The 60948-nt window shown below is 37.4% G+C and overlaps 3 protein-coding genes across 8 annotated transcripts; all 3 read right to left on the reverse strand.

Moving 5' to 3' along the window:
• Positions 1-7695: 7695 nt before the first annotated feature.
• Positions 7696-28759, reverse strand: LRIT3 (leucine rich repeat, Ig-like and transmembrane domains 3). Its single transcript, XM_059171054.1, has 4 exons — positions 27437-28759; positions 23917-24386; positions 14690-14995; positions 7696-12772 (listed from the first exon to the last, which is right to left on the reverse strand). Exons 1-4 carry the CDS (start codon positions 27553-27555, stop codon positions 11622-11624), a joined length of 2046 nt encoding a protein of 681 aa, XP_059027037.1. The 5' UTR covers positions 27556-28759; the 3' UTR covers positions 7696-11621.
• Positions 28760-28889: 130 nt separating this feature from the next.
• RRH (retinal pigment epithelium-derived rhodopsin homolog) lies at positions 28890-47883 on the reverse strand. The gene is made up of 8 exons (XM_059171068.1): positions 47622-47883; positions 43526-47409; positions 38444-38634; positions 36399-36498; positions 35410-35563; positions 34367-34535; positions 31179-31357; positions 28890-29991 (listed from the first exon to the last, which is right to left on the reverse strand). The coding sequence occupies exons 2-8, from the start codon at positions 43629-43631 to the stop codon at positions 29877-29879; spliced, it is 1014 nt and encodes a 337-aa protein (XP_059027051.1). The 5' UTR covers positions 43632-47409; positions 47622-47883; the 3' UTR covers positions 28890-29876.
• A 145-nt stretch (positions 47884-48028) lies between these two features.
• On the reverse strand, positions 48029-56652 carry GAR1 (GAR1 ribonucleoprotein). 6 transcript variants are annotated; one of them, XM_059171035.1, is made up of 7 exons: positions 56467-56652; positions 55803-56009; positions 54197-54351; positions 53668-53727; positions 50217-50355; positions 49027-49092; positions 48029-48326 (listed from the first exon to the last, which is right to left on the reverse strand). In XM_059171035.1, exons 2-7 carry the CDS (start codon positions 55996-55998, stop codon positions 48313-48315), a joined length of 630 nt encoding a protein of 209 aa, XP_059027018.1. In that variant the 5' UTR covers positions 55999-56009; positions 56467-56652; the 3' UTR covers positions 48029-48312. The 6 variants fall into 6 exon arrangements, with proteins under 6 accessions (XP_059027018.1, XP_059026998.1, XP_059026978.1 ...); XM_059171015.1 differs by having other exon boundaries at positions 56457-56652; XM_059170995.1 differs by having other exon boundaries at positions 56372-56651.
• Between the last annotated feature and the right edge of the window lie 4296 nt (positions 56653-60948).

Genomic DNA, 60948 nt, shown 5'->3' on the forward strand with positions numbered 1-60948 from the left:
CCTGTTGTTCTTCTGAAATGTATATTGAAGTATAGGTTGCATACATCGTGATATGTCATGCCTCTTAACTCCTCAGCATTGCATGTGCATCTCTTAACAACATGAGTTTTGACTTTATTCCCTTCCATAACTTCAGTACCGTTACTAAATTCAAAATATCTAACATTGATATAACACTTTCACTTAATCAAGCATTGTTATCCCAGTTTCACCAGGTATGCCCTTTACACTTTTTCTCTTTTCAAAGAGTCCAGGATCCAGTCCAGGATAACATCCTGACTTTAGTTGTTATTTAGTCTTTAATTTCCATTAAGCTGGAGCAGTTTGTCAGTCTTTATCTTAAATGACATAAATATTTTTAAAGAATACAGGTCAGTTATTTTCAAGAGTGTTCCTCAATTTGGACTAGTCTACTGTTCTCTCATGAGATTCTGTTTATCAGGGGCATGTGGATGGCTCAGCCCATTAAGCCTCTGCCTTCAGCTCTGCCCTGGGGTCCTGGGATCAAGCCCTGCATCAGGCTCCTTGATGAGTGAGGAACTTGCTTCTCTCTCTCTCTCTTTCTCTCTCTCTCTTTAAAATAAATAAATAAAATCTTAAAAAGAAAAAAAGATTTTGTTTATTTTATCCCCAGCCATAATACTACGTAGGTGATACTGTGCCCTTCTCAGGAAATCATACATTAAGGCAGAGTGTCTCTGTTGCCCTCTTACTGGTGATACTGATTTTCTTTTCCCAATGGTTAGTTCTGCTTATCCACTCTATAGTTATTATTTTTCCCATTACAGTAATGATGCGGAGACACATTTGGAAAACTGTGCAAATATCCTGATTTTCAAACTTTTCTCCCTAGATTTGTCATTCATTGGTGATTCTTGCACAAACTAATCTTCATTCTGATGATAACAAAATGGTGATTTTCCAACTCTTGATTTATCAGTCAGCTTTCTGCAGTATGGAAGAGTTTGGACTTACCTATCTATCTACTTTCCTATCTATTACCAACCTGTCTGCTATGTACTATCCATGGATTGACTCATGGATTTCTATTTTACTTAGTGGGTTATAATTACCATCTTTATTTATCTTTATGCTCAGATTGTCCCAGATTTAGCCAGGAGAAGAACCTGCAAAGTGGTTTCGGGGGGGCTTTCGACACTACCCATTTTTTGAGAACTAATTTATATTCTGACACAATAAGATGCTTCTGGTTCAACTCTTACCTTCCTTAACACAGTCTTGAAATTAGCTATTTCTCCAAGGAATGTTCCTTTCGATGGGGAATGATATTTAGAAGGTAAGATTTGGTACTAGGTATACCGATTACTATTGCTATTGGAGTGTAATTGCTTATAACTGGTTCAGAAGGTAGAGAGCTAAAAGACAATCATATGCAGATGGATGGATGAATGGATAAACAGACAGGGATATGGAAATAATAAGTTCATAGCTTCAGTTCCAAACTTCAATCCACCCCACCAGGTTTTTCCTTTCCTTTCTTTTCCCCATATTTGTATCTCCCCGTGCAGTAAAAATCCTGGTTCCAAGAATATCAACCCATTCACTCATCTCTTATTCCTACAATGCATAGGAAATAGTACTAGAATTGTTACACTTAAAGTATTCCAAAAAAAATTCCAAAAGAAAGAGTTCAAGATTTATTTGTGGGTCTTTTCCCACCTTAGACCAAGATTATAAAAGGACTATATTCAAAAGTTACTTGGGAAAAACTCCCACTTTAGTAAGATAGACTAGACATCCTTTTTTTATTCCTTCTATTCAGTGCAACTAAAAAACGTGGACTTTATCCTTAACAGAAGACTCTGAAAAGAGTCTAGCCGGGTATCTCAAGACCCAAGGGACATGATGTTGATGAATTCCCTGGCTTTGCTTTTTGCCTTCTGTATGCAACACTTTGAGCTGAAGAAACTGTCAATCCAGAAATGCCAACAAGCACAGACAAAAACAACAAAAGGCTGCTTTCTCTAGCCAAAGGATTAAGAAAGGGCAGCCTAGCAAGAGAGGAAACTTTTGGATAATAACCATTCAACTTCAGTCAAATCCCACAGAAAAAAATGGGGCCCCATCTTCACCCCATCTTTACCACCAGCAAAGGCCAAGTGAGGAGCCTAGACTTTCATTCCTGCCAGGCTGTAATGAGGTATCCTAGCCTCCCCCAACTATAACTGCGTGTGAATCTGCAATTATCTCAAAATTAGAATTTTAATTCAAAACGAAAATGAAAAAATTATTTAAATTACTTTTTCCTCCCTCACTTCAATGTGGACAGGTTATGAGTTGGAAATACAGTTGGGGTTTATTTGGTTTTGTTTGCATTTAACTTATATATTTTCTTTTCCCACACTTGAGGTTTTAATTTTCATTTGTGAATACATAGAAGATTAATATGCTTTCAAAGGGAAAAAAACTTTTCAAAAAGGTATACTCAGAGAAGTATACTCTGTCCCCTATTCTTCCCACCCTAAATCACCCCTTCCTTTCCCCCTGCTTCTCCATACACATCCTTAGTGGGCAATCTATTTCATTGCTTTATTACCTGTGTTTCTTTTGAAAGAACAAGCAGATATATGTGTATATTTTATTATTTCCCTTTTTTTCTAAGTAGTAAGTGTCTAGCTCCAGAAAAACAAAGGGATTATTGGTATTTTTATTGGGATATTAAATTTATAAATTAACTTGGATATAACTTAATCCTGATGGCATTGAAACATCTTAGTTGGGAATAAGGAATGTCTTCTGCTTTGTTCAGATTTGTTTTTATAGCTTTCAGGTATGATTTTTTTCCTTAAATGAGTTTTAAATATTTCACATCTCATTTTTTCCTATTTTATTTATTTGTTCATTTTGCTATGGTAAACAGGGTTTTCTTTTCCATACTATCTTCTGTTGGTTATTATTTGTATATTACAAAGATTATTAAATTTGATGTGTTGATTTTACAGACTGCCACCTTGCTCATTTCTTTTGTTTTGAGTTGTTTTTGTCATTAATTCTTCAGGTTTCTCAGCATTACTATCACATTTTTATTTTATTCTTTTTTTGTTTTCCAGTTATTATATCTCTAATTGCTTTCTCTTGTCTAATTGAGGTGGTTAATACCTCTACTACATGTTAAATAATAGTGGAGATAGTAGGCATTCTTTCTATGTTCCAGTTATTGGTGGGTATGCCATTTTTTTAAAAAAAGATTTTATTTATTTAATTGACAGCATGCATGCATAAGCAGAGGGAGTGGCAGGCAGAGGGAGAAGAAGAAGCTCATGCCAGGCTTAATCCCAGAATCCTGGGATCATGGCCTGAACCGAAGGCAGACGCTTAACTGCATCTGCAGGAGCCCCAATGGGTATGCCTTTGTGTTCTCACATTAGGTAAAATGTTGCCTTTATGTATGTATATGTGTGTGTGTCTGTGTGTCTGTCTGTGTGTGTGTGTGTACATATGGACACATACACTTACATGTGTGTATATACATTAATATGTGTGTATGTCAATCCTAATATCAATGATAATTGACATTTCCTAATCAACAATCTATGATACATGACTATCATACATAACCCATATTTTATCATTACATCATTACATATAATCATATATTACCCGTATTTATTTTGAGAGTTTTTATCAGGAATAAGTGTTAACCTTTTTCAAAGGCTTTTCAGAACTATCAATGTATTACTATAGTCGTTTATATTAATAGACTTCCTAATATTGAACCATCCTTGCATTTCTTCATAAACCCTTCTTAGTCATGATGTTTTCTTAATGTGGTGTTGAAGTCTCTTCACTAAAATGTTATTTTGGGTTTTTTGTGTCAATATTCATAAATGATATGATACAAAATACTCCCTTTAAGTTATCTTTATCATATTTAGATATTAGTGTTATAATTGCTTTGTAAAAAGAATTTAAACATTTTCCTTCATTTTCTCTGAAGCAGTTTAAGTAGCATGAATATTCTCTCTTTTGGTCTCTTTTGGAGAATTCCCTTTGATATCATCTAGGCCCAGTGAATTTTGAGGGAGAGTTCCTTGATTGCTTCTCTTAATTCTGTTATTAACTGCTTTGCTTATGCTTTCTATCAATACTTGGGTCTATTTTGGTAAGTTGTATTTTCCTATGAAATGACGCATTTCATCTAGGTTTTCTGATTTATTTACATATTGGTTTGCAAAGTAATCCTCTGATTTTTAAAACTTTCTGTGAATAGTTACTCCTCTCTTGTCATCTTGTGTTGTATATTTGTTCTTTACGCCCTTTTAAAGTTAAATTTCTTAGTGGTTCATCTCTTTTGATTTTTTTTTTTTTCAAAAGAACAGAATTTGATTTTTTTGACTTCCTATTTTTCTATTTTCTGCCTCATTAATGTCTACTTCTGCCTTCATTATTTGCTTCCTTAAGCGTCTTTTTGCTTACTTTTTTGCTTTTTCTAATTTTTTTTGAAATTTATTTTTATTCACTTTTATTTATATTGACATATATATTTGCCACTATGAATATTCTGCTGAATACTTTTTTAAAGTATCTTGATTTTTATATATAGAATTTTAAATTATCCCTTATTTTTCAGAAATTCTGAAACTTCTCATATATTTTAGCTTTCACCAAGAGTGGTTTATATTTGTTTAGTTTTTTAATGTCTAGGTAGGAATTCTACTTGCTGGATTGAAGATAATGGCCATACATTTTTACTCACTTCTGTTGACCGGGGCGGGAGGGGGGGGGTCTATTTGCCTCCCTCCTTGATTATGGATTGGGCTGTAACTACTTAAATCAACAGAATATGTTGTTCTGGGTGTATCTTTTAAGAGAACTGCCTGTTTCTCTTTGGTTTCTTGAATCCCAGACCCACCACGAAGGAGTCTGACAACTCAGCTACAGAGACCATGTGCAAAGGCCTTGAAACTATTGAGAGAAGGAGAGGGACCCATCTAAACCATCTAAACCCAGCCTTGCACTGTCCCCACCAGTGCACAGACATGTGAGCAGAGAAGCTATCTTGGAGGTGTATTCTTCAACCTCAGCCATCCCAACCAACATGACAGCATCAGAAATTAACAACCCAGCCAGCTCTTTCCAGATTCCTCTGGAAATCATGTGCAAGAAATGCTTTAAACCACTAAACGTCTTAGGAAAAGGGGAAAATAGCTTTTTATCTTCTTTAGCCTCAAAGGGTTGCTTAACTGTATAAAAGATTGCTGGCTTGCCTTTTCTTCCTGAGTTTCCTCAAAAGGCAGCTCTGCTGTACGTTGTTTAGTATGTTGTTTTTTAGAAGTCTGATGGCTACCTAATTTTCTTAACCTTTTAAATAATTTGACCTTTTCACCTGGAAACCCTGAGGATATTTTCCTTTGTCTTTAGAAACAAATAGTTTCAATCTTTCTCTATTTCGTGTCTTGCTTTTTTTTTTTTTTTATTTCACTTGGCTTTTAAAAAGCATGCATTTTGTTTTTGTTGTTTTAACGGGTCTTTTATAGTGCTTTTAATTCTCTTCTTTCCTACTTAAAGTTTTACTATCCATCTATAATTTTTAAATAGTATCCTTTGACTTCCACTTATTACTTATACATCAGCCAATTAATCTTCTTTCCTATCTCTCTTCCTTCTCCATTTTTCGTTGCATTCTTCCTACTCTGCCCATTTGTACACTGTTAACATACAGTTCTTCCACTCATGTACCCACTCTTGTTTTAGTCTTTGCTCTACAGTTAAATGTATTAAATGATCAATGTCAGTGCATTTGCTTTAATTTTCACCCTCTTGTTTCTTCTTTTTTTCTTAATACCATGTCTTTGGTGATTAGCACCATTCTCTAACTCATCCTCTTCTAGAAGCAATGCTTTTCCAAGGTTTCCAACTCTGGTCCCACTCACTTTCATGCCTCTTCCCTGTAGCTCATTTTGGAACTTCTAAGTCTTAGACGCAAGGTCCATATATTTGCACTTGATATTGGCTTTTCGTTTTCTGGCGATTTTGTCTTTGCTTCACATACACTCTCGGCTCTCCTCTTCCTTGCAGTCCTTTAACACCTCCTTCTCTGCTTTCCGTACGCACCAGTTTGCAGCAATGGCAGGACAGCCATTGAAATTTAATGTTTCTTTCTTTTGTAGGCAATTCATAGTTCATGGTATTCTCAAAAATTGCTGCTTTTCTCTATGAACTAAATAATCTATACCGAAATAATCTATAAACATTGGGGGGTTTTCCCTGAATAATTAAGAAATAAATCATCAGTGTTATATCCTACGCCAAAGAGGAAAAAATTACAGTAACTCTTTCATCCAACCACTTAATGGAAATTAACTGCATAAAAGGAAAACAACATCAAAATACGCACTGCTTAAACAAATCAAGAGTCAGACATTTGTATACAAGATCAACTTTATTATAAATTAAACAAAAAAGTGGCTACACATAAATACAAATATTAGTGTTCTCTTTCCACTAAAACCAATGAATATATTTTTATCAGTTTTTCTTTTGCTCTGCTATAGTCAGAATGATTGACCAGAGGACTTTTAGTCTACGGTATCCTTCAGTATCCCTTCAGTATCATCCCTGACTCCTGGAATATCCATGAATGTCCTGAGTAATATTATTGCAATATGCCTTTCTATACTATTTTCTCCATCTAGTTGTTACCAAGAAAGATTATTGGTTGTTTTTTGTTTTTTGTTTTTGTTTTTTTTAATGTGGAGCCACTCTGCTTCTCTGTAATTCCATTACTGCCTCTACATCCAGTGCATAGAACAGCATTTCTCAGATCTTCACCTCATCCGCATCATTTCCCTGGGTTGAGTATCAAAATGCAGCTTCCAGGGCCCCAGGCTCCTGAATCCAAATTTTTACCTGCAGAAGAACCCAGTTGCCTCCATTTTAACAACCTAAGCAGATGCACCTCAGAAACACGCTGTAGGACAACATTCGGTGTCATGTGCTACACTAAGCTCATCTGGTCTCCTCATATGCGCTCTAGGTTCTTAACTCTTTCTTGCATGATAAAATTTCTAGATGCTTGGTGATCCTAGTTTTCTTCCTATGAATACTCCATAGTTTATCAAGGTCCCTATTAAATTTGGCACCCAAAATTAAATTTGCTTCTATAAAAATGCAGAGCACAGAGGGACTGTTAATTTTCTTGATATCTACTACTTATATTAAAGTAATTTAATACTACCATACTTAACAATTACATAACTCCATTGGTTCGTAGAATGTTTGGAATCATTCTAATCTAAATAATCTAAGTGAAAAATCTCAAGTCACAGATTTTTTTTACCACTTGAACACACATATTTGTGCCAATTTAAATGCAAATATTTATATTTATATTTATCCCTGTTAGATTTAATTCTGTTAGTATGCCATCTTATTAAGATCCTTTTCAAGATTTGGTGTCTTACCTGTCATATAAATGCATGCATGAATGGCTTTATTCAGTATGAAGTAGCCTGTACTAGAGAGCTGTCATTCCCATTTTTTTACCCTATTCTGCTTAAGGTTTTTATGATTGATTTGGATGAAGATAAGTAGAGCACCTCAGGGAAATATGTGCCAAAGTATTCAAAGGCACAGAGATGCCAATTTAAAAAAGAAAACAAAAGAAAGAAAAGAAATTGATTAGACAGAGTTATTTTATATTTTAAAAATATGAAATAAACAATGAATTCTGGAACACTGAAAAATAAAATAAATTTAAAAATATGAAATAGAGTGGAAATTCACATAGTTTTTAATTAAGACAAAATAATTCAGAGAAATGTCTCTCTTTTGGCAGCCACTTAGGATAATTGCCCTGGTTTCTCAGATGTACATGTTTACTTTCCCCTTCCATTAAGAATATTCTGTGGAAAAGTTTGAGAAGCACCAACATAAGATACCCTGTCTATTTTCATGTCCTCTGCAAAGCTGAGAAGTCTGTGTTCATCCAGTCATTTACAAAAATGGGAAATAGGGGAAAGGCATCCTAACAAACACTTTCTCATGTTATTTAAAGCCATTACTAGACATTTTTGAGAGGAAGCAACCCTTATTACTCCACCAAGGCAAGACAAATAACATAGCTAGCTACTATTTGATTTTTAAGCAGTCCTTTGATGTCTGCCTAGTAACCTCATAAAAAAAATAAGCCATACTGGTTTATTAAAGCTTCTCCTTAGTTGACATTTGTTGGCTGCTAATGACCATAACATTCATTTCTGCATGCTCAAAATCAAGCCTTTTAACAATCTGTTGTCAATCCTACATGCATGAATCAAGTTGCCTCTAATTTCTAGAACCCACCCTATTCTTCTCTTCAAAAATAAAGATGAAAGTTAGTCACTTATGGTCTGTGGTCTCTCTCCTATTTGCTGTGAGTTTTCAAAGACTGCTAAACAGTAGCTCTGAGATTATGACTGAAAATTTTGTTACCACCCTGGTAATTTATCTGGCCTCATTGAAAATATCCTGGAATTAGTTTACTAATCTCTTACTTACCTTGGGCTAGAATTTTCACTTCAGTTAGTTTCTTCGCCATATTCAGTTGAAAAACCCATTTAGAAAAGAGAAGAAAAAATAGGAGTTGAATGATTCTGCTACTTCTTTGATATACTTTCTCTTATCATCTCTAAACAGTAGACTTCTTATTTCCTTTTTCTTTTTAACAACAACATAAAAGCCTTCCAGTTCCTTCTGGTCAACTTTACCATATTTTTTATCTTGTTTATTGGGGCCTTTAGTTTATGGTGCTTTCATAATAGATTGCTACACTTCTACCTTCACCTCGATCACTCTTCCTTCTTTATACCTTCTACATATATTACTGTCTACTCAGATGAGTAGACAGCCATTTAACTTCCCTGTCTGTTTTATTTAAATTATTTCACAATTATTCAGCTAAAAGGTTTTGGGTTTTTATCATCTCCCTTTGTTAGCCATAATCCCTTTTTGAGACTCAAGTCTATGGGTCAAAAATCTTTTGTCTTTGAACTTTTTGTAAAAATTTCCCAAAATCTAGGGGACTTGTCAGACTCTAAAGTCCAGCATTTTCTTTGGCAGCCCTCATAAACCATGAGCTTGGAGTTCTCAACATGTTTTATGTGATAGCACATCATTCGTGATAGTCTCCCAGGTGACACACCCTCACCATTTACCCATGTTTTACAAATGTCTAATATATCTTGTCTGAAAGTAAAGCAGTGTGATCATATTCAATTGTCCCATATATTGGCTATATGTCAGTTCTGATTGCTCTCTACAATGGTGGTGGTGACATTGGCAGACTGTTGATTATGCAGAATTCCATGCTGCTTGCTTACATCAACCTTTTCCTCCCCCTCAGGAAAGCATACTTGTAAGAACATAAGAGCAGTGATATCATCAGATATCATTTGCCTACCCTCAAATGTATGTATTTTTAGAAAGTAGCTGGTTTACAATTTTAGTTCTTTCACTATTAGTAACACATTCCTTAGGACTTACTTCATGGGCCAAGACCAAGTTGTAGATGACAGAAGTGCCTTCTCTTCTCCACACCAGGAACTAGCTTCTCCTCTTTGGTCAAAATTAAGTGCAGACTTTTGGTTATGAGGACCATCAGTAATTTACCTCATCAGGGTGGGCCAAGTCTCCTTTCTCAACAGATAACCCTCTTTTATACAATTTGGGGGCCACCTGCCACAGTAGTCCGTAACATTCTCCTGTAGTCATTATTTCTAACATGGTAGTGCTTTGGCAGTCTGTTTATATGAACCTTTTAAATATGGCAGTGAATTCCATGATGTCTGTAGAGTAAAGAAATGCAAGTTTTTGCAGTCTTTTAATTTAAAATACATTGATCTCAACAGAATTTGAAGCTAGACACAAAATTGTAAAAAAGTATTTTTCTAACAAATCTTAACAATGCATACTGAATTTAAAACAGTTAGATGTTTCGACAATGCACTCAGTGATGAAAGCACCAAGGACAAACAAGCTGGAAAGGAAAGAGAGAGAAAGGAGAGGAAATTATACAAGATAGGACATTTGAGAGTTCTGGACAGGCCATCCGTCTATGCTGGCCTCCTCCTAATACACAGAATATGTCTAAACTAGAATTCTTCTTCCTTTTTAATTAAGAGCCATGTGGAATGAATGATTTTTCATTGTTCAGCTGCGTGTATTGTAATTTTCATAATGTATTACATTGAAGCCAATCTATTGCCTATGCAAAATATAGGATTTTCTTGAAACTTGCTTCTCAGAATATTTCAAGACTTTTGACACACCTTTATAAACCTGTTCTGTATTCCCAAGTCTCCAATAAAGAGAACATAATCTTTAGTAAAGGTAGTCACAAACTTTTTTTCTAAAAAAAAACCTAAATTTTATGTATGAAGCCCTTTTCTACCTATTTGTGTGCCCCACTCCAGTTCAATATCCCTGATGTTTTTACCTAGAAGATTTGACCACATTAATCCATTGAAGCTGTTCTTCAAAATCCTAAAACATCCTTTTCAGCTCTAAAAAAGACTTCCAAGTTATTCCTGTTAGCCCGAAGATCAAAATATAACATGGCAAAAGACAATCATGGCAAAAGACAAATAGCTGTGGTCCTTTGGCTACCTGAGTATCTTCTGACAAAGCTGAAGCTAAAAAAAGAAGGAAAGACAGAAAAAAGGAGCAGAAAGAATAGAGTAAATATCATAATATTACAGCGATTTTTTCAAAAGGAGCACGTATTTTTTTCTTTTTTTAAAGATCCACACTGGGTGAGGTGCATAAACAATAAATTTTGGAACACACACAAAAAAATTAAATTAAAAAAAAAAAAGATTCATACAGTCTGTTAGCAAATGTATTAGGATGCAGTGGTTACTATTTTTAGAAATGGCCTTACTATTTTCATGATCCTCTTTTTAAACTTCTTGTTGCTAATACTTAAAAATTTTAATGATAAAGGAAAACTTTTTCTTGCAATATTAATACAACTGTACAGTCTTGTAATGCATAATGGTACCAAGAGTTGGAGCCCTCCCTTTCCATTGGCTTGGATTTAACTTTAATGAATGCAAAATTTTGTACTTTCTCACTCTCACCCACTAGGCAATGGCAGTGAATACCCATAGCAAATGCCATAAAGCACTTCAAACGTGAATGAACATCAAGGCTTAGCTGGTTATACTAATCTTTCTTCATTTCCCAAAAAACTATCTTTTAAACTTCAGACTTCAATTTTTTACAACTATTCTCACATGAATTTATTTTTAAGAACTAAAACATTACTCTAAAACATACTATTAGCTTATTAAGAACTACCCTAAAAATTATTTCTATGGAAGTCTTCCACACAACAAAAACCAAAACTATTTATTTTTTCAGTTTAGAAGTCGCATGGTAGTTTTTAAGTAATCTCTACACCCAACATGGGGCCCGAACTTACAACTCCAAGAGTTGCAGGCTCTACTGACTGAGCCAACCAGGTGCCCCTCACATAGTATTTTTTTAAGCACGATTAAAAACACTCCATTTGTGATTTTCATAAAGGATATGAAAGTCTGAACAAAAGTCATCTACATCCTCAGATCCTTAACTGCATGGAAGAAATTTTGTGACATTCACAATCCCTAAGTTGTAAAACTTTAGCAATAATACTCTGGCCTTGAACCTTCAGTTTTAAAAGTCACCTGAGATTCCACACTTGACCTAGAACAAAGCAGCAATTTTTCCGAATCCTCTCTGTGCCTCCGAGTCCAAAGTTCCCCTACACTTTGAGACCTGGGGAACAGGGTCTCAAATTGGATATAAGTTTCTTTTGCCAGATCGTCTTCCCAGAAAGATTCTGACCCACATTGCAGTTTACAGACTTTGTACAACAGGAAAAAAATCAATGGCAAAACAACAACACAGGCAATACTGCTCACCACGACAAGGAAAGACACTTGAGAATCACCTTCTTTCACTCTGTCAGTAGAAAACGTAATACATTGGTCTTTCTGGGGAGATGCTCCTTTTGGACAGACACATGCTGTGTATTCCCTACCAGGCTCCAAGCCATCTATGGTTACTTGATTCTTGCTGGAGTCTGCATTCAGCAGCAGCAGCTCTTTCTCACCGTACTTGGAGTACAACACGGTCATCTCAGACTGGTGTGTGGTATTGACGGTGTTCCACATCAAAGTCACACTCTCTTCAGTCTCACGGACTATCCTGAGATTTTCTACTGTGGCATTCTTTTGCATTGGTGTCATTTGATTCACTGATGCCAACTCTTCTTTTTTACTTGCACTAGCTGAGGGAAGCTTACCTCTACCTACTTCCACCTTTAAATTTCTTTTCCCATCTGGGTGGAGCTGGAGTGACTGCTGGCTGGCGATGGTGGGGCTTGTTGAAATTCTGTTGCTTGGAGTTGTGACTGAAGACATGATGGAGGAGGGGAAAGCAGATGAGAAGAAAGCAGCGGAGGGAGGAGATGAAGTAGAAGTAGAAAGAAAAATGGAAGAAGCGGGGAAGGAAGGGAAGGAAGAAGGCCAGGCAGATGACCGTGAACCAGGTAGGGACGTAGCTCTAGATCCTGGCTGGACTTCTTCCTCAGGGTGATCTCTAGTTCTTTCAGAGATATCTGATGATAGAGTAGTCGTGACAACACCAACCACTGTCACAGTAACCACAGCTTCTGACATTCCAGCCAAATTTTTGGCCTTACATTTGTAATCCCCAGCATCCTTATAAGAAATGCCTGTCAAGCTTATTATGGACCATCTGACTCCTTCCCCTGGAGATTCCTGAATTACTGTAAGAAAAAATACATATACTCTGTAAGGGGAAAAAAAGGAGACACTCAAACAACATGCTAACCAATCTGGTTCTACATGCATCCTTTTCACATAAACCAAGAGGGAAATAGCACACAATCACCAGTCTCTGATGACAGGTATAGTTCAGGTCTAGGGCATGCCAAGTACCATGAGGTCTATATGGGGAATGGTATTTTAAAAAGACACAAGGCTGTGAATTGGGAGACTTAGCTTTAGTAAATGTTTGTCCACAGATGAATATGTAATTTCAGACAAGTCAATTAGGATCTTTAGGCCTCTGTTTTCTGTATTTTTAGAATAAGGGGATAAGACAAAGTGGTCTCAAAGATGCTCTCCAATTTTAACTCACCATGGTTCTCTAAAATGGTTATTATAAGATCTTACTTAAATATTTCCCCAAATATTTTTTCATTGCCATAAAAATGCTATCTATCTACATAGCCAGATAGCATAACAGATCATTTTCTGGCATAGAGAAGTCATAATTAGTATTCTCAGTCTTTCATTTTATATTTAATCTAGATAAGTTAATAAGCCATGGATTCTTTTATTTGTAGAATAATACATAGTTTTAGGGGCGCCTGGGTGGCTCAGTGGGTTAAGCCTCTGCCTTCAGCTCAGGTCATGATCTCAGGGTCCTGGGATAGAGCCCGGCTTCAGGCTTTTTGCTCAGCAGGGAGCCTGCTTCCCCTCTCTCTCTGCCTGCCTCTCCGCCTACTTGTAATCTCTCTCTCTGTATGTCAAATAAATAAATAAATAATATTAAAAATAATAATAATATATAGTTTTTGTATTAGAATTTTACTTTCCTAAACACTGAAATCTAACATATTACCATTCTGTCTTGATTTCTGAAACTTTCTGAAGAAAAATAATATACTAAACAGTATCCTAGTATCTCAAAATTTAACTTACTACTTTAAGCTGTGGGCCATTTACTATCTATTAGTAAGAATATTAGGCCTTAACTATTTCTTCTTCCATCAGGTTTCATTATTTTTACTTTGATTTACATTTACCTCTATTTTACTTTGATTTACAATTAATTTTTTAAATTTAATTTTATTTTTTCAGTGTTCAAGGTTCAATGTTTATGCACCACACCCAGTGCTCCATGCAATGTGTGCGCTCCTTAATATCCACCACCAGGCTCACCCAACCCCCCACCTCCTTCCCCTCCAAAACCCTCAGTTTGTTTCTCAGAAACAAATAAAATTTACATTTAATTTTAAATATATCACTAGTTTTTTAAATATATCACTTTAATTCACCAGAATATCACTACTGAAACTAAAGCTGAAGCATTGAGTTGGTTATAGTAGGATCTAAAAAGTCTATGTAACCAGTATTTCTAAAAATTATACTTTTTGCTTCATGATAAGGTTTGTATGTAATTTATTATATAATAATCATTCAAAAATGAGAAACTTACATGAAAATCTTTTCTAAGAAAACTGTAATAGTTACACATTTTTAAGTGAGTCATATCCAAGATGACGCAGCAAGACAAGGGGCCTTATTTGCAATCATCTATCCACTGGATCATGTTTTCTATCAAAAAAAAATCAGATTGTCTAATTTCATCTATGTAATTAGATAAACTGAGGAAAATATTAACAAATAAAAAGAACCTTTCAAATTTTTTTCATCCAACAATCCTGGCATATTTTATTAGAATTTACTAGCCAATTTTGGGGATGCCTGGGTGGCTCAGTTGGTGAAGCGTCTGCCTTTCTCAGGTCATGATCCCAGGGTCCTGGGATCGAGCCCTTTATCAGGCTCCCTGCTCACGGGGAGCCTGCTTCTCCCTCTCCCACTCCCTGTGCCCATGCTCTCTCTCTCTCTCTCTCTCAAATAAATAAACTCTTTTTAAAAAGGAATAAAGAAAATACCTGTGTGATTAACTGGTGAGCTGTCAGACCTGGTCCATGTGAGCTGTGGGGTAGGGTACCCAGTAGCATCACACCGCAGCAGAACATTACTGCCCAGGGCAGATGTGATCTGGGTGGCCGAGGTCATAACAGATGGCTTCAGACACTGCTCCAGCTCAGCCCGCTGAAACAAAATCCCTGTCAGGCGCTCAGGCTCGCTACAAATCATTAGAGGATCAAGCAGCACTACAGCAGGGTCAGCAACTTTTGACAGCTCGATCACTTTGGAAATGTGGCAGTCACAGAACCAAGGGTTGTCCTGCAGACCTAAACGAGAAGGGAGGAAAAGATGGACAAAGATTATTGTGTTGACTTCTATTTACATCACAACCTCTCAGGCAAGCAAGTATCTGAATTATCTCCCTAAAAATAAAGGTGCTTTGAGAGATGGAATGGAGTTGCCTCCCTGTCAATTTTGCTCTGCAATTTGGCTACCTGAATGAATACAGCCTGTCAGGTCAGGTCGTTAATGATCATAGCCAACATTTATTGTGCATGTACTCTGGGCAAGGCTCTGTTCTAAGTGCTTGTCTGTATTATTTCATTTAATCCTAAAAATCCTATGAGAAAGAGGATTACTATCCCCATCTTAAAAATGAAGAAGCTGAGATACAGAGAAATCAAATTATTTGAGCAGGGCCATATAGCTTAATCAGTATCCGAGCCAAGATTTTAATTCAAGTACCACAGAATACTATAAAACACTGCTAGAGATATTTCTAGAGTGCTAGGAAAGTATATTATTGTCAGTATTGGAGGGTGTAGAGAGGCCCCCTAATTCAGCCCGCACTGTGTCACGGTTTTGCATGATTTGAAGACCTTTGAAGGTAGTACAAGTTCTGTGTAGCAAAAGTACAGAGTGAGATGAAGGCAATGTCAGGAGATAAGACTGGAGAATGGCAGAGGCTAGAACAGAGCTTGGCATGAATGTCATATATGGTGGCCAAGAAGGTGCACTGCTCAAATCCCCCTTCAAGAGAGAATCAGCAGCAGAAATACAGTTAGCTGACAGCCTCCGGTTGGAGGACTGCCTCCCTCAGCTTTCAAACTGTTAGCAGAAGTGTGTTGGCCCTCAAGGGGACCATCAGTGAGAGCTTTCAAGGAAAGTGAGGAAGATGTAACTACTGGAAACTAGAGGAAAGCAGACCCTTTGATGGCACGGCAGAAAGTTGAGAAACATTGTCACGCGTGGTTAACATGGAAAGTATAAAGTGCACTCAGTGAAACAAACATTCTCCCTAAGGATATTTCCATACCAAGTGCTGCAAGTGCTACCTGATGTCTTCTTGCTGCTCATGGTAAAATGGAAAGGACAGTTAAAGGAAGAACTGTTCAAGAGAAAGGAGACAAAACTTGCAGGGTTCAATAATAAAACTGAACATAATTAAAAAAAATTAAAAATAAAATTCAAACAAAAAACCCCGCTTCTTACTCCCAGCCTCTCCAAAGTTCTCAAACTAAGAAAGGGTTTCCAAGCAAAAATCAAATCTAGGGAGGGTGAAACTATAAAATTATTTGCTAAGATCACAGAAAGATCTAAGATAGTGCTTCAGAGCCCTTGGCAGACAAAAGTCTCTCTAAGGCTATTAAGGGTGATAATGTCCTACAACAGCTTCACATAAAGCCCAAGGTTGCAAGAGATTTATCTCAATAATGTTTGTGGTTGTGGGTTTTTACAAATAGATTATACATTGATTCATAAGGGAAAAAGACAGAACTGCAATTTTTAAAAATGCTAACCATGTTGGAAGATTTAACTGTCCATTTATAAATTCTATTTAGGTCTATTTTTGTTTTAATATAAATTTCTGTATGTGTCTATTTTTATTATATTAGCACTTGATGATTGGTTCATATTCTTCTGCCAGTATTAGTAAAAACTTGCTAGGTTTTTTTTAAATCTTCTTAGAAAATTCATTTCTTCCATAGGTGAATCACCTTGAACTTCTTACATTTAGTCCTGTGTGCCTATGGCCAATCTCTAATATCCAGCTTGGATCATCAATTTCATTCTGTCATGTAGTAATTAATATGTGGATAAAACTTTATGCTCTCAAAACACTTGTTATGCTAGATTTTTGCTTTATAAAATAATAACAAAACAGATTGATAGTCACTGATTGCTTCCTATGTGGCAAATATTGTACTTTGTCAAGAATTGTAAAAGGTCTGAGCTTTCTACTACTTTAGGGGGACTAACACCTCCCAGTTAGCAAAAGACATAAGATTACTGGTTAGAGATGGAGGATAGTTTACAGCTCTGGAGGAAGACATTGTCTTCATTATACCAGGCAGTAAACATGCCTACCATTTCCCTGGACAGAGAAATATCTTTACCTTCCAAAGCAGTTCTGTTCACAGACATCCTTAAAATGATAGTTCAGGACAAAAGACAGACAGTGATGGTCTCTGCTCACAATACGTGCAGAAATGTGAGAGGCCATGGAAAATTATCTCCCAATAGTACTAAGCATGCTAAAGCATTTGTCTATTTCAATCCTGACAACAGAATGAGGTAGATAATATTAGCATCATACTCATTTTAAAGAGGAGAAAGCCAACACTCAGGTTAAGGGATCTTTCTCTGGTCATACAACTGGATATAGTCAGGATTTGAACCTTGGTATCCTTAGAGCTTTCATTCTCAAGCTCTATATGTCCTACACTGACCTCATGAATGAAGTTAGTATGATTCTTTTGAGTTTCACATCAGAGGACACTAAAGCACAAAGAGATTACTGCCTTGGTTCTATAAGTAGCTTAGAGTACTAAGTCCCAGATTTTCAGCCTCCTAATCTAATATTCCTTCCACCATAACTCATTTCATCACCTAAAAACATCTAGAGTCAGGGGTGGCAGCTATAAGTGCTGTTATCTATAAACACATGTCAAAGCAGTGATGTCTGGAGCACAACTGTCTACATAGGGAAAGATCCAAGAACTGTAACATTTGCAGTTCTAGTCATGCTATGAAACTGTCATAAACCTATGTTAATGGTGAAAGAAAAAAATTTTTTAAAGATTTATTTATTTGAGAAAGAAAGAAAGAGAGTGTGCATGTGCTCGCAGGCAGGGAGAGGGGCCAAGGGAAGGACAGAGAGAGTCTCAAGAAGACTCCCCGTGAGCATGGAACCCCGTGCAGGGGCTCCGTCTTACAACCCTGAGATCATGATCTGAGCTAAAATCAATAGTCAGATTGCTTAACTGACTGAGCCACCCAGGTGCCCCTGAAACAAAATTCTTTTAAAAATTAACCCAACTGGCTATGTCTTAAAGTTATATAAAACAGGAAAATATTTTTTAAATCCTTAAAAATAGAGTATTTATTCTAGCTTTGAAACATCAAGGTCAAAGGCACAACTTTTAAAACCTGAATATTAAGAGTGACCTGAGGGCTGAACCAGTTCATCAAGCGTTTTGTTTTTGTTTTTATTTTTTTCCCTTTTGGGGACAAAGGTACAAGAACTCCCTGAAGTTAAACTGTTATTTTGTACTGCATTCCTTCAAGGCAACACACCAACCACAATCACAGTAATTTGCACTAATTAACTTAGTTCATCTAACTATTCTTGGATAGGGGTAAATCAATTTTGCCTTATTCCTTTTCTAAAAGGACAATGTTTTTCCATGCATCACAGTAGTTGAATTAAATGTGGTTTGTTTTTTTTTTGGTGAAAAGTTCGCAATAAATTTCTGTACAAAAGTAATTCTGCTGACTATAAGCTCTTGAAAGCAAAAAACCATACCTTAGTCAGTTTTGGAGTGGCAGTGGCATTTAACAATTCGGGGGGGGGGAAAGTAAAGTCTTCTCAACAAATGGTGGGGGGACAACTGGACATCTGCTTAGAAAAAGCCTCAACCCCTGCCTCACACTATACTCAAAAATTGTTTTGAGACAGACCACAGACATAAGGATGAAAGATAAGAGTATTTTAAAAAGATAAGAATATTAAAGCCAGTGGGGTACCTGGGTGGCTCAGTGGGTTAAAGCCTCTGCCTTCAGCTCAGGTCATGATCTCAGGGTCCTGGAATCGAGCCCCACATCGGGCTCTTTGCTCAGCAGGGAGCCTGCTTCCCCCACCCCGCCTGCCTCTCTGCCTACTTGTGATCTCTGTCCATCAAATAAATAAATAAAATCTTTAAAAAAAAAATAAAAGCCAGAAATTGAATATGAAAGTTAAAATTATAAGGAAAATAGAATTTCTATGACTTGTAGGTAGACAGATATTTCTTAGATGAGACACTCAAAGCACTAACTATAAAAGAAAAAAACTAATAAATCAGATGTCATTAAAATTTCAAACCTTCTTACCAAAGACACCATGAAGAAAATGAATAAATAAATCACAGGTTTGGAGAAAATATCAATAACTGACAAAAGGCTTGAATTCAACAATAAAAAAAACTTTAAAAAATTATGTATTGGCATAAAGGAATATAGCAATGAGCCATAACCCAATGAAAGCATGGTCAACAGCATTAGTCATCAGGGAAATGCAAATTAGAATCACAAAGTCAAATCACTGCCTGACCCATCACCCCCAAGAATGGTGGAAATGAAAAAATCTTCTAACATCATATGTTGGTAAGAATATGGAGCAAGTAGACTGTTATGCAGTGCTAGTGGGAGTGTACAATGGTACAACATCTTCGGAAAATTGGCAGTTTCTTAAAAAGATATATGGCCATCCTATGACCTAGCAATCTGAAGCCTAGGAATTTATCCAAAAGAAATGAAAATATGTACTACAAAGAGCTTTGCATAAGAATGTTAATAGCAGCTTAATTCATAATAGCTGAAGACGTAACCGCCCATGTTTCCAAAAACAGGGGAAAGGATGAACAATTCATATATTTGTAAAACTGAAATGACTCAGCAGAAGGAACTACCCATTCATGCAACGAAGTCAATGAATCTCAAAGACAATAATGCTAAATGAAAGAAGCCAGGCACAAGGGCCATCTTGTATGATTTCATTTACATAAAATTCTAGACAAAATTAACCTATTGTGATGAGTAAAAACAGTGCTTGCTTGAAATGGAGGTGCCTGGTTGAGAAGCAGCACAGGGGAATTTTCCAGTGTAATGAAATTATTCCATATCTTAATGAGGGTGTGGGTTTCATCAGGATTTATCATCATTTACTAAGCTGTACACTTAAGATCCATGGTATGCAAATTATACCTCAACTCCTCAATTTAGAAAAGGCTTAAAAAACAAAAGAATGATATCTCTGGAGATGGACTGAACTTGAAGCTTGACTCTGCCTCTTCACCAGCTGTACAAAGCAGGTAATAATTACAGATCCACTTTACAGCCTTGTCCTCAGATTCTACCAAGGAGTCCTCAGAAGAGCACCTGGCAAGGAGTTCACTTTATCTATGTGGATTTATCTCCTCTGTGCCTCAAAAAGAACCAGCTTATCAACCAGGATTGAGGAGTGTTCATTGAATGAAATGAACACCATTTTAGAAAAATTTTGTGGAAATACTCGTGTGGTTACTGCCCTTCAGGTAAACTTCATTCTGAACAGGAAAAGAATTCATGTTTGCAATTGAGCAAATTTGAGTAGCAATAAAGCAACCAACAAAGCATTTTATGCCCTCTCCTCCTGCAAGCTTTTTCCAGGACAAAGAGTGTTGGGCCTTACAGAGTCTGCCTGTGTAATTATTTGTATCTTCCTGAGGAAGAGGCCATGGAAATTTACCTGCATTGCAAATAAAAAATCCAGTCTAGTTTTACACTTCATTTAAATATTTACTTGCAGAACACTAGTTTATGTTTGTATAATACATCAGAGGACAATTTTGTTCATTTTTTTTTAACTCATGTAGAAATTTTTACTCATGTAGAAAAGAGGAGTAATGGAAAAGCCTCTTCCTAATTTTTAAAAAATAAATACACTACTTAAAGATATCAGTAAGGCGTATGTGAGGAAGACAACTCTGATATTATCCCATACAGTACCCTGCATGAGGCAGGAGTGGGGAACATGACAAGTTGCGCAGTCAAACCACCTGTAACCACCCCAGCTCCACCACTGTGTGATGAGTAAGTCTGCGTACGTGGCTTACTGTGCGTCTCCATTCTTCTTCTATAAAATGGGGGTGGAATGGTACTTACCACAGTGTTAACATGAGACTGGGAGAAGTTATATCTATAAAATGTAAGAACTAGATTTGGCCCTGAGTAAGCACTCCATTAATATCAGCTACCACTACTATTGTTACAAACATAACTTCTATCTGCTCACAATAATAAACACAGGACACTAACAAATAAAAGCAGAATATATTCCACTGTAATAATAGAAAAGTAAATTCTGCAGGGTACCTGGAAAGATACAGTTGTTACAGTTATACACCAAGTTCTAGAAAAGCTAGCACTGGTTTTCATCACCGTAGTTTAATGATTAAATTGGAAGACTCAAACACAGGTAAAATAACAGAAAAAGCCAAAATAGAGGAATCTTTCTTTATAAGACACTCCCATATCAGTCACAGCTGCTATGGCTCATTGTTGATCTAAAATCATAACCTCAGAGACTGTTCACCTCATATTCTAAAGAACTATCCCATAAACTATCTCATAATATTCTCATTACAATCCTATGAGCAGAAGGGAGTGAGTCTTCCTACCTCCATTTTCCAGATGAGAAAACTGAGTTTTCTGTATGTGTATCACACACATAAGCTAGTCTTCTTTTAGAGGAGAGTACTTTCTTCCCTCTCGTTACATAGCAGGCATGGCTTTGCTAAGATCAGCTGCCAATTATGACTGGACATGTTTCAAAATATCTTTTGTTATTTATTATCATGATTATCATCATTATTATAAAAGCAACGCATGATTGATGCAGAACATTTTGAAAATACAGAATACTGAAAAGATGTCCCATCACCAAAGAGGACAGTTAACCAGATAGTGTATTTTTCAGTCTTTTTCTTTGCACATTTTAAAATAGTTATGATCGTGTACAATGACACATCCTGTTTTGTTGTTTGTTTGTTTGTTTTAAGATTTTATTTGTCAGAGAGAGAGCGAGCGAGAGCGAGCACAGGCAGACAGAGTGGAAGGCAGAGTCAGAGGGAGAAGCAGGCTCCCTGCGGAGCAAGGAGCCCGATGTGGGACTCGATCCCAGGACGCTGGGATCATGACCTGAGCCGAAGGCAGCTGCTTAACCAACTGAGCCACCCAGGCGTCCCCATCCTGGTTTTTTTTTTTAATTTAATGTTATACCAAAAGGATTTTCATGTTACCCCTTTAAAGAATCTGCTTTTGAAGAATCTGAACCCCATAACAGAGATGTCTATCTCCATGTTTATCTTCATGAACAGTGAAATTTCATAACCCTTTCCATTTCATCCCTAAATTGTCATCCAGATTTAATCACAATGGAAAAATATTAATGTCCTGCAAATCAGTTCTTTATAGTGATATTAGCAATATTAGTGACTAATCATTAGAGAGCTATTAATAATAGTTCAATAATTTGATTTTATTTTCTACTATATACCTCCTTTTGGCAAATCTAAAGAAACTTAGAAAAATGTGTAGGAAAAAAATGTGTAGAGAAACAGAATCTCATTATTTAAATTAAGATAGTTTCTAGCTATTAGTCACAAGAACTAAATTAGTGGCTAAAATAAATACTACAGTATAGGTTTACATGGTGCCTATCATGGTAGACATAAGGACTCCATAGCTATTGTTAAATTCATGTTTTTTTTCCTAGCTAACCCTATAATATTTCTTTTATTCTTTAATAAAAATGCTTGAAGCACTAGATAAGCAGTAGGCAAGCATAAAATAGGTATAGAATAAATAATTACATGATTTTTCCTCTTTCTTTATGGTTATCACTCACACTTTTAGTCTCATAAGCACCAAAATGCATTTACATTTCAACCAAAGCAATGCTAAAATCATTTAAATGCTGCCACAGCATTTTCCTTTTTAGCAAAAAAAATTTCAAATTATTTATACTTGACTTCAGCAAATATTTGAGCATGTGATATTGGTCAGCAGGAATTCCTGGCATAAATTCAGCATCAAGTTGCTTCTCACACCAAAAGGCTTGTAAGTCATTTCACTCGCCGAACACTCAGTTCTTTCATCCCGAGAAATACAACCTCTTCCATGGCTCTATGGACGTCATGAGTGAACTGACAACACAGCCTTATTGGGTGAACAAGAATTTAGTAGGAGATCAAATTGACTGATCAGAGCCTTAGGCTTGTGTCTCACACAAAAGTATGAGAGGCCTCACTGCCCACAGGTACTCCTGAGAAGGGTCTCAGTTCACTGATTTCAATCTGGCAACCACATTTACTGGGCATTCTCCATGTGCAGAGCACCGTGCAAAGCACTGTGGGAAGGTACTTAAAAAAAAAAAAAAAAAAAGGAAGAGAAAGACTTACTGGAAGGAGCTTACACTTTAAGAACCCAAGACAAATACCCACAGAACCTAAACAAAGTCAAGATCAAAGTCTGCAAAACAAATCACAGCTACACTAATCCATTAGGAGATTGTCTTCATCATTTCTTTTTAAATTAAGAGAATCTGGAAGCTATTCTCCTGAACTAATAAAACCACCACCACCTTGTAAAGATGCCAGTGCCCCTCTTTCACTCCTGAAGAGACTGATGAAGGGCTGAACAGAGAACAGAGCAGGTTGGCTGGGGCAGGGCATGGAGCACTGATGTGCTCTCAGAATTGGGGCAGGGTGGTAGATTTTATCACTGAGCCCCAAGCTAATAGCAGCATTAGTCTCTTGGTTTATGAGGGTCTCTCCTCTCCCTCCAACACACACACACACACACACACACACACACACACACACACTGCTGCCCTCACTCCAGGGCACACAGCCATTACACCTTATCACTGAGCCCCAAGCTAATAGCAGCATTAGTCTCTTGGTTTATGAGGGTCTCTCCTCTCCCTCCAACACACACACACACACACACACACACACTGCTGCCCTCACTCCAGCGCACACAGCCATTACACCTTACACAGGGTAAGGCCCAGATCTGACCTAGATCAACCGATAAAGTACCAGCCCATCAAATGTGCAAGTAGAAAGTAAGAAGAGAAATTTGACACATAAGTAAAGACTAGGCAGCTGAAGTCTTGCAAAACAAATTATCTGGACCTGAGAAGCCCAGAGGCTTCTGAGCTTACCAAGAACAATTCTTCGTGGTGTAAGTTCCAAGCTCCGTGATGATGTAAGTGAGTGGGACCAGCTCTCCAGGAAATCCGGTGGTAGTGTGGTCAGCCTATTGCTCGATAAATCCAAGTAGGCAAGGTTCTTCAGGTACCTGACCACCTCATTTGGCACACTGGTTATTCTGTTGTTGTGCAAGTCCAGGGTCCTCAGATGGGGCATGTCCAGCAGAGACGCCCAAGGGAAAGCAGCCAGAGAATTTCCATCCAAGCGCAACTCATGTAGCTGCTTGAGGTTGTAAAAGCTGCTGGCCTCAAGGCTGGCCACGGAATTGTAAGTCACCCAAAGGTACTGGAGCTCCACCAGGTAGTAGAAGGCCTCTGCGGGGATTCTGCGGACCACAGTCTTCTCTATCCGCAGCTTCACAGTGTCCACGGGGAAGTTCATAGGGACCTCGTTCATATCCATGTCATTACATAGAACCGACCTATTGTCACAAGAGCAATGGAAGAAAACCTGCTTTCCAAAACCCATGGGAAAAAATAATACTTGAAATATGCATCAGGTTTTCATTTCCTCCTGGTTTTCACAAAACAGTTGTTCAGCCTGACTGACCTATTCATAATTCATCATCATCATCATCATTACCATCATCTTCTTCTAGATTGAACCATATGAAATGGTCATTTTTGCAGGTTAGAAATGAGCAAATATCAGTCTACGGCCATACCACCCTGAACGCGCCCGATCTCGTCTGATCTCGGAAGCTAAGCAGGGTCGGGCCTGGTTAGTACTTGGATGGGAGAAATGAGCAAATATCAGCAATCTCGTGGTTCAACCTAACACAGATGGAGCTCTCTATGTGTCAGGCCTGGGCAACATATCACATCCGCCCTATTTAACCAGTAACAGCCCTAGAAAGTAGATACTGGGGAAAAGACGTAGCTGACCCCCAGTTCTGGGGTCAGGCTGATCTTGGTTCAGATCTAAGCTCTGCCACTTCCTCTGTGGCCATGAAAAGCCACTTCACCAATCCCTCCATTTCATTTTCCCATATAGCCTGTTATAATTAAGTGAAAAGGATATAAAATGTTCTACCTTCATGGCACATAATAAGCACTTAATGGTTGTTTGCTATTTTTATCATCAATCTCACTTTTACAGAGAAAATAACCGAGGCCCACCAACACAAGGTAACTGCCCAAGATCACATAGCTAGTGGGTTACACAGCCACCTTTCAAACCCACGTACTCCAAAGCACACGCTCTTAACCTCTTCAGGAAATGGTCTGTTTGTTTTTTTTAAAACCCCTGTTGAAGTTTAAATTGATCTTTTTTAAGAAGATAATTTAATTTTAAAAAGGAAGGGAGGGAGGAAAGAGAAAGAGCAAGTTGTTCACACTGGATGCTTAAAGTTGAACTCTATTTTAATAATGTGACTGGCGCATTGCTTTTAGCCTAAGGAATAAATCAAACTGAATTTACTCCTCTTACTATTACTAACTGAAGTGACCTTGAATAAGTCACACTGTGATCTTGTTTAGTGGCAATGTGTAAAACAGGCACAGAAAAACAAGCCTGTCCCCTGTGTGTGTGTGAAAAGTATGAAGAATTAGAGAATTTAATTCATTTTAACCTGAAAAAAGACCTATTTATGTTTCATTATATACTCACCCCCACTGGAATGCTGAGAATGGATGTTAAAATTTTTTTGCAAAGCAGAGTCTAAATTGTATAATGTAAAATTACATTATATATAGAAATACATTATACTTGTACATAGTAGCAATGAAACAGCCATGCCATAAAAATACATAACATTAAATCAGTGAATTTCAAAAGCCAGAGTATAATGTGAAGAGAGGTAGACAGCATAAAGCTGGGGTGTACTGACAGGGTCATCTTTCTGTAACTTTAGGAGATGGCCCTATGGAATCATTGGAATTCTCTAGGAACACCTATTATTCTGTATCACAAGTTCCATTGCTACTTTATATGGGAATGATCTGATATCTACTTATTAGGTCAGCATTCCAGGGTAATGGAAAAAAGTCTACATAGGAAACAAAGACCTTATCAAATAGTCCCTGCATCCACTCAGTGCTGTCAATTTAGACAAGGCTTATAATCTCTGTATGGTTGTGTTTCTTTGTCTATAAAATGACAATAGTCAAACTAGATTATTTCTAGAGTCCTTATTGGGCATAATCTGCTATGGTTTTTACAAAATCCATCCATAATGGGGCCATCACCAAGAAAAAAACATTTCTGTGACTGCTTCCTCAAAAGTACCCTGCCCTGAGTCATTAGCTGCCTCATATATTTGCCAAGTAGGTCTTTAATTTGTTACATTGTTCTCTTTGTCTGAAGCCACCTAGAGAACATCTCAAAAAGATACCATGAGTCGGTTAAGTAAAGTTCATACAATAAGACAAATTACTCAAAAATAGGTTTTAATTGTTATTTATTTGTTTGAAGTTGTAAAGCATAAATTGGGTGATTGTTTTAACAAATTATTTTCTGTAGGAGGTTCACTATTCACTTCAACCAAGTCACAAAATAACCTTATTTTGTTGTCAGATATCCTCTCCAGGGATGCCTGGGTGGCTAAGTCCTTTAAGCATCATTGACTCAGGTCATGATCTCAGAGTCCTGGGATCAAGTCCCACATCAGGCTCCCTGCTCAAGGGAGAGCCTGCTTCTCCCTCTCCCCACCCTGCCCCATCCCTCCGCCCCATCCCAACTATCTCTCTTGAAGTCTTTAATAAATAAATAAATAAATATCCTCTTTAAAAAAATCAAGTTCTACCACGTTTAGCTAACAAAAGTCCTGTTTTTCATTTAACTTCTATCTCAAAGGGCTCACATATATTAAAAGTACGTAATTATTCTCAGTTCACAGGTAGATGTTAAAAGCAACCCAGAGGGCAACTAACTTCTGTGAAGCTCCCCCCCCCCCACCAGTATCTGCAACCGACAGGACTGATCCACATCTTTCAAAGTTATGTCTTTGTAAACTCCAAAACTTTAAAAAGAAAAATCTTAATCACGAACCTCTCTAATTTCACTCTTGTGAGCTTCCCTCCTACTTTTAAAAATCTATCTAGTTGGCATGAATAACCTTCAAAGTGAACCGGGAATTCGGGGAAGCAAAACATCTGGGCAGTCAAGTACCTCCTGATCCGCCCTCCCTCCTGGCCTTGCTTTCTATAAACAAGCTGAGCGGCCGCACTCATTCTAGTAGTCTGACCTCCTGAAGTGGCCATGTTGTGAATACGAGTGCATTGGATACTTCTATAACACAGAATGTGTTTGAGAATCTCAAGTCATTTGAGGGGCTTTTAAGAGTTCAGCGGCTCAAAATGAAAACAACGGAGTGGGTAAACGGTATTAAAACAATGAGGTTAAAGCTTATGTAAATTGAACCTTTTCTCCTCTGATACCTGGCCAACAATTTGCATTCAAAGTAAGGCTATCTGGTTGGAGCCCTTTTCCTGGGAATCATTAGAACACTTAGTAGCAAGGAGAGGAGCGTACCTTGATCCCGTGCCGTCATTTCTGCCTTGATAATCGCAGGTGCACTGTGAAGGACATGAACAGCTCACTCCCTCCAAAAAGCTAATAAGTACAATGCACAAACATGCGGAAAGACGCATCGCTCCTTCTAGAGGTTATTTGAACAAAAAGTAAAAACCAAATCCTAAGCTTCAGAAACTGGTGTGCCAGGAATACAAACAGCCATTTAGTAACAGCAGATTACATGGGATTAGCCGAGCTCTGTAATTACTTAACCTTCAAGTGTATTTTACAGGGGATCAATCGACCTAGCCTTTGAATATGGTTTCAACTCAGTAACACGTTCTAAGGAAAATGAGACTCAAGCACATGTCAAGAAAATTTCAAAAGGTTCTCATATCCAGATTTGTAAGGTAGTGCTTATTAAGTCCTTTTTCTATGGCTGTAATTGCTATTATCTTGAAGATACACTTCATGTTAAGAATAATAGTCTTTTAGCAGATGCTAGAAAATACTGCAGATTATTATAACATTATAATTTTTTTTTTTTTTTGCATTTATAGTCTCCAAAAACAAAGTTAACAAAATCAAGTACCTAGTTTTTTTGGGCAAAATGCTTCAATCTACCACTGAGTGGCAGGACTAAGACTCTGGCTTTCCCAGGTCATTTCGGGGCAGTGTAAGATTATCCCAGCAGTTTCTAACAAAGGCCATGATCTCTGTTCAGGAATATATTTTATTCTTAAGTAGTTTTTCAATATAGGCATCAAGCCATATCTGAAGATCAGCTGTCATGTCTTTTAGCAAAATTAGGGTCTATCCACCAAAAATAAAAATGAAATTCAATCATTAAAAACTACCTCCATGTACACTAGATGGAAAATCCTCATGGCAATTGACAATCAAGGATTTAGGTTTTATAAACACATACATACAAACACATATATATATTATATATATATGGGCATATCTGGGCATATCCTGATTAGCCCTGCCCGATAATACACACATATATATAGAATTTAATCTTGTTATTGTATAGTGGTTCTATCAACAATCTTTAAACCAAAACCCTTTCAAAAGAAAGTCAATTCTGTAAAAAATAAGATTATGGGAAATGTTTAAAATTGACAGGATGCATACAGAAACAATAAAGGCAGAAAAATTTGCTCAGTTAAAATAAAACACCATAGATTTTATTTTATTCTTTTTTTAAGATTTTATTTACTTACTTAAGAGACACAGATCACAAGTAGGCAGAGAGGCAGGCAGGCAGAAAGAGGGAAGCAGGCTCCCCACTGAGCAGAGAGCCCAATGCGGGGCTCGATCCCAGGATCCTGGGATCATGACCTGAGCTGAAGGCAGAGGCTTTAACCCACTGAGCCACCCAGGTGCCAGAATACCACAGATTTTAAATGTCCACTATTTAAGCAATAGTCATTTAAAACAACAAATACATGAGTCTACAAATGCATTCAACATTCAACAATGTTTTTTATTGATCACCTACTATGTGCCAGGCAAAATGCATCTACCTGCTAAGGATACATCAAAGAAAAGGAAACAGTTATCAATGGACATAAAGTCTCAGTTAAGCAAGACAATATGTTCTACAGATCTGCTGTACACATAGTTACCAATACTGTATTGTACACTTAAAAACTGGTTAAGAGGACAGAACCATGTTGTGTTCTTGCTGCAATAAAATAAATTCCAGACAAACAAAATAGGAAAAAGAAGAACAAATATAAACCCCCCATGATTAAATTAATCCTAGTGGCAAATATATGGAAATACATACACAGAAAAATGTAAATTAAAAATGCAGAATACATAATAATATGCAGAGATTACATTGCTATGTAAGGTATATATGTGCATCAGCTAATGTGATTTAGAAGCAACAGTGTTTAATATTTTTGTTAAATAGTAGAAATTAATAATTGTATTACAATTTTAGAAGTGTGAAATGCTTAAATATTTTTCCATCTACCTAGGAACATCCAACAACTCATTTCAGTAATTTACTTATTGAAGACTATTATTATTGTTGTTACTATTAATTTATTTTAACATTAAAATAGTGGCTACTTCTAATCTAATGGAGAGCCTAGACAAGTTAGCAAGTCACTGATACAGTATAATGAATCCCATGATTGGGAGAAAGGGAATGGGCCTTAATCTCACATGCCTAGAGTCATCAAAGAAGATGAACAGTAAATGTACATGAAGAAAGTAAGCAATCACTACAATAGCCATCCCATAAATAGAAGAATGAGGAGCTAAACTTGGGGAATTTAAGGTCTAATAAGAAAATAATCTAAAAAAAAAAAAAAAAGAAAAAAAAGAAAATAATCTATGTTTGCATCTGATCTAAACAGGATCATATTTAAAATAAAACTAAACCACTGGGGAATAAGGTAAATAAAATATTTTGACACTGTGTACTTTTTCTTTTACTTCAGTTTCTTCCAGAAGCCAGTGGATTTTGAGATACATCCATTGGTAAAATACTCATCATGGGCGTTGCTTGGTTAGTCTGACATTTGAACATGGCGAACATTGCCTTCCGAAATCTACAGTAAGAAAGGGGAAATCTGGCATGATCCTATAATGACTTGGAACTTTTAAAGCATTTTCAAACATGGCTAAGATGCCTCTACTGCTAACTGAGATCTCAAAATACATTTTTGCCTCCAATTTTAACATCTGTCAAGAACATTCATGAATATATGAAGTATACGGTACAGTTAAAGACCAGTTTTGCCCCATTGATTATAAACATTGAAGACACTTAATAAAAATCAGTATGTATTAAGATGACACTTCAAATGTCAGTTAAAATTCACTTGAACTAAGGATGTATATTTCACATGTTTGTTCTTCTGAGCAAAGGCCAGGTGAAATTAAGGGGAGCTTGAGAACGACTAATCTTTCCAAAAGAACTACCAATGGACTCTGAATTTAAAATATGTTGTTTATGCTTCTTATGTGATCTGTTTGGTCTTAAAACTTTTTATGTTTCTCTGTGTACCTGTAGCTAAAACTGTTCTCCAAAAAAATGTGCTTAAGTACAAATGTTTGCATTTTAGGACGAGATTGCCTGGCCTCTACTGAGATTTTTTTGAGCCAATATTTAAGGACAATAAATTGGTTATCCCATCTTTTAGCAGTAACAGGAAGTAAAATAATCTAGGCTTCACTGAGGAGCCAGAAATCTTTGCTAAGTTCAGGATTCTTTATTATCCTGAATAACTACCCACTCCTGAAGCCCTTTTATTTTAGCGTGGAGTTTTTCTCTTGCATTTGAATATCTTCTAATAAATATGCAACTATACCACCCACTTGTGGAGCCCAACTTTGCCTTCCTCACTTTGTCCACTTTCTGATAATAAAACCACTCTTTTCTTTGGAAAAGCAATTCCATGTACTGGGGAGGGGATAACCATGAGAACTAAGCAGAGCCCACCAACAACCTTCCAGCAGCTTTTCTGCCGGAAAGCCATCTGAATTTGGGGAGACATAGCTGGTAGAACTTGGGTCTTGGGTTGCTATAATCCTCTCCCCTTCATATGGGAAGAGGCTGTCACAGAACTGGAGCTCAAGGCATTTAAAGGCCTAGATGCTTCTCCAGTTGCATGAGCCAAATTTTTACACTAGTTTAAAGGAGTTTCTGTCACTTACCTCCCCCAAAATCTTTTTAACAGTCTTTCTATATCCATTTTTTTTTTTTTAATTTAAAAGCATCGTAAACATTACTTACTTTTTGTTAGCAACCACGTAAATACAGGGATTGTAGAATGTAGAAGATTTTGCAAACAGCGGAGCTATGATGGCCATTGAGGGAGGAATCTTCTTTGGGTCACCAAAAGAAGCCCATAAGCACACGATGGAATAAGGGGACCATGCCACCAGAAACATGAGTATCATTATCACAGACATCTGTAAAATAAATCAATATTTGGCAAACCCGATATCTAAAATACTGAAGTAGCTACTATATTTAAAATAGCATGAATAATTACCTAAATAGAAATTTGAATAAGTTTATGTTGTTGATGACATAGAGGAAAATCTGAACTTTTCCAAACCTCGTTGTACTTTGCTGCTGTGCCTTGAGTCCTCTATGATAGCAAGAGCTTGTTAAATGGATAGAATGTTAAACAATGTAAAGTATGTCCTCTTTCTTTTAGTGTGCTAGAGAAGAATACAAAAGCTGGCTTTGATGACAGGCAGATTAAAATGCACTCCTGACCCATATCTAGTAATTGTGCTATGGACCCCCGGCATTGTGCTGCTTCCCCCTCACTGTCTTTATCTGCTAATCTGAAAAAAATAACTTTCTAGCTTTGTAAATTCAATCTGGAAAAAAATGAAATATTGCCATTTTTAACAACATGGATGAACCTAGAGAGTATTATGCTAAGTGAAATAAGTCAGAAAGAGAAAGATTAATACCATATGATTTCATTTATATGTGGAGTCTAAGAAACAAAACAAATGAACAGACAGAAAATGAAAATAGACTCATAAATACAGAGAATTGGAGGTTACCAGAGGAGAGGAATATAGGAGGATGGGCAAAATTGAGGAAGGGGGTTAAGTGGTACAAACTTCCAGGTATAAAATAAATAAGTCATAGGGATGAAAAGTACACAGCATAGGGAATATAATCAATAATATTGTAATAACATTGCATGGTGACAGATGGTAACTACAGTTACTGCAATTGAATCACTACGTTGTACACCCGAAACTGGTATAACATTGTGTGTCAACTATACTTCAATAATAAGTTGTTTTTTTTTAAGATACAAAAAAAAGTGGTGCAGAAATTCAGGGGAAACAAGAAATGTGTGATGAACAGAAGGAAAATGTAAATATGTACATAATACTATCACAGAAAGAAGATATACATCCATAAAACAAGAAGATGAGGCAACTGGAAAGGAGTAGAGGATGTGAAATTAACTCTTTTAATCTATAATAACCATTTTTATCCTTTACCCTAAAAAAGGGCACAATTTTAAAAATGCAATTGAAAGGCTGAATGATGGGGTTAGTTAGTATTAGGGTAATGAGGTGAGTTATGTTAAGTACAGGGTCAGACCCTGTCTTCAAAATTTTCTATTTTGTTCAATATGGGGTTTTTTAAACTAATTTTTTATTTAAAATCAATTAATTAACATATAGTATTAGTTTCAGAGGTAGAGTTTAGTGATTCATCAGTTTCATATAATACTCAGTGCTCATTATATCATGTGCCCTCCTTAATGCCCATCCCCGGGTTACCCATCCCCCGGTTACCCATCCCCCTTCCTACCTCACCTCCAGCAACCCTCAGTTTGTTTATTTCCTACAGTTAAGAGTCCCTTATGGTTTGTCTCCCTCTCTGATATGATATTAAATTTGATTTTTAAAAAATACTACATTAACTACTTTTTTGGGGGGATTGCTGAGTTGTTTTGGTGCTGTTTAAATTTCGCACCAAGGCTTGAGCCTCACTTTTGTCACCCAATCCCAGACCTGGACATGGTTGAGGAAATCTTACAGAAAGTAGGAACAAAAACAAAGTCCAAGACAGGGACAACATAGAGAGAAAATCTAAGAAAATTAGAAGATATTTTCAGGAGATTCAGTATAAAAAAACAAAAATAAAAACAATAAACAGAAAACAAACAAACAAAAAAATCTTCCAGAAAAAGAGGACAGAAAAAAACAAGAACAAACAAAGAAACAAAAAAACATGGAAAGGAAATCACCAGAGAAATAATACAAGAAATTTCCCAGAAGGGGGAGACTTAAGTCTTGAGTCTTCATATTGAAAGCACTTGCTAAGTACCCAGAACATGGGTGAATAAAGAGCCCCCTCAAGACACATCAGCATGAAATTTCCAGAAAATTTGAGACACAGAGATGATCCTCCAAGCTTCCAGAGAGAAAACATAGAACACTACAAAGGGTCAGTCACCATAATGCTGTCAGCCTTTGCGAGAGCAACACTGGAAGCTAGTGGACCCTAGAGCAATGCCTTCAAAATTCTTTGAAAATCATTGTTCTACTTAAAATTCCATGTGAGGCAAACAGTCAAACATGATCATAGAATTAAGACAGTTTCAGACAACAAAATCTTTAAAAATTTACCTCCTATAACCTCCTCAGAAATGTATTTTAGAATGTGCTCCACCAAATGAGAGTGAGTACCCCCCCCCGAAAAAGGAAGACATGCAAGCCAGAAAACAGGTGATCCAACCCAGGAGAGAGGCCACAGGCATTCTCAGCTGTCAATAAGGAGATCGGAGGATGCCGGCAGTAGTCTTAGAGAAGGGCCAGCGTAGAGCAAGATGCCGGAGAGTCACAGCAGGAGGGAAGGTTCCAAGAGAAGGATAAAGTCAATTAGTCTCTAATGCATTTGAAAATACAGAGAGGAGATTGGTGCTTCTGGTGGGGAGTTCAGAGATGAGTTAGTGACCCATACACAGAACAGTGAGCAAACAAAACTATGGGGGTGTGGGAAGGATAGGGAACAGAAGAGGGGACTGAGAGGGGGAAGAGAAAGAAAATGATTAACCCCAAAAGAAAAACAAAATAAAAAAAAAATACAAATCATAGAACCATAAAGAGATCTGCAATAAACAAAATTTAGGTAGTTACAGTAAGGTACAATTATGTAACCAAATATTATTAACATTATGCTGACAAGATGAGGAGAGAGAAAGGTTGGGGTGGAGGAATAGGAAAGGTGGTGTAAGAGAAATAAATTCTCACTATCCATAGTAGGAAATCAAGAGTATTAGCAAACAAAAATATCTGAAATGGCAGATAGGCACATCATTTAGAAATACGGAGACAAACATAAGAAGAAAAGTCAGAGAGCAAGAATCAGGTGGTGGGGAGAGGGGATTGTAATATGGACCACATATGCGTAAATTAAGAATTTTAATGTCTTACCTTTGTTACATCAACCTGATCTGACCAATCTCTGTTGAGGTACTCAGTACAGTTACTAGTAGTACGATATTTAATGGATCGAGTGACATGGTAATAGCAGTAAAACATCACCATCAAGGGCACAATAAAATTTACTGCAATAACTGTCATCGTGAAAGAAACAAAAGATCTGAAAGAAAAGAGAATCACCAAATCACTACTTGTTTATTGTGCTGAATAGGGGAAAGGAAACGGAACAATTATTAAAAATAACTGTAGCACTGTTCAACAGTCACTGTATTAAGTAATGTAGGAGGAATATTTAATTGGTTCATTTAGATTAGGGGTTCGCAAACTATGGCCTGTCTTCTTTATAAATCACCTTTTACTGGAACTACATTTATCTACACACTGTCTACATCCACTTTCACAGGCAGGGTTGAACAATCTTAACAGAGACAGTCTTGTCCATAAAGCCTACAATATGTTCTTATTGACCCTTTACAGAAAGTTTAAGATTTAGATTTAGTTGGAGAGTTAGAAATTTTCTACCCATTATTCTGGGTCATCTTTCATTTTCTTTAACAAACTAAGTTACCCTCTTCTCCCTGGTAAATACAGAAGAGCATCACTAAGGAGCAATCCGGTCCTTACAGTGACTGTGCCTTTGCCTTGTCATTCCAGCTTTATCACCAGGTCATCCTGAAAAGATAGTAGGGGGTCCGCCTGGGCTTTCAGCAGAACCACACGCTGTCTAGTGATACTAATGCTCCGTTTTTCCCTTTCAGATTCTACCCCTGAGATACCAACACGGAAGGGCGGTCTATATGCACTTGGCTGCCACAGGAGAGAGAGGACGGTAGAGGGCAAGGGAACAAGGGAGCTGGATGGCCTTTACTTGCAAACAAGTGTAATCTGATGCTGAAATCACACCATCACTACCAAGGAAGCACTCGGCCACACTCTGTATGGAAAACATTTGATCTGAGCTTAAATTTGAAATGATGAGAAACTGTCTACATTAGAAGCATTTGATTATTTTAAAGTGAAAATGTGTCTCTTACGCATCATTCTTCCGCCAGTTTATGGTACAAGTAGCCCCAGTAGGATCTGGGGCATAGCTAGCCCACCCTATGATAGGCATCAAAGCCCAAAAGAGACCATTGAGCCAGGCCCCTAGAATCATGCCGATGTAAGTGTTGGTGGTCATTCTTCTTCCTATTAACAAACAGATGAAATATTAGCATCATTTGCCAATGATGGAATTCATATCTTCATTTTGTTTTAACTGATTATTCAAAGTTATTAGGTAGATTCTTTACAAAGCACGTTAGTTCACTTAGCGCCTTCTACATGAATTCATATTCAGGTTAAAAAAAAAAAAAGGCATTTAAACTGCTACCTGAATGATAAAAAGGATTAGCCAGAGGACAAGCAGGAAGAAGCATTCTCCAAGGCCAGGGAAAACAGCACTTACAAAGATCCTGAAATGCAAAAGGCCTAGGCCAGTACCCCAAAGCAAGGGGACGCCAGCCAATGCTGGCGAAAGATAGCCAGGGGCCAGACCACATGGAGCCTTGGAGTTTGGGCTGTGAAATTTGGATTTTATTCTGAGTATCATAGGAAATCATTGAAACTTTTGAACAAGGATTATCAGAGAAACAAGAGTGACTATGCAGTCTTAATGCAACTCATTACATTTATATTTTATTTTATTTTTTAAAGATTTTATTTTTGCATGCGAGAGAGAGAGTGTACACGAGCAGGGAAGGGGCAGAAGGAGAATCAGACTTCCCACTAAGCAAGGAGCCAGATGCCGGAGCATTCAGAGCAAGCACACAGGCAGGGAGAGCGGGAGAGGGAGAAGCAAACAGGGTTCCATCCCAGGCTCCATCTCCACCCCTGGGAATCATGATTTGAGCTGAAGGCAGATGCTTAACTGACTGAGCCACGCAGGTGCCCCAATCATTACATTTTTATTTTAAAGTGCATATGTGTTCAGTAGTACTTAGGCCAGAAATGATTCGCTGAGAAAGCTAAGTAAGGGTTATACCTGTGTCCGGACTACAGATGGTCAGGTATCGATCTATGGCCACAACAGTGAGTAATCCAATGCTTGCCATTCCGAAAAAGATATTCAGCCCGGCATAAATCTAAAAGTCAAAGTTGGAAAGAATACACCATTCTACACACCCTCCCAAGAGATACTTACATTTTTATTCCATGGCTAGAGTACATTTTAAGGACATTGAATGGTTTTTATTTTAATAATTTTAGAATACATTTTCCATTGTCATATTGTAACTGACTTATTAAAGGCATGTATGGAAAGTGTTTTAGGTCTTCATTAATTAAAATAAACTTAAAAAAAATTTTTAAGACTTAAAGTAGAACTTCTATACAACATATTCTATAAACATAGTGCAAAATAAACCACAAATCAGGCGCAGTGCAGATAACCAACGGAATACTAGTGTTCACAAGATAGAGAATTCAACAAGAAGAAAAGACAAACGAAAAATGGGCTGTTCACACAGGGGAAACCTGAATGTTTATGATACAAGATGTAAACCACAATACACATTCAAAGAAGTGCAGATTATTAAGGTACCCCTATATACCCAACAAATGACAAAAAATTAAAAATCTGACAATCCCCAGCATGGGAGAGAATATGAAATAGTAGTTCTCATAACTGGCATACCCATTTTGGAGAGCAATTTGGCCACATCTGATGAAACTGAGGATGAATATTCTCTACAACCCAACCATCCTTCTCCTAAAGCAATATGTCTTAAACTCTTAGACATTGTAGGAGACATAAGAATGCTTACTGAAGCTTTGTTTGTGACTGAAAACAAATGGAGTAAATGCTTAATAACAGAAAAATAAATACATTGGGGTATATTCATAAAATGGAATATCATAGAGCAGTTAAAGTGAGTGACTTACAGCTACATCCGTCAACATGGATAAACTTCGAAAACATGGTGTCATATAAGACGACTGCATCATGTACACAACATATTATTTTATAGAGAATTTGAAATATCCTAACAGTATAGTTTATGTACTAAGATAGACAGACATTCATGGAAGAGAAGGAAGGCTGGGGATAGTAGGCAGCAACCTTCAACAGTACTATTCAAATTTTAGATCTTTATTATTTTAAAGATTTTATTTATGTATGAGAGACACCATGTGTGCACACACACGTGCACACACGTGTGCACATGAGCAGGACGGTTAAAACTATAAACTGGACTCTGCACTGAGCACGTGGAGCCAACACAGGGCTCGATCTCACGAACCTGAGACCATGACCTAAGCTGATACCAAGAGAAGGTCCTTTAACCACCTGAGCTACGCAGGTGCCCCTCAAGTTTTTTATCTTTAAAAAGCTGAACAACCTGAGGCACATATTGCAGAACATTAAGATTTAACAAAACCAGGTGGTACATACATCAGTATTCATTATTCTATTACTCTCATTTTATTCTCTGTAATTTTATAGCTTAAAATAGTAAACTGTTTTAAAAACTTGGGCCAAAAGCCTTATCTCCCTACTCTCCTAACATGAATTAATATATATAATATATATTAATACATTAATATATAATATATATATTAATGTATTAATATTAATATATTATTTCCTGGCCAGTAAAAATAATAACGAATATAATTAGTTGCAAGTCCATTGGAGGACTGTCCATAGAGGGGGACAAAACTGATAGCTTAATTACATTACTTAGATATTATGATACTGTCATTAGATAGTTCATTATTTCCAATGAAAAGTTTTTTGAATATGTGGATTTTTACTTATCTTCTCTAGCTGAATGCTGATTTTTTTGTTTTTTTTTCCTTTGGGTAAGGGAAATTTTGAAAATATAATGAATGCTACCAATGTCATTTCTCTTTTACTAAGTAATGTATTTCCCAGTCACTTCTGAAGCTATTTTCTGTAGGACTACTTTATCTATTATCCTACGTGATCTTATTTGTTTGAAACCCTTGGAATTTCTTTTTTTAAGACATTTAAATTTACATCTCTTTACTATTTTATTTTGCTTTCATTCCAATGATCTCCAATACCTGGCATCCTGCATATCCAAATTTCCAACTTCCATACAGATCTGAAGCTGCTGACATGGGATATCCAATGCTACTGACCCCTATATCAGTAACAGCCAGGTTAATGATAATTGCATTTGTGGGTGTCCGAAGTTCCTTGTACTTAATGAAGATGCCCAGAACTATGAGGTTGCTGAAAATACTTATTATACCTGAGAACATATAAAAAAAAAAAAATCACTTTGTTTAATTTGAATATTTAGAAGTAGTATCAAAATTAAATATTTAAGCCCCCTCAAAAGCAAAGCAAATCCATTTTAGTTCATTTACTGGAGGAGCTCCAACTGTTCTTAAAATTGGTTGTAATATCTTCCCAGCCCTTCAGTGAAATAGAAATAATTAAATTGAAATGAAGAATCTACCAACTGCATACAGAGTACTGAAGGCCAGTTCTACTGTCCTCACTGTTTATCATGCTGCCCTTGAAATTCCTCCCATCTTTCATGATACCACCTCCGCTGATTTTTAAGATACATGTATGACTATACCATCTCTTTTGGCAGTCTAACTTCCTCCTCCTCCTTCCTGAGGCCTGAGGCTTTTCCTTCTCTATAGTTTCCTTTCTCAAGCCTCATCTATCAATTCTACCCTAACAATTCTGTCACTTTCCAGCCCTGACCCATGCTCCAGTTCCATGTCCCTTTTCATTCAACTCATTGCCATTTACTAGGATCTACCATGTACAAGATCATATGACTGTTTCAATATTTCTGGAAGCTCAGTGTATCCAAACCTGAGTACCTCGTTCAGTGTGCACAAACACAGACCTCTAGAGAAGGCACGCTGCAGGTTTGACTATTCAGAAAGGGAATTGGGCTTTTAGGTACACTGAGAATCCTCACAGGTGACACCTTCCTAGTCAAGTTTCCACAGTCTGGAATCTGACTCAGCCTTGGGGACCCAGAAACTCACTGTTGTCAAGAATGTTGTCATAGAATGGGCTGGACTCAGGTAGACAGATGACTGAACTTCATAATCAGAATGGCAGTGTATTGTTGAATGAACCGGACACCCATGTTAACTCATTTAACAACCTCTACATGCTGCAAGGGGTGCATAAACATCCTGTAAGCCAGATGTGGGTCATATACCAGGTCCTAACCATTGGGGAGTGAGAGGGAAGGTTTCCAAGCACCAACACACAAAAGTACCAGCTGAGGAAGAACTTCCACTTCATCTTGGCACCTCAGTCGAAACTTCCTCTTAGCATCCGTGACACTAATCTTCCAGATTCCTATTCTTTCTCTCCGTGCTGTTGGTGGAATAAGCTGGCTACAACAGAGAATTAGCCACGTTTCTTCTCAGAGCTTCAATACTCCCTGTTGGCTGTACGATAAAAGCCCACATATCCCAACCTGATAGCCAGGTTTTCACCTTCTCTAAGCAAATTTCCACACTTGCCAAACAAGCCATCCAAGTCTAATTATTTATCAGACACAAGGCTTGTTGTAAAGCCTATCTCACTTGGAACACCCTATTTTTTTCCTGTACCTATACAAATGCTCCTGTACCTATACATCCTTCAAAGTTCTATTCAAGCCCAGCTCTGCTCTAGAGCTTTCCCCTACCTACAGTAATTCTCCCTTCTCTAAATTCCCAAAGCGCTTGCTTATATTATACACTATTCATTTTATGTGATGCTATATTTAACTTTTAGGTATTCCTAGCCTTCTCATTTAGATTTCAGGTTCCTAATGACTTCTGTGTTCAATGACTATGTGGCATATAGCAGATTTATTTAATAAACAGACCACAACTGAAACTCATATTGTTTAATTTCTATCATTCCTGCAGAGCATAAGTAAGGCACAGTGATAGCAAATTTGGTGATTCTTTCTCAAGACTTTATTTTTAAGTAATCTCTACATCCAATGTAGGGCTAGAACTCGCAACCCTGACATCAAGAATCACATGCTTTACCAACTAAGCCAGCCAGGTGCCCCTCTTTGGCTCTGATTTTAGCATCAAGTACTGTAGCAGGCATACAAGAAATACTCCAAAAAGCATAATGAAGAATCTTTCTAAGCTAACTACTAATTGGCGATTTTGAATCAGATAAAACATAATACGGTAAGTTGTTGCCTACCAAGTACACAACCAGAAGTAACTGTACTTTGGGGAAGGTCTTAGATATAATGGGGGGTATGAGTTGAACAATTTGGCCTTTTTCTCTCAGCTATCTCAAGCTCTCTGCTCTAGTTTCTTAACGGCAAGTATTTTCTAATGGGTAGTAACAGATCATTTAATAGGTCTAAATTAATTTCCTCTTAGCTTCTGGCTTTCTTACAATCTCTTGGTAGATCCTACTTACTCTACACCTGGCTTTCCTTCTCCATCTCCACCTTCTTAAATATGTGCATCATCCAAGCTTCTTAGACCCCCTTCTTTTCACATTGACCACATAATCTGTGATTTCATACATATCTGAGGCTATATGCTGCTCTTTTCCAGACTGACCTCATAAAATTCAAAATTCAAGCCCACATGTCCACTGGACATCTCTCACGCTGAACCAAGTGAATTTTCTCTTCCTTCTTCAAACCTGTTCTTCCACACATGTATTCCTGGTGAATAGCTTCACCATCTAACCACAGGAGTCCCCAAACAGAAAACCTGTCTTCACTGATACTCCCTTTCCCTCTCCCTCAATTGCCACATCCAACCATCAGTTCTAACTTCTGGCTCTTGAATATGTCTACTTCTCTCCTGATTGCCACTTCTCACTTCTCGGGATCCTTCTTAATCACACAGGGGCTTCCTATGTGGTCTCTTAGCTACTAGTACAGCATTATTTCTAAAATGCAAATGGAATCGTGTCATTCAGGGTCTCCTCATTGCCTTTATGACTTAGGTGATTCTTCATTACCTGGTATACAGCCTCCTCTGCAGCCTAGTATCTTTTACCCATCAATTTACAATTCATCCATAATGAATGTATTTCAGATCATCAATTTACCATGTCCTCTTGCCTCCCAGCCTTACTTGGAGAAAGGGAGCATGCTCAAGCCGGTAAAAGTTTGTAAGAGCTAAAATCTAAGAGAAATATTAAATTGAAAATTGAATTTTAAACAACAGATCTAATAAACTCTTGGTAAAAGTAACAAATGAAATAAATGCTTTAACTAAATTCTTCTCATAGCTTTGGTTTTGATTTGGAAATATAAGTGGGTTTTGTTAAAAAGGGGACCTAAGAAAACTAGGGGACCCAGAGAACAATAAATCTTTCAACAGGAGCATAAAGAGATTAGATATGCTCCCTTCAGTTTATCTACCAAAACCGCGAATAACACATACCCAAGGTATTCCTTCATAAAACTGACCGTTGAGATTACATGAGGGCTCTAGAATCAAAATGCCCGAGTTCAAATCCTGGCATAGTTCCTTAATAGATCTGTGTGTGCTGGGTAAGTTAAACTATTTGTCTATATAAACAGTGAAGATAAAACTGATTCACTTACTGACCTGTGTAAGGATGAATTATTCTGTACGTTTAAGTATTTAGAACAGTGTATGTATTCAAATAACAGTTAATAGTGGTAATCAGTGGTGATGGTAGCAGTAATGATCATCGTTGTAGTAGTGGTGGTAAAATTCCTATCATTGTTACTGCTACAGGCTTAAGAACCAGAGAGAACAATTTCTTAACAAGAAATTTTCTTTGCATGCTACTTTTGTAAACAGATCAAAAAAGAAAGCTTTCCTGGTCATCTACAAAAAACTAAACCAAAAGTTTGCATACAAAGTATTTCTATGTAGTTGTAATAAAATTTTCTCTTTAATTAGCAGATTATTTTTTCATATTGTTACAACAAAAATCAAAAAGAAAACAGAACTTGTCCAGTACTTATCCAGTACCTGAATATTTGAAGTATTCAAGTGAACAAGTTAGCATATCATTGAAATTTACAAAAATTAATTGAAGAACCACAATTGCTAGCATAGAAGTAATTGTGAATTATAGGGAAACTAAGCAACTATGAAGTATAAACTGGTTATAGTAGGATTTGTGATACTTTTTCTCTCCACTTTTGAATATATTTGAGAATTTCATATAAGTCAATCCAAAAAATGACAATAAGCCAATGTAACAGTTACTTTTAAAACTCATTAATGAGCATAGAGTTGGAAATGAAGTAACTCCTCAATATAAAATTTATATAATTCAACCTATACATAAAAAAGATTCTATTTCATTTCCCCATCCCTTTCTCCCAGCAAACATGCCTTTATCTTAATCCACTGTACATCAATGAGTGTGTCCACATGGGGAGAAAGAAACAAGTATGTGCCCAACACCTACTGTATGTTATTTAGGTCACGTAATTTCACTTTTCTCAACAATACTGACAGTTATCTTATTCTTATCCTGTTTTCAGAAAAGAAAATGTAAAAACAGAAAGCTGAAGGAACCTGCTTACTATTGGAAAGGTAAGATACTAAAAGATGAAATTCAAAGCTCAAGAGTTTCCCAATACAGCATATTCTGGGAATGAGCTGAACTTTTAAACTCTGCCCTCAGTGACAGTAGAGTCTGCTCTTTTTATAACTTTAATTTTCTTTCCAAGACCTTTTCATCTTAACTAGAGTCCACCACCAAAGACAAGACTATGAATAGTATTAGAATAGTAAAGGACACAAAAATACATTTTTGTCATGGTACACACTCTTCCCCAATAAAAACCTGACATTGTAATAACCAAATATATGGATGACATATTATTCATTTTATAGAAAACTTTTCTCAGCCCCACTTCACTAATGTTACATTGTTTATCAAGATTCAAAATAACTTGTGGCATTAACCACCATTCACAATGACTTCACCTATCCTTTCACCTACATTCTCTTACTATACAGCCAAGAAATAAGGCAACGATTATTATTCTATTTGCCACATGAGCACCCCAACTCAGGGTTAAGTGGCCAACAATATGGAACTTGAAACACTTCTGAACCCATGCTTTTTCTACCTTATGCTGAAAACCTCTGCTTTCCTTCACTCATTCAAAACAAAATAACAGTTAATGGAATAAACCTTCATACCTGCTGTGATCAAGTAAGCTGCAACAATATTGTGTTCAGTCTGTGAAAAGACTGAGCCATCTTCTTGTTTAGAGTCTGTACTGTTGTCTAAATTATTCCTTAGCATTTTGGAGGGAAGAAATTGAGACAGCCTTCATAATGAGCCTTCAATAATTATGAAAATTTTTAAGAACTACTGAAGGAAGAATTTTCAGAACCAATCATTTCCACTTAAAGACCTCAAAGAAGGGCCTTTTCATAGAGGCCCTCCCTTAACAAACTTAATTGGGCTGGAGAGGAAAGGATTTTAATTCCTAGGACAAGGAAAAAGCTTATTAGCAAAATAAAGAGAAATACTAAGCACAGCATTTTAAACAATTGGGGCATCAGACTTGTAGCTAAGGAGATTATCAAGTGCACACCTCCTATTCAAACAATAAACAAACTCAAAATCAGCAGGAGTTGACTTAATTGATTGCTGGTGGAAATCTGAAATCAAGAATTGACCTTGGTCTCCTAACACTTTTCAGATTAAGGGCCCTGATTTCTGCTGAGTCTTTCAAATTTTTCCATGTGTTTCTTTTTCCATAAGAATCTGAATAATCAGACAAACAGAGAAGTGATCTCCTTCCATCTTTCCAAATCTCACTTTCTTAAAAGTAGTAATATTTTCTGGTGTAGATCTTCTGTTTTTCTTTGCTTATGTAAATATGTATTCACACTAATATCGAGGTTTCTCCCACTTTAAGGAAAAACGGGGAGATATGCATTTATAAAATCATTCTGTAACTTGTTTTCCTCTAAAGTCACATCATAAATTCCAGGCCAATAAACCCAAGTCTAACTTATTAATAACTTGTATTTCATAGCATGCATATATATGATCTACTTCACAGCCCACCTTAATTAACCCAATGCTTTGTTATGCACAATTATCAGATAATAATAATCACAGCATCTATCAGCAAAGAATCTGGATTCATCCTGTAAAGTACAGGGCAATTCTAATATTCTGAACCATTTTGTAATAACCCAAAAAGTAATTATGGAAACAGGTTATAATCTACCATGAAAATTGTTAGAAAAAGATATCCCTGGGACACCTGGGTGGCTCGGTTAAGTGTCTGCCTTCAGCTAAGGTCATGATCCCAGGGTCCCAGGATCAAGCTCCACATAGGGCTCCATGCTCAGCGGGAAGCCTGCTTCTCCCGCTCCCACTCCCCCTGCTTGTATTTCCTCTCTCGCTAAGTCTCTTTCTGTCAAATAAATATATAAAATTAAAAAAAAAAAAAGATCTCCCTACAAGCTTCCCCCCCATATTCTTTTATGTCATGTAATATTACTAAAACCTGACTATTTTCGAGTTAATTTTTCAAAATCAGTTAACTTCAGAGAAATGCTAGATATACCAACTAACAGTGTAAACATGTAACAGAACCACTAGAGGGCTATATTTACCCACTTAATTTTATAACCCTTAGAATAGCGCAGCAGGAAAGGACACAAGATAATCCTTTGCCTCAGTTCTTCCAACTATGCATAAAATGAAGCTGAGGGGCACCTAGGTGGCTCAGTTGTGTAAGTGTCTGCCTTCAGTTCAGGTCGTGATCCCAGAGTCCTGGGAAAGAGCCCCTGCTCAATGGGTAGTCTACTTCTCCCTCTCCCTCTGCATTCTCTCCTGCTCTCTCTCAAATAAATAAAATCTTTTTCCTTAAGATTTTATTTATTAATTTGACAGACAGAGATCACAAGTAGGTAGAGAGATAGGCAGAGAGAGAGGGGAAAGCAGGCTCCCCACCAAGCAGAGAGCCTGACACGGGGCTTGATCCCAGGACCCTGCGACCATGACCTGAGACGAAGGCAGAGGCCTCAACCCACTGAGCCACCCAAGGCGCCCTTAAATAAAATCTTTTTGTAAAAAATTAAAAAATAAAATGAAGTTGAGCCAGGTTGATCTGTCCCAGATCTTACAGCTAACCAGTACTCAAAATTTCATAAATGTAAAGTAACACTCCGAAGATTATCTATATTAGGGAAGTGAATCTCATCAGATTCCATATCAAAATATTTTCAAATGACCTAAGGCAATTAACATAACCCTAAAAGGAATTCTCCCCCTTAAAAAAAAAATCTCTGGGTTGTTGGGATTTAAGTTTTGTTTTGTTTTTTTTTGCGTTCAATATGTAGAATAAATCACAAATTACTTGTGTTTTCTTTAGTTCATAGGTTCATATTCCCTTCCTTTTCTGTAATGGATTATACCTAGTTGTAGCATTCACTTAAATTTTCCAGAAAGATTTATTTCTAAGAACTAAAAAAAAAAATAATAATAATTCCAAATTTATCTGCTGTAGATAAAAGTTTCAAAAGTATTAATGTGCTAAGTACTTTGAAACTACTTTTTCATGCTCCTTCATGAGCAATACAGAAAAGCTGTACTGGGATGAGGCTTAGAATACTAAGTAATAGAACTATAAGCATATAACGTTTACATATAGCTCACAATTTTTTAATCCGATAAACTTCAACTGACCTCAAAAGTCAATCCTTTCATAACTCTTCCCAAATTTCGAAGCATATTAAGATCTACTGCTTGTATTCCACTAAACTGTTTAATTACTATGGCAACAAATACATTTTAACATGATGCAAGCAATCAAGATGTTATTCAATTAACAACTCCAAAGATTTAATATGTGAATCATCGAATAATCTTTTGGAATGGAACTCAGTGATATTTACCACACCACAGTACCAAATTCACTGTTAGGCTCCCTAAACATGTGAACTTGATTCAGAACTGAACGCCCCAAAGGAAATCCAGAAAGAACTACTGTAAGGAAGAAAAGGGGAAAATAAGATGTGAGAGTAAAAGTATAAAGATAACCAATGACCAAAGATATACCTAAGGTAAAAGGGGAAACCTTCCAGTAGTTTGTCTATCAACCTACACATTGTTTCCATCATAGACATTTGAGACTTTTAAATATCAAAACAAGTGTAGGACAGTTGCACTATTATTTGTTCTTTGGACAATGCCATCATCACCCCTGTAGTGCTCACGAGGTTTCTTACAAACCAAGAGCAGAAACTCTGGCTGTAACTCTAAATCCAGTTTCAACCCAACATTTCTAAAAAATCAAATAGTCTCCCTTTCCAAGTTCTAAAAACACAACCGCTTCTTCCTGTGAAAAAGTAGTTTTCTTTCTTTTTTTTTTTTTTAAGATTTTATTTATTTATTTGAGACAGAGCAAGAGAGAGACATGAGCAGGGGGCAGAGGGAGAAGCAGGCCCCTCGCTGAGCAAAAAACCTGATGTGGGGCTCAATCCCAGGACCCTGGGATCATGACCTGAGCCAAAGGCAGATGCTTAACTTACTGAGCCAACCAGGCTCCCCGAAAAAGTAATTTCCCGAATATTTGTTCATTTTATATATATTCATGGCCAACATATTTATTAATTCTGCTGCAATTCTATTAATCAAGAAAGATAAATAAAACCCAAATCACTGACATAGACAATACTATATGCTACCTCAAACAAGTATTCAAGAGTTAACCAAGTATTAATATTAGGTATAGTATGCTAGAAAATTTAAGCAAAGATGGAAATATCATTCTTTCTGAGAACAAATACGTGTGGGGGGAAAAAAATCAATGGCAGGGAAATGGTCCTATTATCACAGTATTCTAACTTGTTATCATAGTTACTTCTTGATACTACACTAGCAGTGGGGATCAAAAATCAATTTCATTTGTAATGTCCCTACCCAGGATTCTGAACATGTAACCAGGAATCTGAACAAATATATATTTATAATGAATAACATCTTTTTTTAATGATAAATAACATCTTAAACCTTTAGAGTTTCTTTTAAAATGTAAAATAAAAACATTCAGGGACGCCTGGGTGGCTCAGTTGGTTAAGCAGCTGCCTTCGGCTCAGGTCATGATCCCAGCGTCCTGGGATCGAGTCCCACATCGGGCTCCTTGCTCCGCAGGGAGCCTGCTTCTCCCTCTGACTCTGCCTTCCACTCTGTCTGCCTGTGCTCGCTCTCGCTCGCTCTCTCTGACAAATAAATAAAATCTTTAAAAAAAAAAAAAAAATTCAGTAAAACTTTCAAGATTCCATCTATGTTGAATGAGAATTGAACATGTCTCCAGAAATTTCTTGAACTTCTGTTCTCACGTGAACAGAGCTGTTCCAACTTGATTCATAATCAAAACCAAAATTTGCTAATCAATTATTAATCATTATTAAAGAAAATGCTTTAGTAACTCTTACATATACAAGTGAAATGCAATAAAAGGTACTGTTTTCACAAACAAAAGGCAAAGATTTTGAAAGGGGGTGTTAATTTATAAAAAAGGTCAAAGTACTGTTCCACTAACCTACTTTTTTTAAAGATCAGTTACATATGTAAAATCATTTTTTCTATATGAAATCCACTCAGTTTAAGCTTAGTTGTACCTTTTAGCTTCAAAAATAGCCCTGTTTTAATAAACACAGCTGCTCTGTTACAACTTAAAGAAATAAAACATTTTATTTTAAAAATTCCAAGTATGCTTCAAATGGAAACTGCCCATTTATTAAGCACCCACAGAGTTCCAAACATTGTACAAAACATTAAAACGTTTGTTCATACTCTTAGAGCAAAATCACCTATTCTGTTGCACTCATTTTTGCATGGCATTGACATTTTAATTCCACTGTCAGAAAACGATCAGTTCTTCAAGACTTGCTCAAGAAACAAGTTTCTGATCCATAGAAGTAGTTCATGTAGAAAGTTTCTCTGCCAACTGTTATACTTAATGTCCTCTCCCTGATTAAGAGAAAATGAAAGTATTAAGGCTACAGAAAATCAATTTTTTAAAATTCTTATTTATTTTTTAAAATTTCTTTTCAGTGTTCCAGAATTCATTGTTGATGCACCACACCCAGTGCTCCATATAATAGGTTCCCTCCATAATACCCACGACCAGGCTCACCCACCTCCCACCCCCCATTCCTCCAAAACCATCAGTTCCTCAGAGTCCAGTCTAATGGTTCGTCTCCCCCTCCAATTTCCCCCAACTCCCTTCTCCTCTCCACCTCCCCATGTCCTCTGTATTATTTCTTATGCTCCACAAATAAGCAAACCATATGATAATTAACTCTCTCTGCTTGACTTACTTCACCCAGAATATCAATTTTTAATAGCACGATACCTGAAATCTCAAGTTTAAAATCAGCATGAGGTCTTAGACTGTTTAGCCAACCAATTTACCACACTTAACTGTCATTCATATTATACCTTTTTGTTTGTCAAATTAATACGGCAAAACAAATTAGAAGTAGGTGAAAAAATTCAAAAGGCAAAGCACAGAAGTGATCAAAATAAAGCTATAAATCAGGCTAAAGCAAAGAACACCACGGTTTCCATACACTGGAGAAACTAAAATAAGACTGAATTAAAATTTAAAATGGTAGATAATACCAATTCAGAAATTCAGTGATTCCAAGATTTGTTTTTTCACACTCACCTCTGAAACCACCACCCCCCCTTCCTCCTCTGAAGCCTCCACCTCCTCTTCCACCTCTGAAACCACCTAAAAATAAAGGAAATATTTATAAAATTATTGTAGCCTATCCTACTCTGATAAGCCTAATACCCTAGATTGCAACTTTTTAAACAAGTATTCTGGTTTAATGAATTACAAAAACTTGTTACTTTAAAGTTCCATTCAGCCCTACTGTTAAGTGTAGGAGTACCTCAACTTTTGCTTAATTACTTTTTCAATTGAACTAAGGATGTTTATCATAAGAACAAAGGGTAGCAGATGGAGCTGATTTCACTCTGGAGAGCCTATAATAAAACAATTATTTAAAGTTAATTGAGCTACATTATGGACGATCACTGATGCTCACATGTTGACTAGAAAATGTAAAATTTTTAATTATTTAACACACATTTAGCTTCCTATTTCAGTCTCCATTTTTAATTCTTTTCGTGGTAAGGAATGATGAATTATAACAAGAGGAAAAACAAACATATTTCTAAAATACTGGTATACAAATATACAAGTTTTAAGAAAACATGAATTCTTTTCGTTATATATGAGACTGAATATAGAATGGGAGGGGGATCTCTAATTAGAGTCTCAAAAATATTTAATAGACATATATTCAGATTTCTTAAAGAGATTATCTCCTAGCTATGTGAACCCAAAAAAGCACATTTAGAATGAAATAACTAAATTGAGAAAGACAAGGGTAAAAACAGTTCTCTCCTTTCTGTTTCAGTAACAGAAGATATCCAACCAGTCTTCCGCTCCCCTTCCTACTAACTTGGCTCTGCCAGTCATCCCACCACCCATCCACCACCCCACTACTAACAGATCTAGCCATACTCGATGCTGCTGCACCTTATCCCCAACTCTGTTCATCGTCTAACCACCCACCATTTTATACCTTATAAAATGCTCAACAAAACATGAACAACCCCAAAAAGATAAAATCCTTCAAAATTACACTTTATTAGATTTTTTAAATGAGTTATTGAAACTGAGCACTATTACTCTGACAATCTGCCAAGATTTGAAAATAGCTTTTCTAAAAAAAATAAATAAATAAGCATAAAGGAGGTTTGCTTACATAAAAAATTGAACTGTACTATATGAATTGGCTGCTACTTTGAAATCTCATTAGAAAATTTCCCCCCAAAATAACTTACCGCCTCTGCCACCTCTGCCACCTCCACCTCTTCCTCCTCCTCGACCTCCCCTGCCACCACCTCTTGGAGGGCCCTTCTCACCTGGAGGTCGAGGTAAAAACCTCTGCAGTGGCAGCAGTTTATATGGGTCTATATAAAACTGGAAGTATAACAGAAACAATTAGTGTGACGACTTAGGAAGCATTACAGTATAATCGTTAAGAATCTACTCACTAGACTTAAAAGGCAAAGACTTAATTTCTTTGTGCCTTAGTTTTCTGATCTATCAAATCAAGAAAACAAAGTACCTACCCCAAAGTCTTTGTGAAGATCCAAAGAGTAATGTACACAAAGCACTTAAACTTCATACACAATAAGCATTTACATGCATACAAAAAACCCAAGACCAATTCCGTCTCATTTCTCCTGATAAATGGATGCCTTCCAAAAATTAACTACCTCTTCACTCAAAAGAATTGCCCTAAAATGAAAACTATTAAAAATTTAACATTAAAATTAAAAATGAGGCACATACTAGTTATTTCAAAACTTTAATAAAGGATCAGATCAGTAACTATTTGCTGAACATACAAAGTCATAAAGGATATGCATCAACTAAACCCACTCTATTATTTGGGATTAAAGACATTTTTCATAATAATGAAACATAATGAGGTATAGTTCACAATTTTACGTAAAACACGCATAAGCAGTTTCATATGGTAATGTATCACTTATAAGATGTCTGACTCCCTCTTTAGATACCACCTTATCACTCTTCCCTTCAAACCCATTCTCTCAAAAATACTGTCTTGCTCTGCACCGCCCAATTTAGCAGTCATTAGCCACATGTGGCTATTCAATTAACAATTAAAAATTCAGTTCCTGAGTTACTTTAGTCACATTTCAGGTGCTCAACAGCTACAAATGGTTAGTGGCTACTATACTAGGTAGATATTTCAATCATTACAGAAAATTCAATGAGACAGCCTAGGCTAGATAAGGAAGATCTGAACCTAAACAGAGAATCTAGAAATGGGGAAAGGCAGAATGTACCAATTTAGCATCCGTGATAAAAAACAAAACAAAACAAACCCACTAAATAAAAAATCCACAGGGGCGCCTGGGTGGCTCAGTTGGTTAAGCGTCTGCCTTCCGCTTAGGTCATGATCTCAGAGTCCTGGAATTGAGCCCCACCTAACTGGAATCCCCACTCAACCAGGAGTCGGCTTCTCCCTCTCTGCCCCTCCCCTGTTCATGCTCTCTCTCACTCACTCTCTCAAATAAATAAAATCTTTAAAATAATATATATTCAAGTAAAAATATCATGAAAAAGGGCAGGCATCCAGATGGAATTTAAGTGGGTACTGCAGGTAAATTCCTTTTTTCAAGTCACTAAATGAGAAGCCTGGCTCTCAGGCCCACCTAAAGCAAAAGTCAATTTCCCAGTGGGTACTTGCCAGGGTTCCTACAGCCAGTAGCAGCCACATGCCAGCAACAAGGCACTGTCCCCATCTCATCAGTGAGCCCAGCATTCCACTGGCTCCATGACATTTTGCCCTCGCTGTTGCTAAATCCAAAGAACACTCTACAGCAGCATTTTGCCACAGTTGAGCATTTCTGCTCTTCTGACTTTGGTGAAAACCACTTTTATAAAACTCTCCTGGTTTGTGTCCTCCTTTACTGATGTGACTTCTCAGTCTCCAAGAGAGAATATTAATTTAGGAGGTATCCCAAAGCTCTTTTTCTCATTCTTTCTTCCTAGACTGTACCATATATTGTCTGTACAATGACAACTTCCAATTCCATCTCTAATCCAGGCTCTTCCTTTGAGCTCCTAACTATCTGAGTATCTCCTAAGTGCTTCAAATTCATTATGTCTAAAACTGAATCCACCATCTTCCCCCAATTCCCTTCTTCTCCAATGTTCCTGATTTTGGTACATCCACAAAGATGCTGAAATCAGACATGTGAAAGATGGTGATTTTTGAGAGAGCATGAGCAGGGGGAGGGGAGGTAGAGGGAGAAGCAGACTCCCTGCTGAGCATGGAGCCAGCTGCCAACCAGGGGGTTCCATCCCAGGACCCTGGAATCACAACCTGAGCTGAAGGCAAAGGCTTTACTTAGCCACCCAGGCACCCCAGATATTGCTAATCAACTACCAAGATCTATCACTGCTACTTCCTGTATCTCTCATGAATCAATCCACTTTTCTCCATTTCCACTGTCACTACCACCCTAGTCCGAAATATCATCTCTTCCAGGATTAATCCAATTCTCTGTCCTGCCTCCTTTACATACTGTACTAACCCCTTTCCAGCATCCTCTTTTATTTTTCCAGTACTCTTTTTTAACATAACTTGACTGTATTTATCCTAATATTTAAAAACAAATATTTAAACTAAAATTTAAACAATATTTAAAAACAAAACTAACACTTAACTCTTTCCCACTACTTTGAACGCCTGCACCTCTCCAGTCTCATTTAAATGTTCTGTATCTGAACTATACTTCTGCTTTTTCAGATCCTTAAATTGCCTGTCTCAGAGACTTGTACAAACTGTTTTTCTCTACTTGCAATGGGCTTCCACCTCTTTGGCTAGCAGTGGTTCCCAAGTGTTAGCCTAATATATCAAAATTATCCAGGAGCCTCCTTTTTTACAACTGAATCCTGATCCCTATCTAAGACTTACTTGCTCAAATTTCTAAGAGTGGGGCCAAGAAATGATGACCTTAAAAGCTCCTGTAGATATTTGTTTTTTTTAAGATTTTATTTATTTGACAGACAGAGATCACAAGTAGGCAGAGAGGCAGGCAGAGAGAGGAGGAAGCACACTCCCCACTGAGCAGATGGCCCGATGTGGGGCTCAATCCCAGGACCCTGAGATCATGACCTGAGCCGAAGGCAGGGGCTTTAACCCACTGAGCCACCCAGGCGCCCCTCCTGTAGATATTTTGATGAGCAATGAGGTTTGAGAATCACCTCTAGTCAACTTTCAGGTCTCGGCTTCTAGTTCACTTCCTCAGAAATCCAATATATTAAATTTGGTCCCACTACTAACATTCTCATAGCAATCTGTATTTCTCCTTCATACCAAGTATCAAAATGTTATTGAAATATTTGTGAAATCATTTAATGTCTGACTTCTCCCAAATAATATTTCAAAATTTAACATTTTACTTAGAATTTTAGGTCATGTAAGCTTTCCAGTAAGAGCTTTACATAAACTAAAAAACACATTATAGCAGTTATAGAATTTGCTAATAAATATTTATTTTAAAATAAATGTTAAATATTAAATAATTGGCTTTTAGAGATCAGTTAAGTTCAACATTTAAAGTACAAAACATCTGAATTTAAGAGCTTCACTAGTGATACAGCAGGGGATTCTCAAGTGCTAAGTAGCACTGTCCTAAGGAAGGTCATTCACTTATAAAACCAAAGATCCTAGTTATCCTAAGCTTGACTCACCTTCTGCAGTTTTTTAAAGGAAGATGCCTTCATATTTTCTGACAATTTAACAGAAAAATACTATTAGTTGTATTAAGGAATAAGCAATTAAGATCAAAAATAACCTCATGAATTCATATGTAATTATAAAAACAAAGTCATATGGGAATATTTAGGAAAGGTAAGAAGTGAGTTTCCAAGAGAAAATGAAGTTTTTGTTTTTAAAACTTTTAATTCCACACTACTCCTGTGGCATCATCATAATCAAAACAAAGTACCTTAATCCTGTAGCACTTATCCAAATGGCAATCATTTCTAAAACCTTCCAAAAAAGGAAGTCACTCTTATAGGGTCTTTTCAATATTTGGAAATACATCCTCCTCTCTTGATTCTCCTTTATGGTCCAATCATAGCAATATTCTGTCCAATTTAATGAAGCAGGAAGTCTAATTAAATCAGGACTTAGCTCCAGAAAAAGCAAATGGTAACCTTCGAATGAGATCACTGGGTAATAATTAATTAATTAATTTAATCTAATTAAAAAGGATACAAAATCTCTAAGTTGTCCAAATATTTCATCCACTTTACCAATCTGTTCTTTGTTCTCTAAATAAACTGGAGCATTGAAATAAGGCACCTTATTTTCATCTGTAGTACATTTACAAACTATGTCATCTTCACAGGGATGCAGGAACTCTCCTAATACTGAAATAGGACAAGAAAATGTTAAAATATAAAACAATTTCAAATGATATTGACTAACATCATCTGGAAGCTTTCTTCTTGGCTACCTGGGATTTCACTTTATCTGTTCTCCTCTGAGGCCAAAAAGAAAAAAAAAAGCCCCAAACTCCACACTAGCTATGTGAACTGCAGTAAGATTCTTATCTCTGTTTCAGTGTCCCCGTCATTAATAAGGACTAATAACAGTACCAACACCTAACATACAGTATTATGAGGAATAAACACAATAATAAATGTCAAGTGCTAAGAAAAATGCCTGGCACATTAAAACCAACCTGTAACAGGTGTTTTATTATAATAATAACTATTATATTAAACACCATGCTTACACTCTACTGTCTCTTTTCATTTCCACAGTCCCTAACCGTAAATCAAGTCTTTGTTCTTTTTCTCCTCCCCTTTTATAACTTCCCATTACCTCCTCTACACCAATGACTCCTCACTCTTTTTCAAAGAAGTGTGGGATCTCAAAATACCATTATTTCTGACTATCACCCCATACAAAAATACTCATCACCTGCAAAACCTGCAAAACCAATTCTTCATCCCTATCACCCAAGCTCAAAACCTGGAACCTTTTATTCCCAAGTATTATCCAAGTTCTACTAAATTTGTTTCCACTGGAATCTCTCTCCCATCAAACCCTTCCTTTTTTTCCCTCACTTCCATCCCCCTCACAGTGCACCACGCCTGGATCATTGCATGCTGGGGGGCTAGGACCTATGACTCTACCCTTTGCACTCTTCAAACCATGTTGCACAACTGCTTTTGAGGCCCAACCTCGTCTTTATATTAAACTCTCTTCATCATTTCTCCTTTTTGATGTAGGTTTCTCCTGTCCAATCTGTGTCACATTCCGCGGCTTCCATCCCACCTCATTCATAATTACTTCAAAACTACTCTAATTAGGTCTTCTTCTTGGCTTCCCCTCTATAATTTCCCTTCCAAGCAATTTATTTCACACTTCTCTTACTTATGAACAGCAACTGAGAGCATGGGCTTTGGAGTCAGAAAAGCTTTGTATCTCAAATTGATCACTTATTACTATGATTCCAGAGTTAAAGAAACCTAACTCTGAATCACAGTTTTCTTACCTGTAAAACGGGAACAACAGGAGTAAATACACAATACTACCTACTTAATAACTTCGTTTTCAGCCCAAGCTCAATTTCCACCTCCACGTACGCATTCTACGTGTTCTTTTGCTTTCTTCATCTTCCCTTTCTCATCACAGCAATAAAGCATTATTTTAAGTCAGTTTACAGCATCTCCAGAACTGACTCCCCCAACCAAGCAGCAACTTCCGTAGGAGAGCTGCTAGAAGTATCTTTCAGCATGTAACCCCCGAACTTAAACCCATAACCTCCGCCCCAAGCAGGCTAACAAGCAGGCTAAGATTTAAGGCGACATACAAACTACATGTTCCGGAGGTCCTTGGTCCTGGCCTTTGTTAAAGCCTCCGCGGCCACCTCCTCGTCCAAATCCTCCTCGGCCGCCACCGCCGCCTCTGAAATTCCCGCCTCCGCCTCGGAAATGGTTGTTGCTGCCGCCGCGATTGAAACCGCCACCTCGATTAAAGCCCCCCCGACCTCCTCCTCGAAAAGACATGCTTACTTTACCTGTTGAGAAAAAAAAAAAAGTGCGTACCATTGGGTCACTGTGCCGTCTGGGTGCACCACCTAACCCCTCTGAGCCACGTTTAGAACACTATACGGGGGGACAATAATAAATACAGCAACCTTGCCACCTCACGCACGACCAAGTCGCTAGAGATGAACCTAAAAGGTGAGGAGAGTCACCTCCCCAGAGCCTGTGCGCGCTGACCGGACCACTCAGCAGCCTCGGCGTCCCCGCTTAGTACCTCCTCCCAGAGCAGGCAGGAAGGTCTTCACAATGCATTCCCTTCCTCCCCCCAACCCTCCCTCAGCTGGGTTCCGGGTCCAGCCATTTTCGGACCCTTCTGCTCCCTACTCCAACTCACCGACGCCACGTGCACCTCCAGCCCCGCTGAGCACGCCCACCTGCCCTGTACTTCCGCTATACACGAGCCTCCTCGGCCACCGTACCCGCACTCACTGAGGGCGAAGCGAGGAGGGGTGTGGTGCGGTGGGAAATGGCAAGAAACTCGAAGGACTGGTTTACAAAAAGCCAATCACCAGCAGAACCCGGGGCGCCGTCGCCTTTCAGAACAGCCTTTTCCGCTGGAAGAGCAGCAATACTGACTTCAAACCCCAGTTCACGACAGGTCAACTTGCCTTCACCTACGTAGGAAGTGACGTTTAATAGTGGCGTCCTTTGAATGCAAAGAAGCTGCAGGAAGTGTCGTCAGGCTGTTGCCCTGGGAGATGGCTGGCGTTAGTGATCCGCCGCCTCTCCCGGGAGCCTGCGGGTTCTAAGTGGCGGGGGAGTGGCCGTGAGCCCTGGCTTTTCAGGCGGTGAAATGGTCTCCTCGTTCGTCAATTCATTGCCAGCCGCAGCAACTCTGCAGCCCACATCTCTGAGGAATTTTCAGCTGTGCTCTGCCCAAAGGTGGATCTAGTGGCATTGCAACCCCGTGCAAGGTCTTCCTGCGTTCTTGGGAGCGCTTGTTTCTCCCGGAACTTTTGAAGTATGTACGATTGTGAGCTGACTGCGCCTGTCTTCTCCTACGGTTTCATCAGTTAAAGGAAGAAAAGCTAGGTGTATGTGTATCTTAAAAATATTTTTTTCTTTAAAAGTATATTTTATGTCATTGGGGAGGGTATGTGCTTTGGTGAGTGCTGTGAAGTGTGTAAATCTGGCGATTCACAGACCTGTACCCCTGGGGATAAAAATATATGTTTATAAAAAATTAAAAAAAAAATTTAAAGTATAATTTATGTGACAAAAGCCAAATATGTTTATCTTTTGCACCAAAAGGTTTATTGTCAAGTTGTTTTTGTTTTTGTTTTTAACATGCTTTAGTTAATCTCTACACCCAACATGGGGCTCCAACACACAACCGGGAGATGGAGCGTGGCAGGCTCTTCCAACTGAACTAGCCTGGAACCTCTGTCCAGTACACTTTTAGCACTGACAGACTCTGGACCGTCTGTGCTGCAAGCCCCTCTTCCCCTTTAAGCCCTTGATATCTAATTTCAGCTTCCAGTGTAATTTCTTTTCCAAAGAAAGCTAGTGAACCATTTATTAAATTTGGGTGGTATCTTTTTTTTTTTAAGATTTTATTTATTTATTTGACAGACAGAGATCACAAGTAGGCAGAGAGGCAGGCAGAGAGAGAGGAGGAAGCAGGCTCCCTCCTGAGCAGAGAGCCTGATGTGAGGCTCGTTCTTAGGACCCTAGGATCATGACCTGAGCCGAAGGAAGAGGCTTTAACACACTGAGCCATCCAGGGGCTTCTGGATGGTATCTTTTACACCAGAATTGTCTGAGACCTTACCTTGGTATTTGACACAGTCGAATACTGTGCCTCTGAAAGGGCAGAGATTGGAACCTACTTCAGAGGCTAATTTTGATTTGGATACAACGTTGTAAACTTCACTATGAAATGCTAGAAATCACAATGTCTTCTACACTAATACATAAACTTCTTGAGAAAGCCCCTAACAATCCTATGTATGAAAGGAACTTAATAAATATATTTTTTATTCAGATTTGGTAAATGTACTTACTGCCTTGCTCTATTTTGCTTTACTTCATCTAACTTTTATGTTCAGTGTTTAGCTCCATTTGGTGTCCACTGCTAACTAACTCACTGTGATGAAATCATTAAAGTTTTATAAGACCTTCCAGATTATCTGGTGCCCCTTTATTTTACTTATTGTCAGTAAAGAACTAACATTCAAGAAAGTGAAGTAACTTCTCCAGCCAGTTAGAGGGATAAAGTAGAACTTTAGATTCTCAGAGTCTTCAGTCCTTTTCTGTCCCCGCTCCCCATTTATTACTCTTCCCAAATTGTGCATCATTCCAGCCCCCTGTCAGCCGTCACAGTAGCATCATACTCCTCGTTTCTGAATCTTTGGACTCAGGTCTTTGAGCACTCTCCTTTTGTCATTGTTAGCATCATTGCTACCCCAGCCTTGATTGATCTCTTTTATCCAAAGCTGTCAATTTCTATTAATTCCTGGAAGATAGCTTTGTGCTGTCATTACAGGCATCTTGTTGTCATTACCATACTTCTGTGTTAATTCCTACCCTAAATCACTCAATATAATCTGTAAGAATTGAAAAGTCCATAATAAATGGTTCCATGTATAACTTTTCTTCCATCGGTATTGAATATGATGACATACTGACCTAACTAAAATGGCTTATTCTCAAGCCATCCTCAAGACCTCAGAGAGCTCTCCACATCCTTCAGAAAAAAATCTAGAGTAAAATGTCTCCATTGATTAGGTCCTGTAGTGATTAATTTTATTTCCTTCCTATGTTGTACACCATCCCTCTGCTTAATCAGGCCGGCACAACTGCCTTGCTTCTCTTTCTCCATTGTTGTCATATACTTCCTGCTTAGAAAAGCTTCATTTCCTATCTACCAGACCAGCTGTTTTCTATCTTTTCCATCCTGGAAGAACCCTAAAATAATTTTCACATTTTGGAAACCCCTGCATAAAAATGTTATAAGTGTATGTGTGTTGTATGTATAGATATATACATAATAGATGTATATATATATATATATGTATGTATGTGTGTGTATATATATATATATATATATAGACACAATTATAATTGTTAATGCCCTTTTTTAAAAACTGGTGTGACCAAGTGGGATTTATTCCAGGGCTGCAAGTTTGGTTCAACATCCACAAATCAATCAATGTGATACATTAATAAAAGAAAGATAAAGAACCATATTATACTCTCAATAGATGCTGAAAAGGTATTTGACAAAGTACAGCATCCCTTCCTGATCAAAACTCTTCAAAGTGTAGGGGTAGAGGGCACGTATCTCAATATCACCAAAGTCATCTGTGAAAAACCCACAGTGAATATCATTCTCAATGGAGAAAAACTGAGAGCTTTTCTGCTAAGGTCAGGAACACAGAAGGGATGTCCATTACCACCACTGCTATTCAACATAGTACTAGAAGTCCTAGCCTCAGCACCAGACAACAAAAAGAAATTAAAGGCATCCAAATTGGCAAAGAAGAAGTCAAACTATCACTCTTTGCAGATGATATGATACTATATGTGGAAAACCCAAAAGACTCCACTCCAAATCTGCTAGAACTTGTACAGGAATCCAGTAAAGTGTCGGAATGTAAAATCAATGCCCAGAAATCAGTTGCATTTCTACACACCAACAACAAGACAGAAGAAAGAGAAATGAAGAAGTCAATCCCATTTACAACTGCACACAAAACCATAAGCTACCTAGGAATAAACCTAACCAAAAAGGGAAAGAATCTGTACTCAGAAAACTATAAAGTATTCATGAAAGAAATTGAGGAAGACATAAAGAAATGGAAAAGCATTCCATGCTCCTGGATTGGAAGAAAAGATATGGTGAAAATCTCTATGCTGCCTAAAGCAATCTACACATTTAATGCAATCCCTATCAAAATACCATCCATTTTTTTCAAAGAAATGGAATAAATAATCCTAAAATTTATATGGAACCAGAAAAGACCTCGAATAGCCAGAGGAATATTGAAAAAGAAAGCCAAAATTGGTGGCATCACAATTCCAGACTTCAAGCTCTTGTCATCATCAAGACAGTATGGTAATGGCACAAAAACAGACACATGGATCAATGGAACAGAACAGAGAGCCCAGAAATAGACCCTCAACTCTGTGGTGAACTAATCTTTGACAAAGCAGGAAAGAATGTCCAATGGAAAAAAGACAGCCTCTTCAACAAATGGTGTTGGGAAAATTGGACAGCTACATGCAGAAAAATGAAACTGGACCATTTCCTTACACCACACAGAAAACAGACTCAAAGTGGATGAAGGACCTCAATGTGAGAAAGGAATCCATCAAAATCCTTGAGGAGAACACAGGCAGCAACATCTTCCTAGGAACATTGCCAAAGGCAAGGGAAGCAAGGGCAAAAATGAACTATTGGGATTTCATCAAGATCAAAAGCTTTTGCACAACAAAGGAAACAGTTAACAAAACTAAAAGACAACTGACAGAATGGGAGAAGATATTTGCAAACGACATATCAGATAAAGGGCTATTATCCAAAATCTATAAAGAGCTTAGCAAACTCAACACCCAAAGAACAAATAATGCAATCAAGAAATGGGCAGAAGACATGAACAGACATTTCTGCAAAGAAGACACCCAGATGGCCAACAGACATATGAAACAGTGCTCCACATCACTTGGCATCAGAGAAATACAAATCAAAACCACAATGAGATACCACCTCATACCAGTCAGAATGGCTAAAATTAACAAGTCAGGAAATGACAGATGGTGGCAAGGATGTGGAGAGAGGGGAACCCTCCTACACCATTGGTGGGAATACAAGCTGGTGCAACCACTCTGGAAAACAGCATGGAGGTTCCTCAAAAAGTTGAAAATAGAGCTACCCTACGACCCAGCAATTGCACTACTGGGTATTTCTCC

The sequence above is a fragment of the Mustela lutreola genome, chromosome 1, assembly GCF_030435805.1.
Source record: "Mustela lutreola isolate mMusLut2 chromosome 1, mMusLut2.pri, whole genome shotgun sequence".
NCBI lineage: Eukaryota > Metazoa > Chordata > Mammalia > Carnivora > Mustelidae > Mustela > Mustela lutreola.

What these genes read in the sequence shown, in the direction of transcription:
- RRH (XM_059171068.1), bottom strand. Translation starts at nt 43,631, where the DNA reads ATGCTAAGGAATAATTTAGACAACAGTACAGACTCTAAACAAGAAGAT. An exon ending in AGCTTACTTGATCACAGCAG is followed by an intron (nt 38,635 to 43,525) that starts GTATGAAGGTTT and finishes ATATGTTCTCAG; the next exon opens with GTATAATAAGTATTTTCAGC. An exon ending in TTGGATATGCAGGATGCCAG is followed by an intron (nt 36,499 to 38,443) that starts GTATTGGAGATC and finishes TTTGACTTTTAG; the next exon opens with ATTTATGCCGGGCTGAATAT.
- GAR1 (XM_059171035.1), bottom strand. Translation starts at nt 55,998, where the DNA reads ATGTCTTTTCGAGGAGGAGGTCGGGGGGGCTTTAATCGAGGTGGCGGT. An exon ending in TTGGACAACTTAGAGATTTT is followed by an intron (nt 53,728 to 54,196) that starts GTATCCTTTTTA and finishes TACAACTAATAG; the next exon opens with TATTTTTCTGTTAAATTGTC. An exon ending in TGGCAGAGGTGGCAGAGGCG is followed by an intron (nt 49,093 to 50,216) that starts GTAAGTTATTTT and finishes CTTTATTTTTAG; the next exon opens with GTGGTTTCAGAGGTGGAAGA.
- LRIT3 (XM_059171054.1), bottom strand. Translation starts at nt 27,555, where the DNA reads ATGCGTCTTTCCGCATGTTTGTGCATTGTACTTATTAGCTTTTTGGAG. An exon ending in ACCACGAAGAATTGTTCTTG is followed by an intron (nt 14,996 to 23,916) that starts GTAAGCTCAGAA and finishes CTTCTCGTTTAG; the next exon opens with GTCTGCAGGACAACCCTTGG. An exon ending in CTCACCAGTTAATCACACAG is followed by an intron (nt 12,773 to 14,689) that starts GTATTTTCTTTA and finishes TTTTTCTTACAG; the next exon opens with TAATTCAGGAATCTCCAGGG.